The sequence below is a fragment of the Aythya fuligula genome, chromosome 1 (assembly GCF_009819795.1).
Source record: "Aythya fuligula isolate bAytFul2 chromosome 1, bAytFul2.pri, whole genome shotgun sequence".
NCBI lineage: Eukaryota > Metazoa > Chordata > Aves > Anseriformes > Anatidae > Aythya > Aythya fuligula.
In genome coordinates this window covers 21,357,385-21,428,410 of record NC_045559.1, presented here as the reverse complement: position 1 = coordinate 21,428,410, position 71,026 = coordinate 21,357,385, and the positions used below count along the sequence as shown (strand labels likewise).

The 71,026-nt window shown below is 41.0% G+C and overlaps 3 protein-coding genes across 3 annotated transcripts; all 3 read left to right on the top strand.

The window, feature by feature from the left end:
• The first annotated feature begins 11,542 nt into the window (after positions 1-11,542).
• Positions 11,543-14,847, top strand: LOC116485365 (secreted frizzled-related protein 2-like). The gene is made up of 4 exons (XM_032180665.1): positions 11,543-11,829; positions 12,392-12,561; positions 13,334-13,426; positions 14,537-14,847. Exons 1-4 carry the CDS (start codon positions 11,543-11,545, stop codon positions 14,845-14,847), a joined length of 861 nt encoding a protein of 286 aa, XP_032036556.1.
• Positions 14,848-17,369: 2,522 nt separating this feature from the next.
• On the top strand, positions 17,370-36,146 carry HDAC10 (histone deacetylase 10). Its single transcript, XM_032207411.1, has 21 exons — positions 17,370-17,608; positions 17,835-17,901; positions 18,772-18,906; positions 20,586-20,682; positions 21,357-21,454; positions 21,531-21,635; positions 21,840-21,908; positions 22,551-22,677; positions 23,156-23,221; positions 23,613-23,672; positions 24,048-24,137; positions 25,328-25,434; positions 26,561-26,628; positions 27,136-27,406; positions 28,024-28,114; positions 29,658-29,743; positions 30,228-30,281; positions 32,446-32,530; positions 32,892-33,077; positions 33,716-33,875; positions 34,562-36,146. Exons 2-21 carry the CDS (start codon positions 17,837-17,839, stop codon positions 34,585-34,587), a joined length of 2,046 nt encoding a protein of 681 aa, XP_032063302.1. The 5' UTR covers positions 17,370-17,608; positions 17,835-17,836; the 3' UTR covers positions 34,588-36,146.
• A 613-nt stretch (positions 36,147-36,759) lies between these two features.
• On the top strand, positions 36,760-58,010 carry TUBGCP6 (tubulin gamma complex associated protein 6). Its single transcript, XM_032200100.1, has 26 exons — positions 36,760-36,820; positions 37,084-37,897; positions 39,251-39,414; positions 40,776-40,986; positions 41,513-41,686; positions 42,772-42,893; positions 43,227-43,302; positions 43,801-43,910; positions 45,639-45,730; positions 45,830-45,969; positions 46,616-46,765; positions 47,436-47,517; positions 47,601-47,689; positions 47,862-47,977; positions 48,639-48,777; positions 48,869-48,985; positions 49,239-50,553; positions 50,957-51,012; positions 51,265-51,451; positions 51,722-51,890; positions 52,836-52,977; positions 53,981-54,175; positions 54,444-54,576; positions 54,809-55,022; positions 55,659-55,858; positions 57,555-58,010. Exons 2-26 carry the CDS (start codon positions 37,145-37,147, stop codon positions 57,644-57,646), a joined length of 5,238 nt encoding a protein of 1,745 aa, XP_032055991.1. The 5' UTR covers positions 36,760-36,820; positions 37,084-37,144; the 3' UTR covers positions 57,647-58,010.
• Positions 58,011-71,026: the final 13,016 nt, after the last annotated feature.

Here is a 71,026-nt window from a genome sequence, read left to right as displayed (position 1 = left end):
CTAACGCAGCTTTGGCCTGGGCCCTTTGCAGCGACTCCCCGGGCACAGCTGGCAGTGGCCACGTGCACTCCCGGCCAGTGCAGTCAGCTGGCTTCGGAGGGCAAATGTTGTAACAGCAGGGAGCCAGGCAGCTCCTTGCCAGCTGGTCGTAGGTCCAGCAAGCTCTGCCAGGCACGGTTCGTGTACTAGCACAGGGACAGAGCTGACAGTACCTTGAAAACTGAGCTTGCCCCAGATGGATGGATGGTTATCACGTTAATCTCTTCATGCTGCTGTCCCCTCGCCATGAAATACTAAAAATGAGATGTCTGGGAAGCAGTTGATGTGTGGTGTGGGGTCAAGGGAAATACAGTGCACAGAAGAAAATAATATGTATTTTCCCTGCCATTCAGGAAACCTACAGGATGTCATCGCAAGCCTCTATTAACAGGGTTTGGCCCAGCCCCATGCTAAGTGTCGTGACACTAAAATTCACTCCAATAAAGCTTTTCATACATGATGTATTAATGCAAAAGGTAGTGATGAGATAGGAAGGAAAACAACCACAAGACAGCACAAAAAAAAAAAAAAAAAAAAAAAAAAAAAAAAAAAAGCCTATACAGGGTGATTGTTTTAAAGGCATTATTGGATAAAATCCTAAGTGAATAATCAGAGCCATCGGGTTATACCACAGGAGTGAGAATACAGTGGATTTGATGTCACACCAACAGAATGGGAGGACAGGGATACCGTATAATTCCCATCCCATGTCACGTTATGGGCTCTAAATGTGACTCATTTATGGCTTCTAAATCAAAGAGCTCTGTTGCTGCTCTAAATTCAGGGGGCTGAATTACCACAGCAGGTGTGAAGCTACAGCCATAGGTAAACAAGTGAGTATCTGGAATCTGCTTTTGGAGTCAAACAAGTGGGATTCTCTCCACTAACAGAGCTCGTTGCAACTGCAATTGCTACAGCTACTCAGTGTTGCCATTTCAAGTCTCAAAGCCAGACCATCAACTACTTTTCCTTTGGTTTTTCAATTGCCTTGAATTTCAGAGCCCTTCATGCTTTATGGCGGGATCAGTGGTTATGATCGCCTGGATCTGATGCCATTCATGTTATGAACTTGCTGCGTGTCTTCCAGCTTTGGAACTGCTTTGCGTAGCTGGTGTTTGGCAGCATTAGCTGACGTCCTTCGAAATATAAATCATTTATGTAAGTGGAAAATTCGCTTTGCACCGTAATCTCCCGCCTCAGGTGGGACAAGCACGGCTTCCCGTGAGAAAATGCCAGAGAGCTGAGCCCAGCTGACAGTGTTGCTGTGCCCCAAAAATGTGCCAGTCATACCCGAGGATGCCTGTAGGGTTAATAAAGGCTTCTCTGATATGATCATGGTTAGCTGGTCCATACATCCCCTGCGATCAATTAGTAGGTTTAAAGAAGATTATTTTAGCTTGTCTGGGAATGTTAGGCCTTAAAAAAAAAAAAAAACAAAAAGGCAAATCAGTAAGACCGGTCCTAAAGAGTCTGAACCAGAAATGTGCTATTCCTGTTGGTTATTTATTCTTGGAAAGGAGAAAAAAAGGAAGCTTGAAAGAGAGCAGAAGAAGCAGCAATTTCCCTCGTTTTCCATTGTTTCTCTATTCAAGTAGCGTTCTTGCCAAATAAATCAAAATCTATCACTTCTGTCCCCAAAAAACAGCCAATCTGCCTGCCTGTGGGGAGGGGATGCTGAGCCAGGCCTGCCTGGAGCTCAGGGCTGCCCTTGCTCAGAGGAGCCGCTTGGCCCCTTCACAGCTCGCCACACACACCTGCAGCATCCCTTAGGTGTTAGGATGAGGATGTTTTATGGCAGGGCAAAGTCCCTTCCATCCCATATCTTTTTTGATGGTACATCCCTAAACCGAACGTTTTTATAGAATGTCCTAAAAGATAATGAACCAGTGGGTGGAATGGGTGGCCCATTTGTGTTGGCCACCTTTGCCAGGCTTGCTAAGATCCATGCCAGGAGAACTCCACTGAAGTCAACAGGATGTTTTATAGCATGCAGCATAAGCAAAAGGGGCAGAACCTTGGCTTTAAGGATGTCATCATGGATTACGAATCTGTCATTGTCCTCCTTGGGTACAGGATCAGTAAAGAAGCAGAGAGGACAGAGCCAGCCTCTTTTCAGTGGTGCCCAGGGACAGGACCAGAGGCAGTGGGCACAAACTGGCACACAGGAGGCTCCCTCTGACCACCAGGCAGCATTTCTGTGCCATGTGGGTGCACTGGCACAGGCTGCCCAGAGAGGTGGTGGAGGCTCCTCCTTGGAGATCTCCAGAAGCCACCTGGACGTGGTGCTGGGCAGCCTGCTCTGGGTGGCCGTGGGGGTTGGAGCAGGGGGTCTCCAGAGGTCCCTGCCAGCCTCAGCCTGTGATCCTGTAGATCCAGTACTTCTGTCCCATTGCCAAGGAACGTCAGGAAGAAAAATACTGCTCAATGTGAAAGGATGGCAAAATCTGGCACAATTATATATATATATAAATACAGAGCATTTACCCACCTAAGTTCTCAGGTTATACTCTCCAGATGTATTTTCTAAAATTATTTTTCTCTCTCACCCAATAAAAAAGCTCTCCTGCTCTGGTACATGCAGCCCTAGTGATGCTATAGTAGAGATGCAGAGAGAGTATGTATGGAGACTGCTATTGCCACTCAGACATACTCTTGGAAAAAAACTGCCAGGCAAAGCTGTTGGGCAGACACGCACCCTCTAAGGTCTGAAAATAGAGCCTCACACACAAATCTTTTGTCTCTGGATGCCCCTGACTCTAATTTCGAAATACCTTCCCCTCGAACCTATTTACTCCTCTATGGTTTCCCTAATGAAAAGAGCCTCCTGTGGCTGCAGTTATCAATCCTTGGTCACTGCAACCAGCAGGAAGCCCTTAACATTATTTAGGGAATGAAAATGGCTCCTAAAATAAACAAACAAAAAAACTCAGCCTCTCCCAATTAGCCTTCGATTTAATTATTTCTCTGGCTCACATCTCCATTCCTGAGTTTCATAAACCAACCCTAAGTAAACCACAGCCCTAAAGATCATTTCAGGCACTGTTTAGTTTTGAGCAGTTAGCAAATTGTTGCTGTTTTTTTTTTTTTTCCTGATTTGTTTGCTCGGCTCTTGGGCAGCTGTTTAGGATGGACTAATCTTTGTTGCATTTTCCCGTAGCAGCCCTAGAAGAAAAACACCCTGGGATGGCTGTGAAAGCCAAAGGACATAACGCTGCGCAGACAGGCAGAGCAGCCAGATTAGCAAATGGGCACTGGAGTCACCGACCTCCTAATCCTGGCCTGCAGGCTGCAGGGCTCGCACCCAGGTATGCAAATCCAAATGGGGTTTAATCATTAGGGTGGAGACTTCTTTATCAGTGAACTTCTCTTTGAGATAGGGTAATAGAAACCGAATGTCTTTGATCTCAGCAGAGGCTGTGTGTGTGACACAAGCCATGGTGTAAAGGAAGGAACCTGCCCCGGCTGCCCTCTGAACTTTCTGGGAGACCAAAGGCCCAGGGAAAGGATTGTTTTCTTCTTTCTCTTTTTTTTAAAGAGTGTTTTGTCTATGCTTTCTATTTGAATTTTTTTTTCTTTCCTCCTTCATATTTTTCCTTTCACTTGAGTTCTCCCCCTTTGCAGAGAACTGGAAGCCTCTCAGGAATGCAAGTGGGGCTGTCCCACAGAGCGGCTCAGCGAGGATGGAGCAGCTGATTTCACTCTCAAGCTGGTTGTTGGAATCGCTACAGCAAAGCAAACGCTTTCCGTAGGAGCAGCTGCTGGGGTTTGGGAGATTTTAGGGGCCTGTTGCTGCTTAAATACAGAGTGTTACCAGAAGGCACAGTGTTACCCTGTTAGGATGCAGATATAAAGATTTAGTAAGCGTACAAGATGCCAGATCTACTTACTCTTACCTGACTGTTCTAATAGATGTCTTACCAGATGGGCAAGAAGACTTACTGTCTAACTAGGTACCACCCCAGTGTGACAACAGAAGGAAAACCATACGGGTTTGATTGAAAAAGAAGCAGTTTCTGTCAAGCCAGTACCACATTTGACGTCTTGGCCTGTGCTTCCACAGCTGCCCATGAAGATATGACTAAAGGCTGATGTGGTGCCCTCTCTTACCTGTACCTGGTGCTTCTCAGAGCTCATCCATACAGAGCTGCTTCGCTTCACTAAGCTGGGGGGTAATACCGAACCAAAAAACAACAAGGAGTATTCATTTCCCAATGAAGGGGATGCCACATCTGGAATCAGCTTGCATGGTGGTGGAGCTCCAAATACCTGACCGAGGGGCTGGTGCCCCTGGGGTAGGCTATGGGCATCGCCAGCCTGCTGTTTTCCCCTGGCATGCAGGGGTGTGATTTGGCTGCACATTTGTAATCAAAGTGGTTTACGCAGAAGGCCTGTGCCGTAGTTAACTGAAAGCTGGAAATTGTTTTGAGTTGAGAGCTCCGTGAGAAATAAAGGAGAAAAGTAGATTAGTGACAGGCATAAGAGCAAATGTGTCATTTGGCACAGCAGGAACAGGCATTAAAAGGCTGTCCCCTGTGGTCATCCTTTTCCAGAAGGTGTCTGCAGGAGGGTGCCTAAAATGGGGACACTGGAAATAAGTAGAGAACATCCAGGCCTTCAGTAAGTATCCCTTACCCATCTCCTACCGAGCTCAGATGGCAGAATAGAAGTAACTATTCCCATCAAGTATCTGCAGAGCAGTCAGGTAAGATTTATGTATTGCGTGCCTTTGAGTGGGCACACTCATTTGTGAGGCAGTCACTCACTGAAGTAGTTTGTAATTATTGCAATTATAAACCTATATTCTTTTCCCTGCATCCCCAAACAATTTTTGAAAACTGAAACTCTGCACACACTTGAGTTCAGGGCACAGCCATTTATCTTCATAAAGCCACCCAAAGTTTACTCTACTTGTATGTATTTGAATGAAAATTTTTGCAATTTTTTTTTAGAAAAAAAATCTCTTTCCAAAACTAGTCCGACATAGAAACTTAAAAATAGGGCAAAGATTTATACAGAAAATACTTCCCCTTTTCAAAATTTTAAAAATACCTTTTCTTTTCAAAATTTTACAATGTAAATCTATACCCTTAAAAAAAGCTGTCAGGAACCCAACAAACAGAGTCCAGAACCTGAAATTCACTTGTTTATTTATTGACAAAGCTTTGCTTTCTTCTCAGTCCACCAAAGCCACTTGCAATGGGGACACTTGATTTGATTATATACATTCAACTACATTTTCAGTCCAAGGAAAGAGATTACATTTTGCCATCATTATTCAAGAAAAAAACTCTTGCTAGTGCCAGAGCAAATTTTGCTTAGAGAAGAATTGCCAAAAATGTCTCAATTCATATATTTTAGGCACATTTATTTATTTGTGAAACCTTACAGGCACTATGCAAGCTTGCTTCTTGAGCAAAGCCCTTACAATGAAGTCTGACATTTACACCAATGTTTCAGGTCCGTTGTTTCCAGTGGCATCAAAGAGACGAGAGTTTGGCCAGCCATTTAATGGTATCATGTCAAATTCTGGTGGCCTTTCCTCCTGGTAGCTGGAGTAGGGAGAAGTTAGATGCAAAATGCTGTCAAGTGAGTTAAAAGGGATCGGCTCCAGGCCTGCTGGAGTCAGCTGAGCACTCACCCAGCCTTTTAGGTGCTTAACTGATAGAGCTATCTCCTCTAACAGCCAGAAGCCAGACATAATTTTCAAGACTTAATGTGTTTCTGCCTTATCGTGATAATCAGTAGCTGGCTACAGGCCACAGACAAAGAAAGTATTGGGGATAGGCAAGACAACCCTGTTTACTTTCTCAATGGACTACAAATAGTTGGTATGTACTTGCTGTTTACATGTAGGCAAGACGACTGATCCCCCACAGTCCTATGAAACACTCCTGAGCCTACTTTTACTGTCTTGTGTTCACAGAGGTTTAGAAATAATTTGGCACATTCTCCTTTCAAACTAGATTTTTATTTTATTTGTAGCTGCTTGATACAGATGCCTGAGAGGGGACGCAGCTCTGATACACATTTCTGTGACAGGAAAAAACAGAGTCAGCAAACCGATAACAATGGGAAAAATAGCCCTAAGAAGTTTGATTTTTTACAATAAATAAAGAAGGAAAGAAAGAAGGAAGGAAAGAAAGAAAAGGGAAGGAAGAAAGGAAGGAAGGAAGAAAGGAAGAAAGAAATAAAAAGAAAAAAGTAAGAAAGACTAGGAAGGAAGGAAGGAAGGAAATGAATGAGTGAGTGGAACAAACAAACAAGTGGCTATTACCACTGGCTTTGTGTGGAAGGTGCTCACCCAATACATGATAATTGTGTAAAAAATTGAACTCAGCCTGTACCATGAGGCTCTATCATGTAGCACACTGGATATTGTCTAAAACTAGCTGCAAGACAGCTAATCTCCCCGTGCCCTTTTTCCATCCCTGACTTATCTGGTCTGCTTCGGAAATGCTACTCACTCGGGTTTTGTATAGCATTCACCATATCTGTGCTTTTAGGTGATGCTGTCAGAATCTGTGTGAGTCTTTACATGCCTGCTCCCAATCCTTGCAGTATCTGAATGCTTCACATTCAAATGCGTTTATCTTCCAGCACCCCCAGTACTGTCACCCAGAAGTGCTGTCACCTAAGTCTATGGGTGAGGGGAGTAAAATTTACAGGTTAAACAGGAAGCTTGTGGTGATGGCAGAAACTAAATCTGGGTCATGCCAAGCATCAACTTTCTCTTTCACTATTAAAACAAATTCTCCTCTGGGTTAACCAATTACCAGGAACAAGGACAGAGCTCAGCATGCCAGGGCAGTGAGCCTTCAACTGTCCTGTTACAGATTTGTAAGGAAATCCAGTTTTTCTTTAAAAATCAAAGCAATGCTTTAAAATTCTTTATAAATCTTTAAAAATTAAAGCCTTTGTGATGAGTAAAAAAAACCAAACAAACAAACAAAAAAAAAAATCTGCTGGTTTACAGATATCACACGCGGCCTAAGGGTTTTTTAATACAATAAAGGAAAACATTATGAAATAAATGCTGCCCCACAGAATAAGCATGTTCATCTAGCAAAGCTGCCTTCACTGCAACAGCTTCCTCTCTGAAGCCTCCTTCTGGGACTCCAGGTACATAGCTGTAAGCTTTGGTCCTTGTCTAAGAGCCTTGCACTTCTGCAGTTACACTTCTGTCAAATTCCAGTTGAATATTACAACCACTGTTTAGATTAAATCCAAAAGTCCCTAGATCTGCCAGTTTGCTCTCAAATTCCTAGTTTCTTTGAAGAAAAATTCAGTCCCCTTTCTTATTAGGGTCTGACTGGTGGCTCCGGGTTAATCTCCGTCTGTCTCCCTGGGAACAGTCAAAGGAGGCAGAACAGAGGTGGGCAGGGTCTCCAGCAACTATTCGTGTTATCAGGGTCCATCAGCAGGTGACCATTTCTCATATCCAGCAACAATAAATACAGCCCATGGCTAATGGACCGACTGCACGGCTTTCTTCAAACATTTCAGAGAGAATTAGCTGGGCTCCAGACTTTGAGACCAAAGTTTCCCCAAACCTCAGGTTATATGCTTTATGCTGACCAGTCAAAATACATTCAGATCCTGCAATTCTCTTGATAGTTTGCAAAACTAAAAATATTTCATTTTATTTTATATAGCCTTTATTTGATCAATCTCTGCATATGTACTACTACAATTAGAAATACCCCTCCTCTGTCAGCTATTGTGTAATTTGAATGTTTAGCTGGCGTGGCAACAGTAAATCCCAGAAGCAAGATGTGCATGTATTTACATGATTATTTCTTTTTTTTTTTTTCCATGCAATGTCAATGAACAGCTGAGCATTTGCAAAAAAAAGGAGAATTCATGGCACAGCGACACAGGTGCCGCAACTCATACTTCTGCCAAGGATCCAGCGTCTGATGGACCTGAAACACTCTCCAAGCAATGGCAACCTACTTTGTGTGCCCATCTGTAATAACTGTGCTACATGGCTCTTGCTAAAAATGATAAATGATAATGACTTGCTGTCAAAACAAGTTTCAAGGTAACACCTGCTCATGAGTAATATCAAAATAATTAAGTCTACACAGAAGTATAGCCAAAATCTTTCCCTTGCTTAAAACTGACTTGTGAGTGTAGGGAAAGGAAGTGTCAAATTGTCAAATTCTACAGTAAATAACGATGCTGAAAATGACACAGTCTAGGCAATCTGGCCCAGATAACATCTTGAACCCCATGACTGTCAGAATAGAACAGAGGCAGAAGCTCCCCCAAATGATCCTTTTTTTTTCTGACAGAAGGCAGCCAACAAAAATGACAGACTGGGATTATGGATAATGCTCTGGCTTCACATCCAGCCTAAAACCAAATGCAGTGATAGGTATCAAGCAAAGACATTTGTGTCTGTTTTGTTCTCAGAGCCAGTGACAATTATTTATCTGCCAAGCATATTTAGATACACTATGCTTCACCACCTCTGACAAAGACATGAAGTCTTGCTGTTCCCTGGGTGCACTTCTTCAAAAGAAGAAAGAAAAGCAAAATAGATGGACTGCCACTTCTCTGGTAGTCTGCGCTGACAGCTAAAATCATGGAGGTTCTTCTTCCACACCCTTCGGTCCCCCAGGTTCCAGCTAAAGTGCTGTGCCACAGAGAGTGCTGCATGATGCCTTATGTCTCCTATGTCTCCGGAGTGGTCAAGCCATCAGCCTCCAACTATTCCACTGTACTCGCAGAGTAAACCAATTTTCTTTAGCATTAGGAAATGGTGACCCACTGAAAGTCAAGTCACCAGAAGCAAGGAATTCAAAGATAGCTGACCTACTTTGTAACATATCTAAGGCTGAAAGAAGCTTTAAGGTACAGCTCTGTGGTGGCTCATTAATGACCAGGCTCCTGAGAAACCCTGGTAGGAAACTGACTCAGAGGTACACAATTATTTATTTCTAAGACAGTTCCTATGGAGACTAAGTTTGTCAGGAGAGGTATTAGCTGTTATTAGATCATCTTTTTCTCACACTCTCTCATTACCCCTGTGTCTATTCTGTCCATTAATGATGTCCCACAGGGAGCTCTCAAAATCGGGTCTCTTAGATCACAAGCCAGCAAGCATGATTTCAGGCATAGTGTGAGCACAGCCCTCGCATGAGGGCACGTGTCCAGGCTGTTTGCAAGGCACAGAGTGGATGGGAAGGGCAGCGCGAGCCCCGTTTGGTGGCACCATGGAGGCCATTCCTGCAGAGAAGCGTAGGCACAGCTCATGGCTGCCAAAATGGCTGCCACCTGTGACTGGGGCCGCAAGGGTGCTGTCACAGCCAACTTGCTGTGTTCATGAGTGGGTATAGATCATCTCAGTAGCTGTGTGGAGTTATTTTGGATGTGAACATGTTCCTCAGTTCATATCTGAGGGTCATAACTCTGCAGCTGTGCTCCCTCCAAAGCATGTTGGCTCTGGAAATTCCTTTTTGTGTGTCCAGGACTACAAAGCCCAAACTGGCTTCCACCAGAGCCTGCTAAGCACTTCTGCAAGGAGATCCCAAAACATACTCTTGTTACTTTCTTTCTTTCTTTTTCTTTTTTTCTCCATCAGATGACACTTTCTAGACCCTTAATATATATATATGACTCAGAAATGTGTCTGTAACACCATGCTATACACACAACGGAAGGGTTTCCTTTACCAGAGATCTTGACACCTTATTTCAGGTAATGACCAGATGAGAAAAGTACAACAAAATAATGCTATTAGGGCCAGAGAAGAATTTGATTAATTTCATAAAATTATGGGGTGACTTGGTAAAGACATTAGCAACATGGATAGATGCAGAAATCTGCTGGCTAAGAGTGAACTTTATTTATAACTCTCAGTTTCACTCCAGCTGCTGGGGTTTGAAGTGACACTCATGTCAGAGATGTCCAGGTGCCTTTTTTTCCCCGATATATTTAAACATATACCGTAAATTTGCCAGTAGCTTAGAATAAAGAAAAGAGCTAGAGAGGAATCAGTGCGGGTTTGTCATTGATTTCAAAGATGCTAGGACTAATACTCTAACATTTAGGTATAAACATGTAAATGATAGGTAGCACAGTGTCTAAATGTACTACATATAGGTATAACACAAAAAGCTGCTCTTTCTGAAAATTACATTTCAGTCAAGCACCAGCAATACTAGATGGCACACTGTTATGAATATACTTTGGTCTAATAATCTAGGCAGATATTTTACAGTTGATCCACATACATATTGTTAGTATCTAAACATTTCTGCTAATAAGTCATGTGATAAGAAAGGGTAATTAAATCAAGCCAAAACAAACTAGTTGGAGAAATATTTTCATCAAGCTAAAAATTTCCACAAAAAGTTTTGTTTAGAACTTCAACTCTTTTAAATATCAAATATTCTGACTTTTCTATTCATAACGGGTAAGGTACACATTACCCAGATCATCACCTTAACTGATTCCCCATCATCTGCTCTACAGCTAAAAGCTGTTTATTAGTCCTATACTAAAACTAATGAAATACTGTCAGCAATTCCGTTAATATTTATTGTAAGAAATTAAATACTATTTTTGTGCTACAAACAGAAAAAGTACACACCTGGTATTTCTTGCTTTCACAAATTTGCTTTCACACAGTTTTGCATAATTATAATTTATTAATAAAAATGTCAAATGCTGACTTATTTGAACAATTTTAAGTGTTACCAGATTCATTTGAAATAAGAAAAACAAAACAAACAAACAAAAAACTCCATATTTCTTTTCCCTCTGAAGAAATACTGATAGCCATAATGGTCCTACAATATGTTTCTGTCGGGAAAGATTATATCCACCACTGAACTTGAATAAGTGAAAGAAGCAAGTCACTCCAGTCAGTAAAAAACAACAGCTGTATGTTAGGTTGTCTAATAAAACTAATAGAAGTTGGAAGATTTAGCATGTCACATGTCTCTTTTTTGGTGCTTGAGCAAATAAAAAAGGTACCTCTTCTACATTGTAAAACAGTGGAAGAGACATGAGCAATTAGCACAAACAAAACATTTTCACTTGATAAGTCAATCTGGGCTGTTTTTTCTGCCCAGTCAGCAGTGTCTGAAAACAAAGGAGACAGAGCAGCCCTGGGAGACAGCTTGTCTGCCCAACCACTTTTCTGGGGGATCTCTTAATTTGATTTGGAAAGCACATAGCAAGCCTCCTAGGTGTCAACATTTAATATGCCACATAGCATGCTGCAGCAGCTGACGCTGTCAGGCACGTGAAAGCCTATAGCAAATCTGTTACTTTAGAGAACATACTTCTATACCTCGTCTCCACCTCCCTGGTTATCACAACAATCACTTGAATAGGCAATAAGACTGGGTCTTGTCTCAAGTGATTTGATAAGCAGTTGATAACCAAGGGTTCATTAAGCTCTTGGGGTATATAAACCGCAAAGTTTTCAGTGTGCCCCTGTGCTTGAGAGGTTTGACAGCTCCCTGTTTGGCAACCCAGGGCTCACTAGAAGATGTTAGTGTTGGCAAAAATACTTGTTTTCGCTCTGAGTGGTTTCCTAAGAGTGGTAAAGGGCTTCGACATTGGATTATCCACCAAATGTGTAGAGATACCCGAGGAGATGGACATGTGCCACGAGATTGGGTACTCCGAAATGAGGCTTCCCAACCTGATGGGACACACAAGCATGGCAGAGGTTATCCTAAAATCCACCACCTGGCAGCACCTGGTGCACACAGACTGTCACCCTCATGTGAGGACATTCCTCTGCTCTCTGTTTGCACCCATCTGTTTAGATACGTAAGTACCACGGCTCCGTATGGCCAGCCTTTTTGTCGGAACAGGGATCAAATCAGATGCGTGTTTGTTGTAATGGAAATGTGATCTCTACTTTATCTGAAATAATTCTGTTAACTTTTTCATACTCACTGCGAATGAATACAAGTAATGAAAACATATTCCACTTAAACTTTAGTTTGCTTTGAGGAAATGAATGCTGTTGCCAAAGAATGTCATGTTTTAGTTTGTTGTAGCTGAAATTTATTCTTGTTAATTTAGGGTTAAATCCAGGTGAAACTGAAACCGAACACCCATTGCACATAGACTCAGTCTCTTGCCAAAGCTTTTCTCAGATAGTAAGAAAAGCATTTTTTTTTAAAAAAAAAAAAAGGTAACTTAATTCTATAAGCACAAGCCGGTACGTGTACAGACCACATGCCCAATTTGCACACCTGCCACTCTATAACTGTATTATTGCTGAAGGATGTCAAATATCTGCATGTGTTTTGCACAGAAATTACTGCTGAAATAATTTATTACCACTGACTTTAACTGATTCAGTCTGGTGTTTCCTGCGATGCAGATTCATCCATCCTTGTAGGAGTATGTGTGTAGGTGTCCGGGACAGCTGCGCACCCGTGCTTGCCTGCCATGGGCACTCCTGGCCAGACAGCCTGGACTGCGACCGATTCCCTGCGGACGAGGACATGTGTCTGGCATCACTTACAAAGGAGTATAAATACTTGCACAAAGGTAGGTGGAAGATGGCAGAGGGGCAGGGGGCTATACTTTATGCTCCAGAGATACAAGAAGATAAAAGAGACGCAGTTCCCAGTCTGGGATTTTGTGTAGTTTCAATAAAATGAAGTGTAGGTAGTCTACTCTTCGTGGTGGAAATGATTATCTCCCTGCACAGCTACAGGCAGTATCATACTCATGACAGCACACTGTATTTGATTTATTTTGAAGTCTCTTTATAGACCTACCAACTTTAATAGGGATCTGAGAAACTCACATCTGCATTAAATTGGTCCTCAGACCAACTTGGAAAAGTTGGGAGGATTTATTATCTAATTTTCTGTACGGAAACCTGACTTAGGATGACATTAATGGTAAAATGTTCAAATGTGCTCAGGCTTATTTACGTATGCAGGAAACAGTAGAAGTAGATTGCTGCTGGCACACCCAAATTTGTATGTTCAGTCTTAGTTCAGCTGAACCCAGGCTCACTGACAAAATTGCTCACCCATCCCACAGCCATATCAAAAATAATACTCTGTTTCATACTGACTTTTGATGCTAATGATTGAGCTTGTCAGTCTGAACAAGGAGTGAATGGGCAAGGAAACTGAAACTCCTTTTCCTTCTTAACTATGTTTTCAGAGGAGTATGTGGATGTTCACATTATTACTGAACAGCTGTGTATTTTCTATGCCGTACCTGTAGATAAGCAGTAGGCTCACAGTAGAAAACTAATACAAAACATTCTAAAAGGTAATGATAAAACTTTACAATTTCTCACCAGTCCTACCAAAGCCTGCATGCCAGACCTGCCCAGCAGTGGAGGAATTTTTTACACACAAAAGAGTTCTTGAAGTTTTCTGTGACAATAACTTTGGTAAGTCTTTGTGAATACAGCTGATATTAAAGAAACTAGCAGCTCTCTTTCAAAAGTGCTTTAAAATTAGGATTAAAGTAGCTTACAGTTTCTGCTGGGATTTCAAAATCTGCATCCTGAGAGTTTGGTTGCTGATTTAACTTTAGGTTATTTTTCAGAATATGTTCTTTCTGAGCAAAATATTTAGTTTACATGAAAGACTTCTTTATGATCTACTCTACAGAAAAATAGCTTTTCTGTTCTTGTTGAGCTGGCTACCTTGTAGTACAACATGCTTTATGGAAAATATTTCTGGCAAAAGCATCCAAATTAGCTGATTTGTCTTTTATTGTTATTTAAACCCAAAGTAAAGCTTTGGTTATTTGACCAGTGAATGTCCTGTTATTTCTGTGTGTAAGTTGTTCATGATGCATAGCTTACTGAAAAGACTTGGAAAAGACTCGGAAAATCGTAACAGTCAAGTTTTTACTTTGTGTTGTCTTATTGGAGTGAGAGGCAATACTTTTGAGTTTGCCCTAGAAACGTCCTGCAAAGTCCTTTGAAGTCAATGCAGAGGCTGTCAGTGAATTCAGCTGGCCTTAGATCAAGCACTGCAGAGAAATTTCATGCTAAGAAGTGCTGGTAGAGTTACATGGGGTGGATAGATGCCTGTAATGAAAAGGGAGTATCTCAAAGGGTGGTATCAGCAAGCATTATGGGCTATTTTTGCAGAGGGATTGATAATATAGGCAAAGTGAGTTTCAGTAGACTCGTTTGGGCAAGGTGGGCAACCTTATGCTATTAGAGAAATGCCAACGGCTTACAATACCCAATTATCCACAAAGTCACCATCATATACAGCGATGGTAAAATATATTACTCACCTTTGTGAAAATAAGTTTTCCTAGTTGTCTGATTTAGTGAAAAAAAAAAAAAAGAAAATCTCAGCTACATAATCTTTATTAAAAAAAAAAATATATTACATCTATACTGCTGCTGGAGAAGATGTCACCATACTCTATCACCAGAAATTGTCAGAGTATTTTAAGGAATCTTCCTGCTTTCACTGGTAGTGTGTATTTCTTCATTTGAACAAATGTAGTGACTTATATTTTTCTTTTTTTTCCTTAGCAGTGAAAGTAAAGCTATCCAAAAAAAGAACATTACTTGGTGACCAAGAGTATAACATTGAATGCCAAGTGGAATTTATTACCCAGGGCTCACTCTTGCCTTATGAAACTCAGAACATGATACAACAGTGGCTGCTTATCAATGAAAACTGTACACAGAAGATGACTCAAACACATCGTCCTATGGTATATCTCCTTGTGGGGAAGGTTGAAGAGGGTATCATTTTAGTGAATCAGGTTTATCGCTGGCAGAGGAGGGACTCCCAGCTGACTTTGGCCACTCAGAAGTGGAGATATCATAAGTGCTTGTAAATATTTATCTTAATATTTGTAAAAAGATTATTCTTCTTCTTATGCCAAACCTGTTTTGTAAATAAGAATGTACTATAAATGCAATGTAAAGTCTTCATTTCCTTTTAAACTGTATTATAAGTTGAACTTAAACCCAGTGTTATCATAGACTTCTTTCTGTAGTGTTCCAGCTATTTGTCAAGTTTGAACTTGGTCAACTATTTATAAATGTTTCTTTGAGTTATTGCAAAAATCTGTAATATGTATAAAAACTGACATGAAACAGTTTTAATCCAGCTGAGTACCTTTAGTGTGTTTTTTTGTTTGTTTTTTTTGTTTGTTTTTTCTTTTTCCACAGCATGAACCCTGCTATTTTCTTGAGTTACCTTTCTTTTGCTTAATGCTTCATTAATCCACCTCATTCTCTGCCATCGGTGTATTTTAACAGAAGATGGCCCTCTGCTGGGCACTTTTGCCAGAATCAAAATGGAATAAATCAGAACAAACACAGTAACATAATATGCTTAGCCAGCCCCAATCACAAGAAGTGTTGGTTATTTGGTGTAATTTTAGAATGACAGAGTTGATGTCTCAGTGGTAACATCTCAGAGCACAGGCTAAATGCATTTTTTTTAAATATTTTTGTTCTTGTGTGACCATCTTGAATTTAACATGGTTTAACTGAAATCTAACTCAGGGCTTCCCTATTAAAAGGCCCCTTTCATTTTCAGACACATTAAAAATGTCAACACAGAAACTGTACCAGGTGTAGAAGTGGCCGGTAGGAGACCAATAGCATGATAATATTCAAGAAATGCAAAATATTACACTGGCCACATGATTAGCATCTTCAGTGCTATGAAGGACACAAAACTATCAGAGAGTGTCCAAAGGAGGGCTATGAAGATGGTGAAGGGCCTAGAGGGGAAGACGTATGAGGAGCAGCTGAAGTCCCTGGGTTTGCTCAGCCCAGAGCAGAGCAGGCTGAGGGGAGGCCTCATGGCGGCCTGCAGCTCCCTCACGAGGGGAGCGGAGGGGCAGGCACTGAGCTCTGCTCTCTGGGGACAGCGACAGGACCCGAGGGAATGGCATGGAGCTGGGACAGGGGAGGGTCAGGCTGGGGGTTAGGGAAAGGTTCTGCACCCAGAGGGTGGTCGGGCACTGGGACAGGCTCCCCAGGGCAGTGGGCACGGCACTGAGCTGCTGGAGTTCAGTAAGTATTTGGACAGTGCTCTCAGACATAGGGTCTGATTTTTGGGTGGTCCTGTGTGGAGCCAGGATTTGGGCACCATGATCCTTGTGGGTCTCTTCTGACTAGGGATATTCTGTGATTCCATGATTTTCTATCATGAACTAGAAAACTAGTAGAAACCTATATTCAAATTATATTGTATAATGAAGTCACTCAAAAAATGTAGGTTATTCAGAAGCTCAGCTCATTTGATCCTGCTGAGTCTGTAATGGTCTCCACTGGAAAAAAAGGTAAATATTTAAAGAGCTCTGTCACTGCTTACACACGCCAGCTGCTCCAGAGGGGCGTCTGATAGGGTTCATGTCAGCACAACGTGCAGGCCCCGCAGTGAGCGACCCATTTAAAAGGTGCCAGAGAAACATCGCGGATCTTCAGAGGTCCCTTCCAGCCTCAGCCAGCCTGCGACTCTAGCCTGAAATACTGAGGGGTGGACTTTTGTTACTCTGTAAAAACAGGTGAATGTTAGCTCGAGGGTTACTTGTATATTTATTCCCCTTTACTTGAGAGGAAGCCCTGCTTTGTTTGTTTATTTGTTCTCCTACTTGTTAATGTAATAAAAACTTAATAATACGTGTAGTTGAGCTATGTTTAGCATGAAAGTATTGTTCAAACTGTCAGACCTACTTTACCGAGCTCTGGCAAAGCAAAGCAGCCTCGGGGCAAATCTGTCATTTTACACATGTTTTAAGGTCTCCTGTTCTACACCAACGCTGCGTACAGCGGCATAAGCGGCAGCAAACCATAAAGCAAACCCCTTTTAGGGCTGGGGCGTTTCTTAGCAAATCTTCCGGCGCCTCCGAGGCGGGGGCTGCCCTCGGCCCGCCCCGAGCCGCGGGAGCCGCGGTCCCCGGGGAGCTGCGGCCGGTGTGTGCGGGGAGGCCGGGGCCGCCCTGCTGGGGGCCGGGGAGCTGTCTGCGGGGCTCCGGGGGCTGCTGGAGGCCGTGTGGGGTGGCCGGGCTTCCCCACACGGAGGGAGGGAAAGAGGGAGGCGGGGAAGGAGGGAGGGAGGGAGGGAGGGAGGTGGCGAGGGGCCCAGCGGGCTCGCGGAGCTGGGCTGGCAGAGCCGCCGGCTGCTCCTGGGCTGCGGTGTGGTGCTGCTGCGATCTGAGCCCTCTTTCTCTGCATCTGGTTTTCTTTGTTTTCTTAAATAAATCCCTCTAATGTTATTTTTTTTTTTTGCTTGTTTTTCAAAGAAGCTTTAAACACGGTAAATCCCTGTACTGTGGGATCTGCGGTGTATGTAATCGTGTTACTCCGTGGCTTTATACCTGAAGTTTTCACAAATGCCTGTTTTGTTTCATGTCAGCCCCAGCAGGTGACTATCCCCACGTAACGCATGGGAGAAGGCATGCACAGACCTGACCTCAGCTCGTCTGCAGCCTTCAAAAGGCCCATAGCCTGGGCAAGCGGGGCTTGGAGAGCTCGTGTAACCCCTCACCTGCACCAGAAACACCTCTGCTGAGGCCCTGAGTGTTTGGATAATCGGGAATCCTGCCTGTGCGAGGCCAGCATCCAGATCCCTGCCATCAGGTTTTGCACTCTTTTCTCACCCCCCAGTCTTGTCGGGGTTCCTCCTAAAGGGTTTTCTTTGATTTCACTCTGTACTTACAAAGTCAAAATGCAAAATCCTCATACAAGCAGATACACCGTGTACATGTATTCTCACTAGCTAATACGATATTAAGCTTGTTTTATTGTATGTTTGTTTCTAGCCTGAAATATGCATTTGGGGATTTTTGTTTTGTTCTATCTATAGCAATGGCTTCAGGAACAGCATTGATTTATGATGAGGAAATGACCAGTCATAAACTGCTTTGGGATGAGTAAGTCAATAACGTCCTGTCCTTCTTATGAATAGATTCTTATTAGGCCTTCTAAGAGAAATATCAAGTGAATGAATTCTTTGTAAATGTATTATGAAAAGTCTAGTGATAGATATCCTGTCATTTTCCTAGTAAACAGAAAGTCTATCCTTTTGTAGAAAAACTTTTTTTTTAATTCTTATTTTGTATCCAGATGCCATAATATTAATCTGAAGTTGGATGTGAGAAGCTGTAGCCATCCAGTCCAGGAGGCCTTAATAAGACAAGTCTTTAGCTTCAAGCATCCGAGTAAACCCATAAATAAAGTATCTCCAAAATAAAAGTATTTTAAGCTAATTAAATTGCTTATAAAGCTGAATATCATTGAATTCAAGGAAAAAAAAATACAGATATACTTACTTATCTGAAACCTTTCGATTAAATTCAGTTAGAAATTTATATGTGCTGCTTGCTTATATTTATACGAGCGAGACCAGTACTTGTGTTGTGCTTGAAGTAGAAGTCTGCTGTTATCTTCTCTCCCAAACCCATTTCTCCTCAGTTGACCTTCAATGTAACCTACAGTACATTTTCATTTCATTGTTCCTGTGTCTATAGTAGCCAGTGCTACTTTAAGTGATGAGAGAAGAAGCAAAAAATGCTATTGTGATTCTTTTTATATGAGATTTTATATTATTATTTTTAACACAATTCCAAGCTGAAAAATATTTAAAGAATTATTTTTTTAACTTTTTTTTTTTTACTCTTACACGTCCCTCTGAAGATACTGAATCTTCTCACAATGGGAAGTTAAAAGTTAGGCATTGTTATTAATACTTGTAAGCTGTGCTGATATAGTGCTATAGTAATATGATTATCACGTATTTCTAGTCCTATCTGTGATATTGAAGTGCCAGAAAGACTGTCAGCCTCCTATGAGCAGCTTCAGTTTTACCATCTTGTGGAAAGATGTGTCCATGTGCCTGCCAGAGAAGGAACTGAAGAGGAGATCCTGTTAGTTCACAGGTCTGAAATTTATTTTCATCACCATTCAGATTAATCCAATGAAATAACAATTGCCATGTCTACCTCCAGATCATATTTTGCTTCATTTGAAAATGGAAGTCTGCTGTAAAACTCAGTGACTTTCGGTAATTTCAATGACAATGTGTCAGACTTAGAGTTGTACAAACAATATGTGTATATGTATGGTTTAGGTGCTGAAGTACAAATCTGCTGTTCTACTAAATCCCCATTCTCACTCTGTATTCTTGAGCAATGAATGCTGTTTTATATATAGTATTAAAAGTAAGCTGCTAATAAAAATTGGAACAGAACATTTAAAAAAAAAAAAGTGACATTTATTTAGAAAGATGATAACCATCTCTTTTCCCCAAAGATGTGATGGTAACCAGATTCAGCCAAGAGTTTAGATTACTTAATTAGTTCAGGGTGGTATGGCAGGCCTGATGTTAAGGAAATCAGGGTCCAAGTCCAGATCAGTGGGGTTCAGGGCTGGTCACAGATAGAACTACTCAACACAACTACAGCATAGCCAAGAGTGAGAGCCTTCCCTTAAAAGCAGCTCCCAAGGAAGGAGGGGAAGCAGATTCCAGAGCACTATTTTTCCTCGTAATATACTTGTTAGAATGCAGTTAGTGCTGTGTACCGATATGATTTATTTTCATAGTATGTATGTTGCTGATTGGGTACTGAAGAGACTTGATGACTGTACCCAGTTTAGTTGTTTCTTCTAGATTACATGGGACAAATAAACTCACAAAGGTCTTGTTTTGGTTTCCATAGGTAAGCCAAAGATAATAGACCTCTTTCCTTTTTAAAGCGCTTTCAGGTTGAGACAGGTATATAGCTCCTACAAAAATGTTTTGCTTGCATTCACAGTGAGGTGTGAGGCTGATGATAAAGTTAAACTAATAATTACACAGACACTCAGGTTCATACTGGTTTATTCCTGTTAACACCTTCATTTTATAGCCATTGTTTAGCTTACTTTCCATTAGGCAGCATTAGTGTTTGTCTGACTTTGTTGTGAAATTCTGCTTGCTTTGGTGTTCCACCTAGGGGAAAGCATCTATGGTCGTTGTAATCCTGGCTTAGGACACATTGGAGAGTCGATGCCGTCAGCCTCCATTTCCAGCTCACTACACAACAGCAAGAGAGCAGTGACAGAGATTTGGTGGAATGTTGGTGGTAGTGCCTTAGTACTTGCTGCACTCTTGAACTAGTGAAAAAAGGAATTAGTACACACCTGATAAGGGATTCATTCAGATAATCTGTTTTTCATGAACGGAGGAGGAATAGAGTCATAATTCACATGCTGATGAATGCCAGAATCCTAATTTAGTTCTTATTGGGATGGCATTTTTATGTAGCATGCCTTGCAAAACAGATCACTGCATAGTGAATAAGCAGCCTTTTTGCGCTAACAAGACTAAGCCCTTTTGCCACTGGAAAAGGAAGAATAATAATTATCATATTCTTATGACATCCAAGAACTCTTGCTTTTATGGCGCTCCTGATTCTCTTCGTTGTATCCTGCAACTGGCATTCCAGGGTATTGGACATGTGAAGTCTCACAGACAAGCCCCTTTTAACATATAGCTTTAAATGCAAAACGTAATGAAAACAGAACATAAGTTGATTTGCTTAATTAAGTGTTGTGTTATTTTCTCTCTCCTCTGCAGTTCAGAACACTTGGAAGTTGCAAAAAGCACACAGACAATGGACGAAGAGGAACTGAAAAGAGTGTCTGGGAATTACGATGCTTTTTTCTTTCATCCGGTGTGTAAATTAAACTACTTCCCCTATTGGGAGTTGCACGTATTTGTATTGTGGCATCTGTGTGGCAGTTTTCTAAGTACGGGAACATTGACAATAAGTTTTTTTGCCATCTAAATATATTTGCATGTATTTATGACATTACTGTAATCTGTTTCCAGTTTAGTGTAATGCTGTAATTTAAACTGGTTAAGTGTTCTGTCATCTGTTCTGTAATTGTATCGTACCAGTATAGCACACTACTCAAGTTTTTTCACTTTGTTACTTAACTACATCACTGTAAGCCATTAGTGGCCTGCAAATCGCATTTTAATAACAGTCACTCTTAAATGCTGTGCTGGGTAATGGAGGGGGAAGTCTTTTCTGGTTTGCTTCTGTAAGATTTTGTTCCTTATTTTCAGAGATGCCATGTTAATTCAGTAGAACTAGTCAGTTCAGTATATACATCTCATGTTTCTTACCTCCTCTGGAGAAAACATCCTTTTAAAGGATATGACGATCACAGATAAACCTAGTAGAGAGCACATTGGAACTTGTGTTGTAAAATTCTGCTTTTAACTATCTGCTTACAACTTCTGTAGGGTAGAATAATGTCTATTTCCTGTTGGGGTGCAAAGCACGTCATTTGTGATTAGTCTAAACCATATTGATGCTAACTATGAGATTCTCTTTTTCAGAACACCTACCGCTGTGCCAGCCTAGCAGTAGGAGCAACTTTGCAACTAGTGGACTCTGTGATGTTAGGAAAAGTGTGCAATGGAATGGCATTAGTAAGGTAAAAAATATGAGAAGTCTTCACTTCTTACCAAAATTGCTTTTGTTGTGAGTAATGGTATAAAACTTTGTTTTAGACCTCCAGGTCACCACAGTCAGAGGAATGCAGCTAATGGGTTCTGTTTATTCAACAATGTTGCTATTGCAGCAGAATATGCAAAATTGAAATATGGTCTACAGAGGTAGGTGCATTGACCCTAAAGAAGCTTTTCATACTCAGTTACGGCATTTAGATAACCATTTGACATGATACCTTTTTAGATTAATGTCTAGACCTTTCTGTGTGTCACATACCTTTTGGGTTATAAAAGCGTATTTATTCACCATTTCCTTTAGATCGAAGTGCTCTGCTTCTGCTGAATGTTTTATTTTACTGATCTTTGTAGAATCCTCATTGTTGACTGGGATGTGCACCACGGGCAAGGAACTCAGTATATATTTGAAGAGGATCCAAGGTTTGAAGGATATTTCATTCTTTATGTTAGCCAGTTAAATATTGCTTGCTTCTGTAGAGTAAGATTCCTTGTCTTTCTAAAACTAGAATCTTATAAAATATTGTTCTTGCTATTTTAGTGACTGTTGTTTTTTACTTGTTATCAAGTAGAGGGAAAAACCTAACAGAAGTATTTCAATTTATCTTACTGTAAAGAATAACAAACACAAAATGAGCAATATGGCTATCTTGGTTTGCCAGTAGTGTTATCTCTCCATATGAGTATTTAGGTAGTATCTCCATTCTTTCTATTCAGGAATCTCTCAGTGTAAGCATTCAGGTAGTATTTGGGTAAAACAGATGAGCTTTGTACTGTTTTCTGAAAAAAACACAGAATTAGGTTCTAGAAACAAGTCTGCACTTCTGAAAATGTCCTGCCTTTGATCTGAAGAGAGTGTATACAAGACATTCTAGCGATTGTCCTAGGTTAATTTTGATATAGGACTTCCTGTACCAACTTCTGCAGTCCAGGACTGTTTAGAGAAAAAAGGGCAAGGGCTGATTCTGTCTTCATGCTTTGACTTAGCAAGTCTGCTAAGTTCAGGACATAAGGTCAGTCGTGGAACCTTTTTGTGAAGTTAGATCTGTTTCTTGTATCTTTCAGTGTTTTGTATTTTTCCTGGCATCGCTATGAACATCAAGAATTCTGGCCATCACTCAAAGAATCTGATTATGATGCTGTAGGTTTGGGAAGAGGAAAAGGCTTTAATATAAATTTGCCTTGGAATAAGGTAAATGTTGCTTACAGCACAATAAAGCAATAGCTTTATTTCTCATGCATTAGGTAACACATTCTGAGAAGTGCACTGCTTCATTTGGTTGGCAGATGTCATAGCACAGGGTACCTCCTTTCTGTCAGTGGAATGTCTGCAGAGAAACATGGCTCAGAATGTGATTATTAATTTATTTATTTTTAAATGAGGGAGAGACAGACATGCACATTATTTTTTTTCTTCAATATCTTGCCTATCAAATCAAAAAGTGTTTCAGAAGATCCATCTTTGTTCAGCACAGAACTGAAGCTCATACTTAAGACTAAAAATGCTGGATGTCTATATACTTAAAGTACATGGAGTTTGTTTTACTCTATCTCATATGGTTGCCTCATCTTTAACTTTTGATATTATCTTTCCCTAAAGTCATGAAGAACCTCAGAAAAATCTGTTACTCCACCAGGAAGATCTGACCTATATTTCTCACATTTTGCAGGTTGGGATGGGAAATTCAGATTACCTTGCTGCATTTTTTCATGTGTTGCTTCCAATGGCTTTTGAGGTACTTTTTTACTGCTCTGGTTTTTGAATAGCAAAACCAAAGGCTATTTCATAAGTACCATTGAATATCTTCTAGAAAGTATCTTGCAGTACTTGCCAGTAGCACCGTTAACATGTAATTTCTACTGGTATGAATGATGTCCTATCAACATAATAATGTTTACGAAGCGTTAGTGTTGAAATATTCAGTACAAAGCTCTGCAACTTTTCCATCAAGAATGAAAACAGTCTAAATGGGTAATGTTACTTTTTAATTCAAGTAGAGTATTTGTGTTTATGGTCTGACAGAAATAATTTATGGTCTGGCTGAAATAATAGCTGAATGTGGTTTGGTTGAAATCCAATCCAAAATACAAAAGAATGTGTTAACAGCTATCTCTGTTTTATTACAGTTTGATCCTGAACTGGTTCTTGTTTCCTCTGGATATGATTCAGGAATTGGAGACCCTGAAGTAAGTAACTTGCTGTGGTTTGTGTTGTCAGTCATAAAGGTGTTTGTAAAATATTCCTGCATCTTCAATGTCCAGTGACTGCTAGGTGAAATTCACTTACGACCAAGCTAAAAATACATGTATGAGCCTTTAAGCTGACCCCAACTCATTAAATACCATGAGACATGCAAAGACAAATTATTCAGGCATAATTGCTGCATCATTTTTTGCACCTTTCTTTAAAGCAGTTGGTTCAGCATTTTGTTAAATACAATCAGAAGTGAGTGTTCCAGTATTCTGACTCAGTCTCATGTATTTCAGATTGTCTGTTTTGTTTTTTTCACCAATGTTTTTGATTCAGGGTTTCATCTCTTACAAATATTTTCTTTGATTTAGGGTCAGATGAATGCCACTCCTGAGGTTTTTGCCCACCTTACCCATCTCCTGATGCAGTTAGCTAACGGAAAGCTGTGTGTCATCCTAGAGGTAAAGACTTGAAACTTAACAAAGTCATTGCTTCTTTTTATATCTCTTTGAGAATCAGGAGTACAAAAATGGCAAAGATTTGACAACGCATTTCTTCTGATGCCTAAGAGTTGATTTTTTTAAAACTTAAAACACTGAAATGGAGCATATGGTCATTTGTTCCAAAACCACATCCTTAACAGATGTGTTCAGTTCTTGTATGCAGTGACTGTAATCTGCTGCTCTGGACAATCCCCAATGTATTAAAATGTATTTAGTGAATAAACTGCATTACCAATTTTTCTGCAATTTTGTCTTATTCCAGAAGGAGTTTAAAAAAACTTTAACATAAATATTCTCTTACTTGTTAACAGAGCTCTTGCTAAACTTGCTTAGATATTTTTAATCAAAAAAGCGGGAGATCTTTTTGAAGAGCTCTTTTGTTAAAAAACAGTTTCCTCATTTTGAGATCTACATTTCTACTCCCTTTTTGCATGTTAGAAAAATGTTAACTTTTCAGGTAAATAACTTTGTGCATTCATTACTGCCAGCAAGGTCTCCAAGACTGAATTGTTTAGGAATTGATTAACTTGACCTCTGCTTTGCTTGACTTGTCTTCTGTCATCCTTTTCTTCAGCAGGTTATTATAGGTACTTCTGTCTGCTAGCTGAAGTGCAGATAAGCACCCCCTCATGATACAGATGATGTGACGGCTCTGCAAGTGGTATGCAGGAAGCAGTCTATCGTCTTCAATTCAGCAGTCTTAAATCTATCTTCAGTTCTTCTCCACCTTCTGCCAAATCATCAGGACAGGCGTATCTTAGAAGTGTCAGGCTGTGGGAGATTTCCCTTGTGCAGACATTTTAGAGGACAGCAATAATATTTATCTTCTAAGAAGTCTTCCATAAGAATTGTAGGAAGTGGCACGCTGTGGAGATGAGTGCAAGAAAATATTTTTTTTAGCATTTTCAGGGCATCTGTTTTCCAAAATGAATTGAACCATGATAAAGTGAGTTGAGTCATGGGATGCCCGTGGTCCAGCAAGTAGCCTCTTTGTAATTTTCAATATGCAAACGACTTTAAATGTCTTTGCATATAATCTTCATTTATGTGAATTCAGATATATTTCAAAAGTTTATTTATTTCCTGTGATGATTTTCAGATTTCACAACTACTTGTTCCTTATGTGGCACAAAATACTTCTTTTCTAGGGTGGATACCACCTGAAGTCCTTGTCTGAATCAGTCTGCATGACCGTAAAAACTTTGCTTAGAGATCCTATACCTCAAGTAACTGGAGAGATGGCCCCTTGCCTAAGGTAAGCATGTGAATAATTTTAGACTAGCCCGTGTGTTTATCAACGAGACTGAAAATATGCATGCTCTGAACACTTTGCTGACACAAGGTTTTATATGATGCTTTATAATACGTAATTTTCTGCTTTGAATAACTTGCTTTCTGAGAAAGTCATCCAAGCTGCAGTTTTGCATACTTCTGTTTCTGAAATGATTTTGAGTTTCAAGAAGTTCTTAATGACATACATGATTTTATGCTATTTATCCTTGGGCCTTGTTACCCTGCAGAGATCTTTCTCAGTGCTGAGACAGTCCTGCTGTAATCAAGGCAATGCCAGTTAGTAACATCCAGTATTTTGGAAAGTATGTAATTTCAGAGATTAGTTCTTCAGACTCCAGGACCACTTGATGCTCCCAGTGCATCCCATAGTACTTGGAGCACCTCTTTTTTTATTTCTCTACCAATTATAATATATCAGGTTGCTATCATCCTAGGTAATAAAGAGTTGATCACTTATTCACCCATTATATCAGTCCAGCACCTGAACACTTTCCGTATACGTGGAGATTATCTGTAATATGTCCTGGATTTCCCGTGACGTGAATTATGTTTGTATGACAGGTAGCTTAAAAGGGCCCTTTGCCTGTAGTGCTAACAGTGGTAGTAAAAAAGAGTTCAAGAACAGCAAGGAATGTGATTTACTTGTTTTCTGCCTCCCTTTCAGTCTCTCTGAACAGGTAGTTTAGCTTTTGGGTGAATTTAACTACATCTGTACATTCTGTAATCTCTGATGAGATGATAAAATCTCCGACAGAGCAGAGAAAGACACAAAATCCTGCTTCTGCTGAAGTCAGGGACAGCTGTGCTTCATCCAGCAGCAGTCAGGATTTCACTCAATATGTGTAAATGCGTTTACTTAAAAGGCACATAACTGCACATGTTCTTCACTTTCTTTATATGACTCTTGAATCTAATCTTTACAGAAAATCTGGCTATCAACTCTCATTCTCTTTAATTTTCTGTTCCATGTTTTTGGAATAGACCAGATCTTGTTCATTTTCAGTTCTGTGTTTTGTTTTCCATTGAGCTAAGTTGTCTTTCCTGTACTTTCATTGCTGCTGATACTGTAAAACCTGTTTCTCTTTTAGTGCTATTGAATCTATTCAGAATGTGAGAGCAGCACACAAACCCTACTGGAAATGGTTGATGTATGAAGGTAATTAAATGTGATTGGTAAATTAAATCATACAGAAATCCAAAATGATTATTTTCTCTGGTTTAAATGAATTGAACTACCAGTGATTTGTCTAATGATTGGTGAAGCACTGTGAGGCTTCATACAGGGCCGAGCCCTCAACTGGTCTGAAAAAAAAATAATAATTTTGTTAACTGATGAAGCTGTCAAACATCACTCCAAAAAGTAGTGCTTTAATATCTTTGTTTGAGTATGCTGTTTTCTGTCTGGAGAAGAAAATGGAGGTAAGATTTATTATTATTGTTTGTGACCTGTCCTTAGATTAAAAAGAAATGTAGCATTGTTGAAAAATAACATCTGTGGCAGGAAACATTGTAGTTAGTGCATGGAAGTAAGTATGCACACTTTGAGTATAGGTGTACTTTATTTTGTAAATAAATGTAAGTAAATATTAACACCCTGCTCCAAAAGAAATACACGTGAAACCCTTCTTTTTTCTTTTTTTTTTTTTTTTTTTTTTCCCTCTAGACACATCATTTTTGCATAATTTGAGCACCAAATCACACTTACCAAAGAAGACTAACACAAATCCCTCTACAGACCATGAGGATAAGATAACTAACGACAACGAAGCTGCCAAAGTAGAAAGATTTCTGGAATTGCACATGAGAAATATTCTATTTCCAGTGCCTCCCATCAGAACAGCAACAACTCAGTCAAAAGCTTCAGCATACTTGCTCCCAGCACCTGTTTGTGTGGTGAAGGAAATGGACAAAAATGAAGTAGAAGCTCTTGCCAGGTTGGTCCTATTTATTTAATTCCCATGAGTGTAAGGATGAGTACAGACTGTCGACTAGTTTTGTCTCTGCCATGATCTTTCTGGCCTCAGTCTCTTCAGTCATAACCAGAATTACTTTGAAAAATGAAGAAACTGGTGTTCGCTATCAATCATATCCTTAAAGTCCTTTATAAAACTAATCAGAAGAGTTGAGAGAAAATTATTTCAAGAGAGAACAGTGCAAATGTGTTTACTTAGGAAGAGGTTTTGTTAGGAAGATGCCTTAAAGTTCACTTTTAGCTGGGAAAAAAAATCACATCCATCAGACTGGTCTGATTTGAGATGCTCAACTTTTTAACTTAGTAAGTCTAATTCTGACAGAATTTTATTTCCTGAGTATCATCACGCATTTTTTGTCTTCTTTCCAGTGCAGAATGGGAACAGGTTTAGGGAGTTTGAGATTGTCAGGCAAGAGTGTTGTCATCTTCCTGCCAGGGCTAAGTTTTTGAGAGTGAATGTGCAGCATCTGTACAAAGTGTACCCTGTCAGCAGTTACTGCAAAGTACTGTTAGACAGTGTCCTCTTCAAAAGCATTATTGCCCCTAAGCTACTTTTTCTCCATATAATTTATTTTACAGTGACTTTTATGCAGACCTTGTGAAAGAGGACAAAACCTTGCACTCTCTATGCAGTATGTTGGCCATCCTAGATAAAATACTAAAGAAGGAGGTAAGAATTACGTGCTTTAATCCATGAGGATTGGAGGAGGGGGTGTATTCCTCTGACTCCAGTGTCTATGCTCTCATCTGGATATTAGTTACTATGTAATTCACAACCCCACTAACCTCATCCTGACCGTGCTAGATAACAAGAGTGAGTAGGCAACATGAGAAAGCATTTAGGAATAGCTGTTAACCCCAAAACATTGTTCTAATTATCCTTGGGCCAAGATATTGTCCAGCTTTGCTGCAGTCACAGCTTATGAGGCAGTAAGAACTTTCTCGTCGCTTTCAGACATGTACAGGTGGGCCCTGGAAGAGTTCGCTCTTCCAGTTGCTGGAGGCAGAAGGCTGCTCACCCGTGAGCAGCAGCAAGAAATCAGAACAAGAGATCTCATTTTTTTCCTGTCTGAATGCACAAAGTTTGCCTTCAGTCTTTAGAGGAAAGTTTACTTCTGCATCACCCTGGATTTTAAGGTGTACACAAGGCTGTACACCCCTACCATTACTTTAACACTTATACACAGTAATTTACTCTGTCATTTGTTTTCCTGCCGCTTCCCCCTGATCACTTTGATGGCATGGTTTACAACACCAGTGTGTGCTATGACTCTAAACAGAATAATTCTAATTCAGTACTCTGATTCATGCAGGGTCAGGAATGAAGATAAGGCAGGCTTAGAGGTTGCAAGTTTGTATTTATATTTAAATGTTTTGAGAAGCAAAGAGGAAAAAAATGAAGTTAAAATAAAATACAAGATTTTTATTATGTCATAATAAAACAGTCTTTCTCTGAATGACAAGCCCTCTTTAAAGTATTAAGCCAGTGAGGAAGACTTACTTGTCAGAATGGCCTCTTTCTTATAGGCCTTCTTCCTGCTGTTGTTAGTCATGACTGTAAATCTCAGGGACAAATTTCTAATGTCATAAGCTGCACATGCCTCTAGGAGAGTCTATAAATAGATGTGAAAAATTACCGGTAAAAGGAAATAGAACTTGTCATGAGTTGCAGATGCTAAGCTGAGCTCGTTGTGTTGACAGATACAAAGAGGGAGAGCATGCATTATCTTTTTGCTTACCTTCCATGGAGAGTTCGAAGCACTACAGAACAAAAATGAACACTTCAAGGTTGATGGAATAATATTGTCATTGTGTTTCCAGAAAGGAATAACTTGCGTAGGTTAAAGGAGGAGTCAGAGTTCAGGGACAGCCTCCTTTTCCTTGTCTGTTTTTCAGGTGCAAAGTGAGTGTGTCCAATCCACAGACTATTGAGAGAAGCAGTAAAGATGACCTTCCCCTGCAAAAGCTTTTTTCTGCAGTAGCTTTTCAGCATAGCACCACACTTCTGAAATAATACAACAGCTCTTGGCATAATGATCAAATGTGGCCTGTTTGTTGAAAATGAATTACTAACCTCTTAACCTCAGGATCCCTTTCGTGCAGCTTTGTTTGAGTGATACATATAACCGAGTAAAATTACAGTTGGGACAAATAAGGAATAGCGTGATCTTCTGCAGCATTAATTATTTCTGAATAACAAATGTATTTTGCAGGTATGCAATGGAATTGTGGATTCACCCACAGCTTCTGCTTCTGTTGGTGTAGCACTAAGATACTCTGTTCATTTTGGATTTCAAAGGTGAATTTGAATATTTTGCATTTGGTACCCTTAGGCAAAGTGTTAAAGTAAGATAAAAGTGTATAAAATACAGAAAGTTGCCTTTGAAAAGCTTAATTTTGGAACAAATAACTTCTCCATGTGCTTAGCATTTTCAATCGGCTGTACAGACAGTGCTCTATATGCCAGCAAAAACCTCATGTTACCAAAGGCAAAACATTTTTAAGGATGACTGTTGTTTCTGTCTTGTTTTCTTTGCCAGATTTCAACTCTCTGCCCTGAGGGCATTTTTTTTTTTCCTACCCACAAGACTGGTGGGAGAGTTCCCTTGAGCTCTAAATTTGTTTTCTTTTTACTTCTAATGAACCAAATTCAGAAACAATGTACATTCTGTTTTATGTGTAATCTACATGTAAATTCTTTAAATAAATTGCACTAATTGGGGAAAAAAAATTACTTGCAGATGTAAATACACGTATACATGATTTTTCTTTGTGTTCTACAGAGTGCTTTGCGTATTTGTTGGAGACATGCAGATCATACCAAACACAGAAGATGGGTGAGGTTTCTCTTTATTTTAAGGAGTCAAATCCCTTAAGTTCTGTAAATGTTCGTAAGCGTCCATACGTTTGATGAAATGTGCACTAAGGAATCAGTCGTGAGCTGATTTTTATTCAAGTTTAACCTGAAACAAAATACAAAGCATCTCAAAATATATTTCTAGGGCAAATTTCTATCTCTAAATGACACCGTGTGAATTTTAATAGCAGGTTTAAAGTATAATCCTTCTATATTAATCACAATTTGGATTTTTACTGAAAATGTAATATTGAAAGTACAAAGTAATAAAGAAGGCAAGTATTTAAAAGGGAATTTTAAAATGGTAAGTTGAGATATGAGAGAAATATAAATGATATTAAAATCACTGATAGCATGAAAGCATGTATGATCAAATTAAAATCACCAATATGGAATATGCTATTACAGATATACAGACTTTGGTCTGAATTTACCTGCTTGTGAACCACACATGAGGATTGATCAGGATCTGTTTTAGCCCTGCAGTAATTGCAAGAGGCACATAGAATCAGAGAATCATTAAGGTTGGAAAAGATCAGCAAGATCATCAGGTCCAACTTTCCACTACCACCAGTATTAGCCACTAAACCGTGTCCCTAAATACCATGTCCAACATTTCCTTAAACACCCCCAGGGACGGTGACTCCACCACCTCCCAGGATGAATGCTCTATGAGCATTTTCTTAGTCTGTATTAATTAAATTAGGAGTCAAGCTCTGTGCAGGAACCTCTTCGTTAAACATACAGCTCTATCCATTCAGCAAAAAGGAGAATGTGAAATTCACTGTTGACAGTTTTCAGCTAAGCAACATTGATTTCACATGTGGATTATGTCCCTGTTGGAGATATTCCTGTAAATGTGTACCGTCAAATTGAATCAGTCTGTTTTCCTGTCTGGGAATACCCATATAAATCATGCTGTAATTCATGTTTTTTGTGTTTTTTTTTTTCATTTGTTATCTTTTAAAAATTGCCTTCTTTAGGAAAAGAGAACAAGGAAGTGACTAGTAGTTGTAGAGAGAAGTAAAATAAGGAAGGAATAAAATCACGCAGCAAATAAGCAACTTTCACAAATACAATAAATCTAATAAAATTCCAACAATATCATGGACTGCTTCTGTTCCTTTTCAAGAGCAAAAATAAAGTAGTCCTAACAGAATTATCTAGATACACTTTTTTACTAATTTAAAGAAGCCCTAATAAAACCAGACCCATTTCTTCCATGCCTCAAATCTTGTATAGCCATCTACACATCACTAAGTGGGTGTATGACATTACAGAATCAGCTTAGTACATTTTATACTCAAAACTTACTAATAAACAGTTTGCATATGTTGCAAACTATGTGTTTGTTGTTTGTTTTGTCTTAGTGTTTCAGCACTACAGTTTCTGAAAATGTGGAGATTATGAGAGGCAATGGTAACAGGCATTTAACATATAGCAGTTTAAATTATGACCCAGCATAGCATTAGGACATGACAGATAGTGAGCTGCAAAGCCGCAGTCCTTAAACTTCCCTCTTTCTGATGTTGTGTCATCTGCTTCTTTAAAAATCCTATGCCTGTCTCTCTCATAGACTTTTCATTTGCTGCTTCAGATGAAACAAACATAACAAGCAACACTTCCACCCCAAAGAAAAAGCACAAAAAGGAAAAGTTCAGTTGGTCTCAAATAAAGAGATCAGATGGAAAGCCAAAACCATGAGTTTTGCAACAAAAACCTAGCACACAGTTATGGTGCTGATGCTTAGCATAAGGGTAGGGTCTGAGAACGAAAAAGCAAAATAACTTGGTTCTTCATATACATTAAAATATGTTCAGTGTAATTTCAGAGTATGGTGTGCTTGTGCTGAGTTCTTAATTATTGACAGTCATCTTTATTTATCCATATCTTTTTTTTGCCAATTCCCCTTGTTTTTAAAAGCGATTGCTTGTAGTCTTTAATACTTTTCAAGATATTAAAAATACTTTTAAAAAAGGTATGATTTCAATTTTAATTGATACTTACATGATGGCACATAATAATGCAAATAATTATTTGCTCTTGAGATATGACTTAGTACTTAAGTCATATGGAAGAAGGGAGATATTTTTATCTCACTGGAAGTTGTTGGTGAAGTACTGAGATGTGGCTTTTGATTACAGAAAAGTACTTGTGATAAATATTTGCGAGAAAGAACAATCTGGAAAGACCAGCTCTAAACACTTTATTTCTCTGAACTGGAAAGAGGTAAGATTTACTTTCTGGAAACAACATAAGATAAAAACTTTTTTATAACAGAATATATTTACAAATTCATAAAATGGCACTGAGAATTACTTCTCTCTCTAATTTGCACCTTTGAACATATTTCCTTTTTTGATCTTTCCATGGTGCTACTCCTTAACAGATCTTTAGGGTATATTAGAATTCATAGGTTTGAGGAAATGTTCGGTGGCTACTGTATTTTATCTTCAAGAAGGGAGAGTTACCATGCAAAAAAAAAAATAAGGAAAAAAAGCTTTTTGAGGTGCATGTTATGTTTTTTTTATCCTCTCTGGGAATCTGGGGCTTTACATTTGTGCTAAACTGTTTCTCATTGCTGTTAAAGGATGCTGACAGGAGTGACTTCTTTTCTGCTGTACTTGGATTCATTCTTCCTGTAGCATATAGTTATCAACCCGATTTGATAGTAATAGCTGTTGGACCAAACAGGAGCATCGGAATAAGTGGAATTTCTCTTCTTTTTGGTTTACTACAAGGACTAGCGGAATCTCGAATTCTTGCGGTGATTGAGGTAAGAAGTGGTGCTTAGCCATGGTACTTCAAAGTGCGCAGTGCAGAACCCAAATCAAGCAGCAGCATGGCTGCTGTGTACTGCCTCGAGCTGCTCTGTTGAAAATACTGGCTGGTTGGTACCTCTGAGTTCATTACAGAAACAGCCCAAGTTTATCTCTGGCCGGAGAAGAAAGGCAGACACAGACACACACCAAGGTGTAGAGTGCCTGCGTGATTGAGAAGCTGAGGCACAAATGCAAGGCCTGAACTCGTGGTTATGTCTGTACACAATAGATATTGTTGTGACAGTTTGCCTCAGTTTGGAGATTAGCTTCCCTTTCCGTGTTAAGTGCCAGTGAGCATGTCTTCTGTGAACTTGTTTCATCTCTTGAAGTCAGCTTACACTCTCCGTCTATGCAGCATCTTGTGACTGTAACACAGTTTCTCTGTGTGTCCTGTGAAACAGTAATTTCTGGTTGCTTTTGTGCCTTCTAGTTCTTTATTGGGAAACAGTGAATAATTCACTACACGATCTTATTTTAAGCTGTTCCCCAGTAACTATCCAACTTACAAAAGCTGGTTTGAAACTCTGTCAGGTATTACTAGAATGAAGAAAGTTTGTATTGAAAGGGTATTTTCCATTTTCTTCTTAAACAGGACACAGACTTAAATCTAATTCAAAATGTAGCCAAAGCACTAGCAGGTGCTTCTGTGTCTCACTCTGGAGCTTACGTACCTCCCACCCAAGAAAAAGTACATAAAATGAAAATATTAAAAGACCAGCTTCAGCAGGACTGGAAAATGCTTCAGTGCTCGGGTAAGTCATCTTTAGTTCTTATTAATATATATGTTTTTAAAGAGATGACAAAGTACAACTGGTTTCTCTTAAGTCAGTGGGACACTGAAGTCAGTGGGAGCACATTGATCGGATGTGAGCAGTGTGAAACTAGGAGTGCCTTTGATTCTGCCCATTGAGACAGAAAGCACTGAATTCCATAGCATAGGAACTCCCTTGGGAACTCTGAATGTTGTTACTCCAAAATTTTATATTATTTATCCTGACATAAAGCTATCAAAATACATGTTTAAAGAATGGTTAATAAGATATACACTGGCTCTGATTGCTAATGTGTTTTCTGAATACAATGTAGAATCAGGTAACATTTTGAAATAACTGGAAATAATTTTGATTAAGTCAGTGATTAGTTGTGCTTAAAGGACGTTCACAAGCAGTTGAAAAGCAGGTATGCCAATTGTAAAGGAATCAAATTAGGCAGGTATTAGGCAAAAAAATTTCTGTTGAATAGTCCTTTTTTTAAAGAAGAAAATTCATAAATTTAAACAATAGTAAAGGTGGGCATCTCTGAAAGAAAGAGCTCTGCTTGCTTTCAGAAGAAATGGCCAGGAGCAGTGGTCTGGTTCTAATAAAAGTGTTCTTATCGACTTGGGAATTGTGGTATGAGCTCGATTAATAACTGTTAATCTTATTTTTGTTCTTTCCAGTGAAGGATGGGATTTCAAGTAATTGACTTCAATTTAGAACTGTATTACCCAACAGAAGAAAATGCGTTTAATTTTGCCTTTTAAATCATCAGGAAAAAAAGACGGTTGATCTCTAAACAGAGTAAGAACTATTCACAATTGCCTACTGTTTTTAAAATCCTTAAAATTCACAATTTCAACTAGAGCATTGCGCTCGTAAATTCTATACCGGCACCAATTATGCAAGACTGACACTTGAAGCCTACCTACTCCCATGCTACATTACTACAAATTGGGACTTGTGTCATTTGTGAATGCAAAGTCTGATTGCACATGCAGTAGCTTGACTGCATGAATGCTAAAGTAGTCCAGAAGACAGGAATCTGAAATGAGCAATCGTACAAGCCAAACATTCCAAAATTACTCAACATAACATCAAAATGCTTGCACTGCTGCCACTACCATTGTTTCATTGGAATGGAATTTTAAATTTAACAATGAGTCCTTTAGATTCATGAATTTTTCCTATGACTTTTAAAGGATTCACCAAATCTGTTCTTTAATTTAAAGTCTGTTCTTTAATTTCTCTGGTCAGTCAATTGCAGGAAGTTAAGAAAAGCAGCTGAACAGCTAGAGTTTCCTAGATCATACTTTGTGGTTGAGACTAAATTTAATTTCCTGAACTATATAGGGCATGTGGAAAAAAATATTTTGCACATATAAAATTACAAATACATAATTGAATAAAGCAGTGTAAAGATTAAAATAAAGTTTACAACTTGTATACATACTGTAAATATTCTGTGGATAGGGGACTTCATTTTACCCTCATTTCAAATGCATATTTTCTATATATAGCAAATAAAAAGCAATACCCCATCCCCCATTTTGGTAGTGGCATAGGGGTAACATCATGTGAATACTCAAAATTATTGCCTCAGGAAGTTTATTTAGCCATAATGTGTCTTGTTTTCCAGCATTTCAGGTACATTTTTGTACTCATTTTCAGGAGCATTTTTCTGTGATTGTAACTTCAATAATGTAAACTTTTGAATATAATTTGAATAATTAGGTCAGTCTTCACAGTCCTGTTTTTAGAACCATTCCAAGTGACGCCCTTGTAGTTCACACTGGTTTTTCAGTTATCCTGAAGGGGAAATGACATTTAATCCTTGAAAATTTTTGAAACGGAAATTATTTCGGAAGAGACTAAAATGCATGTCAAACGTTTTCACGAGAGGAAGCTGAAGGACACAAGATGTTCAGTTTCAGTTCAGAATTTCTTTAAAATAAACTGAAGTTCTTTCTGGAGTTTGAAGTCACTCTGAACTGAAATCTGAATTAGGTTATGATATGTCAAAATGGGTTAGGTGGGCATCTGGCTATCTTGGGCTTCAAAAACTTTTAAAAAACAAAAGCATTGTAAGTGTATTCTTCCTTCCACTCCCCTGGAGAAGAAAAGCTGGGGTAACTCAGCATTTCTCAGGAAAAAGCATTTTTCTCAACTGCTTTCGTTAAGTCTTGAATTTCTATTGTCAGTCATGAGTGTTGTATTTTGTTACATGTGTATTTTTAAGATGTTGATCAAATTTAATAAAACATGAATTAAAGGGCAAACCTGTGTATTTTTATAGACCTGGACTGCCACTATTGCTAGAAAGCTGCGCTTAGAGTCACTGTGTTCTGCGGCCGGGGCCCAGACCCCAGCTAACCCCCATTGTCTCATGGTGAACTAGTGACAAGACCAGAGGGAATGGCCTCAAGTTGCGCCAGGGGAGGTTCAGGTTGGAAATGAGGAGACATTTCCTCTCAGAAAGAGCAGTCAGGAACTGGGACGGGTGGGAAGGTGGTGGGGTCACTGTCCCTGGGGGTGTTCAAGGAGAGGTTGGATGTGGTGCTTGGGGACGTGGTTTAGTGGGTGACACTGGTGGCAGGGGGATGGTTGGACCAGGTGATCTTGGAGGACTTTTCAAACCTAAATGATTCTATGATTCCTCCTGGGGGTGCAACCGCCCGGGGGGTCCGGCAGGAGAAGGGAAAGCGGCGCAGAGCCCTCAGAACAGCCCCGTGCTGGGCGGCGGCGGGGCCGCCTCACGGCCGCCCCCTCGCTCAGGGTTCCCGCCTCATGGCCGACCCCGCCTCATGGCCGCCTCAGCGCCGCCCCGTCCCGCCCTAGGGCGGCCTCCTCGGCACCGCCGCCTCCCGTCGCATGGCCGTGACGTGCCTTTGACGTCCCGGGGCCGGTGCCGGAGCCGGGAGCCGCGGCGGAGCCCGGCCCAGGTACGGGCGGGGAGCGGGGGCTGCGGGGCTGCTCTCGGCCAAGCGGCCGGGAGGGGCTGGGGGAGTGGGGGGCGAGGGCCTCAGGTGCGCGCCGGGGCCCGCTGTGTTTGTGAAAACACTCCAGTGATTGTTATTTACAGCTCGTGTCCAAGATGCGAACTGTGTCGGTGTGCTTCTCTCTCGTTGTGTTTCAGTTAAAGCACGCTCGCCAGTTTCTCGTATCTGTGTCACAAACGCCTCCGTTCCCTCCTGATGTTTTCCAGGTCCTCACATGAGACCAGAGCGCCGGCGTCGGGCTGTAGCTGCTGTAGCCTGGCAGTGGGGATGGAAATGGAGAGCATTACGCAGCTCTTCGGCGACCTGTGCGAAGCACACTTGGCCGGTTTGCCGTGGAAGGTCCACCTGGGCAGGCGGAAGATCAGCAAGAGGAGGGCGAAGCAAAATCTGAAGAGGGTCGCATATAACGCCCTCTTCATGAACCTTTTCCAAGACGAGGCTCGTAAGCTGCAATCCAACGTTTCCAGGCTTCCCGTGAAAAACAAAATTTTGATGCTGTCTTTCAACCTGCGAGTTGGTGGCCTGGGTGCTCAGGCAGACAGACTGGAGAGTCTGGTGGAGGAGCTGGAGACAGCGGACTGCTTACCATTTACCGAGGTTAATTCTGTCTTGGATCTCCTCGTACAGCTTGCTGGGACAGGCCCTCCTCAGCTCGTGCCACAAAAAAAGGACTATTTCCAAAACAACAAATATGTTGGGAGAAACGTCAAGTATCAGGGTTATGATTATTACGATGTAAGTGTGTTTGAGGCCGATATACAATCTCTAATAACTAGCGAAGAATGTCAGTTCAATGACACGATTCAGAAGACGCTTCAGATAATGGAGGCTGCTCCTGGAACTGGACTCCCTGCCATAGGCTTGTTCTCCCAGAACTATCCTGCTGGTGACAAGTTTGAGAGAGAAACACGTGTCTCGCTCTTCGGTGCTCTTGTCCACAGCCGTACGTATGATATGGACATCAAGTTGGATTTGCCGCCGGTGCCTGACAATGCAGATTTGTCTGGACTTGCAATTAAAGTATGGGATCATTTGTTTTGGACTCAGAGTGCATGCATGCTTTCAGTAGGCCATTTTGAAACTGTCTTTTTAAAATACAGGCAGTAATTTCATGTGTGATGGAAACGTGACAGGGTTGGAATTTAAGCTGGAGCATAAAATCATGTGTCTGTAGGCTGTATGACATGAAGCCATCAGCCTTCCCCACCCTAGTAATCTTTTGCTTACATTTTTGCCTGCTTTGTATATTGAACTCCTTTGCCTTGTCTCGTCTGTTACCATTCAGCCTGACTGCTTAAGCATTCCTGTCTGAATGTATGTGCTTGTGTGACCTAACTTGTATTTTCTTCTTGGCTTGTTGAATCCTAAACCATTTTTGTCAGTTACTATATTTCATAAAACCTCCAGGGTCCTGCTGTCCTGTGACCTTTTCATTGTGTACAGTTTCTGCTTTATCATTTTTTTTGTCCATCCTATTCATTTTTGCTACTTTATATTCTCATAGAGGTACTAGATAAATATACTTTCTTTCCCCTTCTTTCTGTTTTTTACTGTGCTGGTAAGATTTTTAGTTTTTCTCTTTTTAATCCATGTTTTGTTTGCTCTATTTAACATATGGATAGTGCTTGCAATTCCCTTAACTCTAGGTCTTAACTGAAACTTGAATGCAGACACATTAAAAAAGAAATCCCCTGTGCATGTATGGATGAAAATCATCACGGAGGGAAGGCAGAAATTTTTTAATGAGTGCTGTGCTCTTTCCATCAGACTGCAGGGTGTGAGATTTCCTGAAGAACATGCTGTGTTTCTGCGGATGTAATTGTGATCATCTTTTACTAAAACTGGGAACTATTCTGCGCATACAACTGTTGAATTGAGTGGGAGTTGAGGATGTGGCGTATAAGTGCTCGAACGTTTGCAGATTTTCTGCATGTGAACAAGCATAAGAGAACAAACTATGTTCATTATATTGAGCAAGATGTGTGCCAATTTGAAGAATTAGGGCTTTAGTAACCTGTTTAAAAGATATTCTGAGCAGTATTGTTTTATTAGTGTTACATATTGTTGAATATCTAAGAGCTCAGATTGTCAATTTTTATAAGCTTACCAAAGGAGTAAATTTTAATGTCACAAGCTTGGTATATTATTTTGATGTCATTGCCATTTTGTGTGTAGGTACTGGTACCTGCAGAAACATAACAAATGAAGGAGTGCTTACAGGAGAAACTTAAAATAGATATGAAGGGGTGGGTGGGCTATGGTTGAGCTACATTGAGTCTCTTAATCACAAATGACAGCAAAACATCTTCGTTATTAGCATATATTTCTCCAGTAGTATCTTTTCATATACAAAGCTTGAACTCTCTCTGGCAGGTTCCTCAAAGCATAGACCAGTCAGAAGATGAGGGCTTCCAGTCAGCGTCCAACCTGACTCCCGATTCTCAGTCAGAGCCAAGCATGACTCCAGACATCGACCTGTGGGATGCAGTGCTCACCTACGGACCGAGCAAACGAAGATGCTGGGAAAGAATTGGATAGTACGTGTCTGATGTTATTGGCAAACTTCCTGTGCGTCGTATGCAAATGTATGAAGGTGCATTTCATCCTTAATTCCAAATGACCTCAGTAGAGGAATTAAATACACAACAGGAAAATTGTGTATTTAATGGACAGAATTCAATCCATTGCATTAATGGATTGCAAAAAATCTGAGAGCAAAAAAGGTCATGCAATTTCCACAAGCTAGTTCCTAAATTTCAGCTATTTTATAGGAAAACATAAAATTATCTTCGTCAAAAACACTGAAGGGCTTACAGGAACACCTGCTGATTATGTGAAAGGCAACATTTTCCTAACTAATCTGACTCTATGCACTATGCAATTTATTTCGTTCTCAAATGATTTCATATTTTCAATTTCTAAAGAGAAATGCCAGTTGTAGAGTGCTAGAAGAATCCCCTATTTCCCAGTGTTGTGTTCCTTTTTCTTTTGTCTGTAACCAAAAGAAGTCACGGTAACTGATGTCCTGGTGGTGGTGTTAGACCTGTAGTTCTTTTGACTGTTGGATAGAAGATACATCTCCTGAAAGAATGCTCTAGGTAGTCCTATTAAAAGCTTCCTAGCTTCCCTAAAAAAAAAAAAAAAAAAACAGCAAATATCTTTCTTACATTTCTGATGAACAGTGGTGTGCCTGATACTCGGAGCAATTTGTTCTATATGTTTTCTGAAACGTTAAGTAATAGTCTAGTGATGCATCTTCTGCAGTGCCATGCTGTGGTTTTTCCACTCTGAGCCCAAGAAGCTCATTTCTGTTCCCTGATTTTTCAAAGCCACTATAGCACACTCTGGCTTTGCTCAGAGTAAAAGACAGTTTTTCTTGTTACCGCTTTGATTTTAAGGATCTTAGAGTCAAGTATAGACGAGATACCTGAAGCTTTCATGTAATAAAAACTATTTGAACATGGAATTTTTCGAAGAATTGGAAGGAAAATCTGTTGTGGAGAGGATGGTAATTCTCACAGGGAAGAGGTAAAATGTATTCATACAAGTCATTATGGTATTCTGAGCATATTGCTCTCATTTTCCTAATAAGGAAACTGCAGCAGGGAAAGCCACAAACAAAGCTGGAAATTCTCAGGCAAGGTCTCTGTTTCTCAGATGATGTTCAAATTATCTGCCAGTTTCATTGTCTTGAGTTAAGGCTGTGGTTTCATTGAGTGCATGACCGTTCCTCTGACAATGTAATATATTACTAGTAACCTTTTCTGTAGTCAGTACACATCACTGGCTGCATAAAATTCTGAAATGCCCTTTTTAATGAATTAATTAATTTATTTTTAGGAGATATATTTCTTTCTTCTCCTGTAGTCACCTTTTAATGTTTCATTTACTCTGACAGTCCACCTGGTAAGAAAGAAGAACCGTACCTTACTGAGGCTGGGAGAGAAGCTTTTGATAAATTTTACAAACTTCGAGAAGGAGAATTGCAGTTGTTCAGTAACACAGTACTACAGCTTCCACAACTTGTGCTGATGAAAGAACCTGAACTGGTTAAGGATGTCTTGAATGTCCTCATTGGTGTGGTATCTGCCACATTTTCACTCAATCAGGTATGGAAGATTTTTAACTGCACTTCCTAGTTGCATCTCTTTCTTTTTGTAGAGGCTTCCTTTTCAATACATTTATTTCTTTTGAGATCTTGCATTTGTGGATACTGCTAAAAAGTTGAATGTGACCTAACTGCAATAAGGTCATATTTAGATACTGGAATTATGATTTACTGCAAAAGGCAGAAGATACTTGTCATTCTCAAAGTGAAAATAGGTTTATGAATTATTGAAATTAGAAGCATAAATAGTTTTGTAGACTGGGTTTTCATTAAGAAATGGGATAAGGAGTCTTCTTCTGTATATCTGAAAATATCATTCATGCTCTTAAAATTTTTGCTACGATTTAATATGCTTATCACATTGTCCTAGATATGTACTCTGAGTCACCAGAGTATCTAAACTGAAAATGTGTCTGCATACATCCATATTTAGGTATGTAAATGTTTGCTATTTTAAATCAGAATACAGCTGTGAAATATTTGAAGCTGTTTTGTTTTTTTTTTTATTTCTCCTCGTTTCCTTTTAGGCAGCCCAGACATTTGTGATAAAGGAGGGAGTCTATGTATCTGGAACGTCTCCGGAGACGATGCACAACCTGCTCTCGGAAGTTGCAGAATATGGGACCTATTACACGCGGCTAAGTCGTTTCTCCCTTCAGCCAGTCCTGGATTCTTCATACAACAAAGGGCTTGTGTTTCAGGTAGCACAAGTGTCTTAAATCATCGAGATTTAATGGGCCACTTATTTTAGGTTGAGAAGGCAATGTTGGTTTCACGTAAGACTGGAATTTCTGCTTTCTGAAAAACTGTAAAGCATTTTCAGTACAAGTATTTCTATTTATTCATCCCGGGTCAGGAATGAACAGTGCCATTGTGAAGCCCTGTTAAAATCAGAGCTGTGGGCACTTAGGGTTTGCCTGCACTGAAACAACAGATAAAAGGCTTCATTACTTGTAGTATGATTTGTTTACTCATGTTGTTTTGTTGAGATCTAAAGGGATAGAATTTTTAGACATTTTAGAAACATTTATACATTAAAACATATAAACTTAAAATACAATAGCTTTCTTAATACAGTATGTGTGGGTATATATGTAATATATATCATATGTATACTTTGAAACTGAAATAGAGAAACATGATATTTAATAGCTTTAATTGCTTTTTCTCAGTTCAGAATTATTAAGTGCAAATTTTCCTTGTAAAACCTCTGTATCTTAGGCTGAGCTGGATGCACACTGTGTGATACCAATTGAATTTGTTTCTTTCTAAGGCAGGGAATTCATCTAGGATTAGTTATGAAAATGTATGCCTTCTTCATACTTGATTTGCAGTTATGCTAATAGAAATTGAATTAAAAAATCATATTCAATTCCTAATCATGCTAGAAAGAGTTAGACATTTTAGAAGATTTTTTTCCATTATTGAGTCTAAGCATGGAAGTAAGGAAACACGTTTCCCCAGGTTCACCATAGAGCTGTTAGAGAATGGGGAACTCTTCAAAAGGGCAATTCTGTGAAGATGAACCAAGAGGCTCTATTGTGCTGTGCCTGGGTACAGTACATCTGTGCACTGGATGTAGAACGAGTATAAAGGAGTCATCTGGCTAGTCTGAGTGTCTGAAGTTGTGTGGACTCTCTCTTTTGTGTACAAGTCCCTCTCACCTTCACACACAAAATATTTTATTGAAGGTTTGTTTTCCTGCTGCTACAATTGATGGGAGATGAAAGTAGATTGTGACCAACTTTAACAGTGAGACTTCGTAAATATTTTCTATTGATACTAGGCTTTCACAAGTGGTCTGAGAAAGTATCTTCAATATTACCGAGCCTGTGTTTTGTCAACGCCTCCTACTTTAAGTCTTCTGACAATCAGCTTTCTCTTCAGAAAATTAGGTCGTCAGTTGAGGTAAGAGAATAACATTAAATATTTAAGCTTTTCATAGAAGAAAAAATATAATCTATTCTTTCTTGCATACTGTAAGAGACAATATTCAACAGACATTCTTACATAGTCTTTCAGTATTTTTCCTGCATTTTCTAACAAAGACTTCTTTATATCCCTGAATGTTCTGGGAAAAACATGTAAAGTCTTGCATTTGATTTCTTTGTTATTCCTTTTATCATACAGATGAAACCATAGGGTCATTGTATGATACTCAGCTATAGCAAAGTTCACATCACTGTGATCTCAGAGTCTTCTGACTGAATTTCTTACATATGCTTTGATGTTTTTTTATAGATACCTAGCTGAACTTTGTGGTATAGGAACAACAACACTGGGGATCAGTGGCGGAGCTGGTTCTTCATTTCCTACGGTAATCATTGATTTGATGTTTTTATGTTTTGTTCTGGTTACAGTAATGACAATATTTTTCAGTAATAGGTAGGATTTTACATAAAATACTTCTACTCTACCAAAGATATGATCTTGTGCCTGTAGTTAGAATGTTGGGGTCTTTTCTCCAGTATTTAAAAAAATTGGAATTTTGTCCTGTATTGTCGAATCCTGAAGTAAAGAAAGGACCATAAATAAGCTTCAGAGTGCATTTAATTTCATCCTAAAGGAGATGTTTGTAGCAAAACAAATTAATCCAACTCTATAGTCACTGGAGAGAAACAGGTATGTTTGAAGTGACAGTGGGTTAGCTAGCTCAGATAAAGTCATCATAACTGCAGTTATGATCTAAAGTAAGGTGAATCCAGACTTCTCTGTCTAGTCAAACAGATCTAAAGGTTCAATTCATCAATCTTTTGCTATTAAAGTTGTAGTGGAATTTGTCATCTAATATTAGAATATTTTTTTTCTTTTTTAGGGTGTGAAATTGCTTTCATATCTATATAAAGAGGCTCTCAACAACTGTAGCAATGAGCATTATCCGGTTCTTCTGTCTCTGTTGAAGACGAGTTGTGAACCATACACAAGGTGCGTCCACGCTGTTCTGTGCATAATTGTGTTTAAGAACAATTTTAAATTGCAATATGGTCAGCAACTCTGCTAACCGTTAACAACTGCTCTTAACATTTTCAGATAAAATATAAGATGTGACTGTATCTGCTAAATACATATTCAGGTCCATTCATTTTGCTGAATGCTTCTTTCCCTCTCTTTTCCAGCTCAGTAACAACATATGTAAAATGCTGAAACTGGCAAATGATGCATTTTTCTTGGTGTTTTGCAAACTAGGAAAGCTCATGGTTATTTCCATTGTGTTTATGAGCTTTTCAGTAAGCACAAAAATAATACTTATAAAAAATAATATTTTTCATTAAGTAGATATAACTAACTAACAGCAGGAAGTAGTGTTCCTTGGATTGGCACAGATTAGTTAAGCACCCACACCAATTTAGAAATGGTTATTTTACATACTTCTGAAGTGACACTACTGTATAATTTTTTTTTAAATAGCTGTTTACAGGGATTACAGCTGTAGTCCATTATCAGTTTATGATGATACTTAATAGATGCAGTGATTTTAAAAAGAAAAACAAAATCTGTCGAAATGTTCTAAACTGAAGATTAGAACATGCCCACCCGTAGTTTTTCTTCCTTTAACTTAAATTGTTCTTCAGAGAAATTTACTTTCAGATTTTCTCAATTTAACAGGAGACGTATTGAAACAGTTCCTGCCCTGCAATTAATACCATATAGTCAGGTTTCTGAAATACCAAGGGCAGGACATCATGGCATCACTAGGAGCCTGAAAAATATGAAGTTACGTGTACTAATACATAGTTATTTACAGCACTGACTCCTAAACTTTTTGCAAAACATCAATCATAGACTGTCAGGGCTGCCATGGAAGGCAGCATCCATCCTCTGAAGAAAGCGTTATCTCGTTTATCAATCTGAGAGAAATTAACTGATAGAAGTTGTTGCTCCAATAGATAATAGAAACTTCAGTTCTAATACATGGGAAGTTCTTAACTTTTTACTTACTACCTTAAAATGGAACTGGGGTTCCTACGCTAGAGGTTTGCTGTTGTTTCACTGACCCAGCTTCTAGAAATGGTGTTAGTGTAGGAACTATTAAGAAAAGAGAAGATTAACTTCAAGGTGCTCAGAACCTTTTTATCTATAGCTTCAGGTAATTGCTTTTTTATTTTTAAAAAAGTTTAGGATCTCACAGAGGAAATAGGAAAAAGAAAGAATATTCCAAAATAGGTGTTCTCATGATTGCTCACATATTAAAAATGTCTCTAGGTCCAGAGAAAAAGTGCTTGGTAGTGTATCTTTGTTTTATACCCTTTCAGTTTCTTCCTACAACATCTCTTTAAAATAAGTCTGTCCTGCTTCTCACTCGCTCTGTACTCTTTTGATGAGACTGAAATGTGTGTCACCGGTGTGACTGGAGCCTTTTAATATATACTTGATAAATTTATATACAGGAATAACTAGGGCAGTGTTCTTTGATCTTAACTAATTATCAGTGAAATATTCTATATCAAGGTGGTTTCTTTTAAGAAAAATGTATACACACAGTCCTGTATATATCTTTAAATATCAGTGTGACAGCACTTAATTGCTTGTTTTTATCCTGTCTATAACTTGTGTGCTTTGATGTTTTAAAGAATACACTAATTATATGGTTGTAATAAAGATGAGAAGGCAAAAGGATTGATTTTCAGTATTGTTTAATTATATTTCTTTCAGATTTATCTATGATTGGGTATACAGCGGTGTATTCCGAGACGTTTATGGAGAATTCATGATTCAGGTGAATGAGGATTATCTTTGTTTCAGAGGTATGATATGCATACAGAACATTTCTAATGTACACAATTTTTAAATACATATATACACAATGTACACAATTATGAAATATTTATATATTTTATATGCAGATAAACATTACTGGACTCACGGTTATGTCTTGATTTCAAAAGAAGTAGAAGATTGTGTCCCGGTATTTCTTAAACATATTGCCAATGATGTATACATATGTGGGAAAACCATAAACTTGCTGAAACTGTGTTGTCCTAGGGTAAGTATTGGTTTAGTTCTTTCCTATCATATTGAAACAATCACGTCTCTTTAGAGTACTTTTACTGTGTTTTTAGCAAGGCAACTCCTTTATTGGTAACTGGTATTGCATAAGCAAGAGGTTGATTCATGAAAGTCAATTATTTGGTGTCAAGTATTTGTGAGCTGATTATCCACTCTGCTTGCTAATTTCTGAACTGCAGAAATGCACATTTTTAACAGCATCAGGTTTATCATATACAATGCACAAGCTAGGTTTCTATTTTTCCATTATATTGAAAGCAGGAGTGATGATGTAGGCTTCCAAGCAAGTGCCTTCCATTTTTCACTCAAGACACCTTAGTTACTAGGTCTACTTAGTTACTAGGTATACCTAGTTACAGTTCTGCATAGCTCATGTATTTCAGCTCTACCACTGCCTTTCCAAAAAGAGCTTCAATAGTTGTTTATTTGTATTTTGCAGAAAAAGTTTTGTACTTCGTAAGAAGAACATGTTAAAATACTTTTTGTCTTCACTCTTTTCTGGGTGTGCACACCAGTGAAACAACCACAGAGGTGTCTGAAGAAAAATTGTAATATGAGCTCATAATCTAATATTTTACAATTTTAAAAATATATTTAAAAGTAAATTTCTCTTTATTTTTCAGCATTATATATGTTGGTCAGATATACCTGTTCCCCGAATTTCAGTTATTTTTTCACTTGAGGAGCTGAAAGAAATAGAGAGAGATTGTGCGGTGTACGTAGGTCGAATGGAGAGAATTGCCCGATACAGTTCCATAAGCAAGGAGGAAAAGGTAAATGAATGAAAAAATAAAGATCTCATTGTTGGGATTTCTTTTCTTGAATACTCTTCTTTGTTTTATGTTGTAACTTAGAAAGAATTTATATTCATGGTCATAATTTTCTCATTTGCCAATTGCTGTTTGAATTGTTAGTGCAGCAAATAATCCTCTAAGACAACATATAAAACATGAGGCAGTGTCTTGTTATTTCTCAGCATTTTCATATTTTCAAGGAGGCTTGGACTTCCATTTTAGTTCTTTGCAGCAAGAGATTTGCCTTGCTGCTGAAAAGCACTGAAAATACTGTTAGGTTCTAATTTAACAAATGCAACAAGCTAATTAGTATTCAGATAATGCTCTTTTTATAATTTGCACAGCTAATCATTTTGTCAGAACACTTTTAGTTCTGTCTTTCATATTGCATCAATGTGTATGTATACTGGATTGGTTTGGTTTGATGTAAGGTCTAGAGATTAATAAGCTTTCAGTAATAGTTTTAACTGATTATATACTTTCATTTTAATTAATTGCTGGATTCATATTTGGATACTGTAATCATGGATTAATTTTAAAGTGTGCTTCTGTCTAAGTGGTGGTGTATTTCCAAGTCTCAAATAATAGAAATATTTCTACCTGTTGACTTTTTTTTCTGATTGGTTGATTTATTTTTATTTTCTTCTAGGATTTGCGCATGGAAATCGCCAAACAAGAGTTAATTGTTCACGCTCGAGAAAGTGCTAGCAAAGTACTAAAAGCCATTAATGGTAAGCTGTGATGGAGCTTCATGTGTTCGTGTGTCCTAGTAGGTTTGTTAATGTATAGTAACAGTATCTCTATTGAAATACAGATCGACAAATATCAGAACGAATGGCTTTGGATGCAAAGAAACGCGAACAGTTTCAGAAGTTGAAGGAGCAATTTGCAAAAGACCAGGAGGTATTTCTAAAGGCTAAGTGAATTTCTTAGACAAATCACTGAAAGGTTATTTTGAATTACAGTATTGAAGTTGAATGGATAGCTCATAAGGTGCAAATAAGAACTTTGTGCAGATGCATACATCACAGCTGGTACTGAGAGTGGCTTTTAAAGGTTTTAAATATTTATGCAGCGTCGCCTTGCAATAAAACAAGAGGAGATTGATGATGATTTCAGCTATGCCCGAGAGCTCAGAGAGAGAGAAAGAAGACTGAAAGCTTTAGAAGAGGAACTAGAAAAAAAAGCAAGGTAAACATACCTTACTGGCCTTCCCAAGCTTAGATACTCAGAAATTGTCATGAAGACCTCAGAAAAAAATACTTTATTTTGCAATTTATGACATTAACAGTACCCAGAGATTCCCAGACATTGCCCTATAAGGGTAATGTTTGTAGTTAAAAGACAGATGCAAGGATTTTTTGTGATCTATGAGCAAGTTTGTGATTTAGTATAGTTCAGCAGTTCAATATTTTGAGACCCACTGATTTGTGCCAATCCTGTCCAGTCTGGTTTTTGTTACGAGGTTAAAGAAAAATGTTAGCTACATCTTAGAATTAAAAGCTGAGCCCACAGCAAAAGTGGTCACGTGTATGTCTCAGATCGGAAGTAAAAAGCAGAGGAGTTTACACTGATGATTAATTATTTGGTTTGCTTTTGTTGTACATCTAGTTGTATTTCATTTTATACTGTTAGATCTAAAAATACTTACAAAAATGAATGACATACTAGCATAGCTGTAGGAACACAAATATGCTAAGAATACAGTCCTGTTTTTTTACTGTTAAAGCCTCTGTTTTTTACTGTTAAAAATTTAGTTCTCAGTTCTGAAGTTCAAAAAGGGCTTATTCGTCAGAAGGGAAGAGGAAAATCAGTTTGTGGAAATCTGTAACTTTATTTTTCTTTCATTTAGGCAAGAATTGATTGACCATTACAGCAAACTTTCTGATGATGCAGCCCGTAGGGAACAAAGAGCTTTGTGGAAAATCCAGCGACACAAGTTGGAAACAGCCCGTATTAAGTTTCTACTGGACGATCAAAAACGCATCGAGGTATTTTCTGAAAAGATTTAAAGAAATGTTCTGTAGAAAATCTAGTACTTGGTACATTGTAAGACTTCTGTTTTGTCATTTTTATTTACAGGAAATGCTTGAAAAACTTCCAGATGGAAACTACAGGAGAAAATTAGATATTATTCCTTATAAGCAGTGCCAGTTGGCTTTAGATAGAAACACCGTTGTGGAAGATCCACGTTCACAAGTGAGTTTATTTGCTTACATAAACTCCAGGTAGGCGTGCCAGGTTTCCCTCGGGGAGTTCATTTCGTAGTTCAGTTCTGTTCAGTAAACAGAAGGTTCATTATAGCAGCAGGGTGAGTGAGTAGTCACCACAGTATTTGTAATACCTGTAAAAATTTGGAAAAATTAAAATCTTACATGTAATAAAGTGGTACCCTAATAAGTAGCTTGATTCTGTGGTTAGCCATACAGTGAAATAATCATTTCTCTTTCAGGTATCATCTGTGAAACCTCTGCATCCTAGTGAGCCAGCTGACAGAAAAGACTCCGAGCCTGGACTGGAATATGTTACTTCTACTGACAAAGCATTGACTGTGCCACAGGTGACAAGTAATAATGCTGGTCAGCATTTTCAGCCTAAAGCTGAAGGGTCCGAAAGCAATCCCCAGAATTCAGAGCAAGCATGCAGCCCTCTATACGGTGCTGATTCCTCACCCGAATCCAATGTGAATATAGAAGATTTCTTATCAAAGCCACAAGATGAACAACCCGTTGCCATTAGCGTGCAGGGATCCTTGCTAGATGAGGCATTTCGAAATATTAACTCGGATCTCTCAGAGACTTCTCAGTTAAATGAAAATCCACCTGTCTTGAGCGGAGCGCTGGAAGGAGAAGGCAATACACCAGTCCATCAGCAAAACGAGTATGATTTTAACACAGTTCTCAGGCCATCTGCTGCTTGGCAGGGACACGTTAGAATCGGAGAAAATGCGTTTGATGTGGAGTATAGAAGGCCTCGGTGGAATATCCACGGACATGCATCTGATGCCAACATTGGAGTGGGAGAATATGTGCCTCAGGTGGACACTTACCAGCCACGTTCAAATCCTTACGGGCATGCTTCCGACTCCCACATAAAAATCAGCAGCTACACTCCTGAAGTTGAGTCTACCCGCCCCCGGTGGAATATTCATGGGCATGTTTCTGAAGCTCATATTAAAATTGGGGAATATGCTTCAGAGGTAGAGCTCTCGAGACCCAGGTGGAGCATTCACGGACATGCTTCAGAAGCCAATATTAAGATCGGCGAGTATGTGTCAAATGTGGCTCCCGCAAGGCCTCGGTGGAACATCCACGGCCATGCATCTGATGCCAATATTAAGATCGGTGAAAACATGTCAGAGGTTGTCTCAGCCAGACCTCGCTGGAACATCCACGGGCACGCCTCACAGTCACACATCAAAATTGGAGAGCTGGTTTCAGACACGGAGCCTTCGAAATCTCGTTGGAGCCCGTTCGGTCATGCATCCCAGTCAAGTATCCAGATAGGGCAGTGGGCTCCATCTACAGAAGATGATCCAATACCTCACCGTAAACCCATTTCTGGCCCTTCAGCTGACTCAACAGTTCAGCTGCTTCTGTACAACGAAGAATTATCTCCTGCTGAAGCGAGTAGAAAGGAAGGAAAAACATCACAAGCTAAGGAAAAGATTTCACCACAGTCACAGTCATCTGACAGTGGTCCAGTCTTTCCTGATGCTACTACTGAAGATGACAAAAAAGAATGTACACCAGAAGAGAAACAAGAAGGTAAAATAAAATTACATTTATTCAGTCAGCATTTAAGAGGTTTTAAAAGTCACTGTTCATGTTCAAAATGTGTACTTATTTCTGAATTCCTTATGTATGATTTTAGGTGCTATTAGAATTCAGAGGCAAGAATTTAACTTGGTCTTGTCTCCTGTATAAAAGAAACAGAAAAAAAATATATTTTTTAAAAAGGGCCCCAAACTTTGTGAAACAGGACCTCATGTGATCCTGGGTGGAGAACATGCACAAAACTGCCTGGGTGTGACTATGGAGAGGGACTGTTACTGGGGTGGCTGGTTCTGTGACAAATTAGAGGAATTTTGAGCAACTTTGGGAGCAGATCTGAAGCATGAACTAAGTACTGTAAGCAGGTCTGAGTAATTGTCTTTATTTGTAATTACAGTAATTGCAGATGGGGTCAGCAAGGACCCTTCTCCAGATTCCACACAGAGTGTACAGGTAAGAAACAAACTAGGAGTGCAGAAGGCTTCCTGTTCCTAGTGGTCCGGTAGTTAAGGTAGTAAATCAGTTTAAATTTATTAATCATTGTAATACTGTATTGGTTTTGTACATAAAAAAACTATAGGCAGGTAAGCTCTCTTATTTTCAAATGGAACAACTAGTCAATTACCTGTGAGAACAAATGAAGTGTCAACATACAAAACCAGCAGCTCTCCTAAGGGTAATTTTTCCTTTTTTTTTTTCTTTTAGGCAGAAGAACACGAAAAAGCAGTTCCACAGGATACTGGGCCTCAAGAAACTGTACTTTCTGAACCTAGAGCTCCCGAAACTAAGGATGAGGAAGAGGAAGATACGTGGAAGAAAGAACAAGCTTATTTGAAAGCCTTATCGGATCAGTACTGTATTGAAAAATACCAAGATAGTTACGATTTGATGTGTGAGTAGAACTCATGGAATAGTAGATCAAGAGGAAGATGTAGTAAACTTGAGCAAGAAAGCTGAGTGACAGAAGAACTACCTGAATTTCCAGTAAATTATCAATATTATGAACTGCACCTAAACAATTTGTTTCTAGCACAAAGATGAGAAATACTTGTTGACACATTATGATTTTCTAATGCAGAGGGGTTTGTGGAGATTAACAGAAACAGATCATCACATCGCTTAAGTATAACAACTTACAATGTCTGTATGTTTTTAAATTTAGCAGAACTACCAGTTTCCCATCTCCTGCATCACGTGATACCAAGATCATACACTTTTCCTGTGGACCCTATGGTGCAGTCAGCAACAGATGAAACGGCTGTACAGCTGAGTGAGCTCCTGTCCCTGCCAGTGCTGATGAAACGTTCTATTACTGCTCCCCTCGTCTCTCAGTGAGTACCTGTTAGAAATAGGGAATCCATTTTACACTGATTAATTCTTCCCACTTCATGCAGTATTCTTCATTAGTGCTTTTCTGAGACTAGAGTTGCACACAGAAGTGTTTTCCTAAATTTTCTCTTTGGTCCCAGAAGTGGTCCAGTGGATGTCCATTACTGGCTAAAAAGTTCAGATTTACATTATAAATAGCAACATAAATATATATTTTTAATTGTAAATGAAAAAATTGAAGGTCTGTTTTGACATACAAAGGCTTAGAGGGGAAGAGCTTGCTATCAGAATGCTGGAATTTGCAGCAGTTTGCATTGCAGTGTATTATTTATAAGGTTTGTGCTTTCTTGGGTAGGTGAAAGATGAGGAAACAAAAGAAAATTGTTTATGCAAAAGCTTGTGCATATTGAGCAGGATATTTTTATGTTTCTATGGGAACTCCATTGTCTTCAAAGCTGTTTTGAAGTTTAATAGAAGCTGTTCTTGTTCTGCTGGTATATAAAAGGAAACCACACGTGTGTTGGACCATCTTATTAATATATCTAGTGGTATATTAGCTCTACATAGAAAGCTCTAATTCACCCGCTTAGTTTTAAACATCCATTTTGGCTACAAGAGGTACGTGTATACAGGTGACTGTTTTCAGCAAAGCAGAGTACGTTAATTCTGAGCTGTGTGCTGGCAGAATTAGCCTGTCCCTGGTAAGCAGATTACATGATTTAAAGTTTAAACCCCATCTTCTGAAGTGGCAGGTTCTAATTCCGGCATATTCTGGATGAAGATTTTTGATCATAAGCTTTTTTTCGTTCTCTTTTGCTTATGTGAATGTCGTCCTGTCTTGGATATCAAAGCACTGGAGCATTAACCTGAAGTAGCCACAGCTGAATGTTAACAGTAAGGAGGAGTTCCTTGTAAGAATAATACCTTTTCTGTGTTTTAATTCTTAGTGTTTCTCTTGTGAACAAAGCAATAGTTGATTACTACTTTGTGGAGCTGAACGTAGAGAAGCATTTTGAAGCACTGAGACATTTTTTATTAATGGAAGATGGGGAGTTTGCTCAGTCACTCAGCGACCTGTTGTTTGAGAAGGTATTTGCTGTGTCTTCTTAACCTTTGTTTTTTGGTTGTCTGTTTTAGCTTGTCTCCTCTGGATTCATTTGGCTGGGAGTAAGAGAATGGTGTGAATTACAATCCTAGCTTGTGCCTCTTAAGCTCGTAAGGACTGAGGCAAAAGGCCTTTGCTCAGATCCTAAGGAAGAGAGTAATATTTCCTATTGCTAATCCCAGCAGTACAGAGAGTATTTGGCACACTGAGAGTAATGATTTCTAACTTTGACAGACCAACAGTTATGGAAGGAAATTTCATTCTTTCCTCTGAGAACTGCTGCAGTATTGCTCTGCCTACTCCCATCTGCCAGCAGCAAAGCTGTAAGAGCCTGTTGCAACTTGCTTGAGATCCAGTGCAAAGGCCTGTGCTGTAAAATGCCAACTCTTGCCCCAGATATCCTATAGAGCAGAGGGGAGGATATTGAAGAGGGTGCTGGGCTCTCTGATGAGGCTGCATTCTTGTGACTTACCCCTGTGTTCAGGGGAAGGCAGCAAGGTAGGAGGGACAGCCAGGGTTAATTTATGTGATTGTCAGTCAGATACGTGCCTGTGTCCCAGGATACATACACATATCCTTTTCCCAGCTAGGGGAAGCACTCCGGGGCTTAGACTCTTTGAACAGCTTGAGTTGTGTGCCTCTGAGGGTGCTGAGTCGGTGAGATGGGCAGGCTGGGGCTTTCAGCCCCACCGAAGCCCAAAGGCTGCATTCCCTGCAGCAGGAAAGCTTCGCAGCTCCCGAACCACAGCACACTGCAGTCCAGCATGTCAAAAAGAAATCAGTGCAAGTATGGGATTGCCTTGATGCTGCGGACAGAAATAGTTCCGAAGTTTCTTCAATAAGTTGCTTGTGCATCCCTACTGCAGAAGTAGGACCTTCTAGTCTGAATGGTGGGGCAAGGGGGGCAGTCACCACTTTAATTCACCTGTGTTCAACAGCCATCACTCTTTATTAACACTGTGTAATTAGGATTTCTTCTTCCCATAGCTTGGATCGGGGCAAACACCTGGTGAACTGCTGAATCCACTGGTTCTTAATTCTATCCTGAATAAAGCGTTACAGTACAGTCTTCATGGTGACACCCAGCTTGCTTCCAATCTTTCTTTTGCCCTCAAGTACCTTCCTGAAGTGTTCAAGCCTAACGCACCCGATGCTCTGAGTTGCTTAGAGCTCAGGTACAAGGTAAGAAAATGTGTAGAAAGCAGTAGTACTGCAGTGATACCATGGTTCTTAGGTACTGTGGTTGAATATGTTCTTAATAATGGAGTACCTTTAAGAATGGAGTCAAAACTTGTGTAATTGGAAACACAGGATTTACCCATCCTGGCCATTGCATTACATTAATAGACATGTATTAATTTATATGTCTCTGAAGTACTTGCATTTGAAATATTCTAATAATGTCTAGCACAGAAATGCGTTACGATCAGCACTTGGTTATTTCTTTTAGGTTGACTGGCCTCTGAATATTGTCATAACGGAGAGCTGCATGAATAAATACAACAAGATCTTCTCCTTTTTGCTCCAGTTGAAGCACATGGTGTGGACTCTCAAGGATGTTTGGTTTCACCTAAAACGCACTGGTATGTATAACAAGTGCTGTTTAAAACGCTTTTAGCACTCTGTTCTTGACAACTGATGATAAACATGATTTAAAACAGTCATGTCAAGCTTCAGAAGTCACAAGTTAATAAAGAAACTTCCTTGGCATTTTAAGCAGGCTCTACTAATAGAAATGTTCATTCTTTTAAGAATCATGAGCTTAGACAGTCTCAGTGGGTCCTGAAGATAATATATTTCTGTTTTTATTTTCAGCTCTAGTGAGTCGCACATCAAACTCTGTTCAGTTTCGACAGCTCCAGCTGTATAAACACGAAATGCAGCATTTTGTGAAAGTTATTCAAGGTTACATTGCTAATCAGATTCTTCACGTTACGTGGTGTGAATTTGGAAACAAACTGTCTTCTGTTGGCAACTTGGAAGAAATTCACAGAACACATGCTGAATACCTCAACAAAGCAATCTTCAGGCAAGCGAGCATGCTTATTTTTACTTCAAATATTTAAGTAAATGGAGCTGCCAGTCTACCCATCTGTTTGGCCTAGCGTATGTGTGCAAAATTGGCTTCTGACTATAAAGACGACTAAGTCTTTGTATAAGTAGTCTTCATATATAAAAGTGCCTGGAGTAGAAGCCTTCTTATGAAGGGAAATAAACATCATGGCACATAACAGGATCCATACGTTGATGCTTTTCCTCAGCTACCCATCCTTAGTCCCCCAGACTCCTTGGAGCTGTCTCCAGCTCCTGTTCACCCTATTGCTGTAAGCCTCGAGTCCACCCAGGTTGGGCAGCTCTAATCTGAAGACTAAGGCACACTTGCCACAATTGTTTTTTCTCACCCCCGTCCTTGTCATGTGCAAATGTGCAAGTCATTCTAGAAATCACATACAAAAGTGCAAGTACCAGTTTCTTGGAATAGCAAGCAAGCTATGTTAGGATTAAGCCCTTCTTCAAATCAATGCTGCAGTTGGATGCAGACTTGTGGATTTACTGTTTTTTAAAGCAACTAAAGAGGCAATGTAAAGGATTGTCACGCCGTTTTTTTCTTCCTGTGGCCCATAAATGGTGTCAATTACATTTAACATTGTTTTTGTTTCGTTAGAGGTCTGTTGACCGAGAAGGCTGCCCCTGTGATGAACATTATACATAGCATCTTCAGCCTCATTCTGAAGTTCCGCAGCCAGCTGATCTCTCAGTCGTGGAGCTTCGATGCTGGGAAGCAGATGGCTGTTCATCCCAACTTCGGTTTGATGCAGCAGTCGTACAATACCTTCAAGTATTATTCCCACTTCTTATTCAAAGGTAAGAAACTGCATAACTTCTGGGGCAAAGATAGAAGAAAACAGCCAACTGAAAAAAACATTATAAAGAGCTTTTGGAAATACGGTGCATATAGTAGGAAGATGTGTGTACTTACTGTGTGTTAGAAAATGTAGTTCTCAAATGAAAGCTGTGTTACCTGCAAAGGTCTGAATATCCATCAATTAAAATGTCCACGCAAGGAGTCTAACAGATATCCCCAAACTGACCATAACTCTTTGCTGATTTGCAAATATTTACTACTTAGCTCGCTCTCTCTATGCTTACCTTTCTCTTTTCTCTGGAATTGACTTCCGGAACTTTTTATTGGCAGCAATGAGAGGTAGTTATAAGTAAAATTACTTCTAAGCTTTATCTGTGTGCATCAACTGAATATTACTGTTGTTAGGAGATCTGAAAATTCTGACTCCCATTATAGGCTAAGGCTCAGAGAGCCTCCTGGCAGCATTTGAAGCTTATATCCGATGCTCCAGGCAAGTATTTTTCAACAGCACAGGTCATTTGCCAAATGCTTTGTCCTTTAACGTGATAAAATTTCTTCTTGCTATCAGCTTAGTCTATAATATGAGGAAACTTGATACATCTTTCCATTTGTCTTTCAGGCCTTGCTTATGTTTTTAGATGTTACTTGTCCTTCCCCTGAGTACAAAGGTAGTTCACAGGGTTTGGTTTCTTTTAGAAACCCCTTAGTTCCTGGAGGAAGTGGAATGTTTCCTTAGTTCTCTTTTTCTAGAATATTTTCAAGTCAGGTTATATTCTTCAGGAAATGAGCTGCCCTTCTTATTCTTTAAGGGTGTCCAAAAATGGTGTCAAAGGACCAAAAACAGATATTTCAGGATGAGTTAGAATGGCTGCTTCCAAATTCGACAGGAAGTCAGAACACCCCTGGGAGCCACCTAAGCCCATACTACGAGATCTATGGTTGCTTCATGGACAGAGATTAATAAAGCATCCTGTAAGGAAACCTGCCGAGTGACCCAGTTCTTTACACCCTCTTTATTTAGCACTACAAAACAAACATGTGCTTGTTCATCTACACTTGTTCTTCCGATCACCGTGTATTGTAGCGCGCTCTCTTTCACAATGCATCGATCCAGTATCCATTGAAAGCCAATACAAAGTAGTCTGGACTTCAATGGCGTTGGTGCAGGCCCTAACTTCTAACTCTACACCTTCCCTTCTTCCTTGCATGCTACCGCTGCTTGCTGATTCCCTCTCTATTAGTGCATGGGATGTTTATGAGCTCAGGAAGTTCCAGTTGCCTCCTTTGCTTTGTTACTAAGGATGTTTAGAGCAGTCAATTCATTTATTCATAGAGCTTGAGCGATTTGTCCAGGGAATTTGTTTGATATCCTCTCTCACAATGGACTTTGCCTAAGAAAACCTCAGCAGAACACCTCTCCCAGAGTTCACCACAGGACCTAAACATGCTTCCTGGTCACCTGATACTATGATAGGAACATACCATCGTGTTGTAAAAGCAGCTTGGAGAAAGCATATTCTTTACTGGGATAATACAGTTTCACTTAAAATTACATGTTTGTATCCATTGTCCTTAGATTTCAACAGCAGGCTGTTTTTTTTTGTTTGTTCGTTTTTCTTAAACAAAAATGCACAGATACTGACTGACATTAGAATATTAATCTTATTTGAAACTTATTTTTTTTTCTTCTTCCAGTGGTAACAAAGCTTGTAAATAGAGGATACCAGCCACATTTGGAGGACTTTCTACTGCGAATCAACTTTAATAACTACTACAAAGATAACTGAGACCTTCAGAGTAAGGATCACTGATAGCATGGTAAAGCCAAAACAGATAAACCTATATGCTTATAACTTATAGAAGCTTATGTAAATGCCATGCAAGAGGCATTTTTCTCCAGTGAAATAACCCATCATCTAATAGCTTGAAGAATATCAGCACCACATGCAGAGAACAATGCATCTTAAAATTTGTAACACCTTCCAGTTGCTTGATCTGCTGAGAATTGATGTTGTCATTATTGCAAAGAGAAGATGAGTGCCAAGTCTTAACAGGAGAGAGAGTGTAGAACTGTACATCTGTGAATGTGTAAATGTTGTATTTTCAGTGTTGTTATTTCCTCCAATGTAAATACATCTATGTGAAATAAAATATACTTTCTACAATTTTTTAGACCAGTATGAGGTACAACCGTTCAGACAACCTATTTGATGTGTTTTATTTACACACTGATCTTACTTCTCAGTCTAAAGATGGTAATTAGTTTCTTGAAGTCTGGTAGTTACAGTGGAAGAAGGGGCCTTGATAAAACACAGTAAGATCTGCTCACTAGGAGCTTGGTACTTGGATCACTCATACCCAACTTACTTTCCTTACTCCTGATTTAAGCTATGCATCTTATTTTGCACTGATTATGTAAAAGAGCTAGAACAGAAATTCAGCATCACTAAACTGAAACAAAACTCAAGCTGCTGCTCCCAGCTGCAGGATCACATTTCACTTTTTTAATAATTTTTCTGCTCCTTGTTTGCTTTCTATTTTTCCTTTTAACATTGTCAGAAGTGATGACTGAATGTTTAACTTCATGGTATGAAAGTGGTGTAGAGAGGCAGTCCACCTGGAATTTTTCAGGTTTGGAATACATTGATTATGAGATTATGAGGTCACAATTGCTTAAAATGTAGATACAGTCATCAGACTCTCAGTTTCTGATTAGTGATCACTTAAAGTTACAGACACAGCCAACATATCAGTACTATGGAATATTGAACATGATATTTTTTATATGTATACAATTTTGCATATATCTTTTTCTTTCTGAAATATAAACTAAGCATTAGAGTCAGAATGTATTAACTGTAAAGCTGACCTGAGGGTTTTGCTTCTGCTCTGGTACTAAAGTCAGGATCAAAGATCAAGTAACACCCAGCTGTAACACACCAATTCTGTTTCTGTACCTCTGCTCTACTTCACTCATTTCCTTCTGCTGTGCAGAGTCATAGAAAGGTTTGGGTTGGAAGGGACCACAAAGACCATCTAATCCCAACCCCCCTGCCATGGGCAGGGACACCTCCAACCAGACCACATTGTTCCAAGCCCCATCCAGCCTGGCCTTGAACACCTCCAGGGATGGGGCATCCACAGCTTTTCTGGGCAGCCTGTGCCAGTGCCTCACCGCCCTCTGAGTGAAGAATTTCTTCCAAATATCTAGTCTAAATCTACTCCCTTTTAGTTTAAAGCCCTTCCCCCTTGCTACACTCCCTGACAACTTTCCCATAGGTCCCTCTAGGTACTGGAAGGCTGCACTAAGGTCTCCCTGGAGACCAGTGGATGCCTCTCCTCAGGTTCCATGGACGTGTGCAGCTTTAGCTTAGTGACCTGCAGTTCCTTAGCTGGTCTCAAACCCGATCTTCTCTCGTTCTCCCAGAATAGGAATGATGGAAGGAACAGGTGGCTTGCAGATTTATGTATTTTGTTGCATGTTTGCCTACCTGACTTCCTCATCCAGAACTAAGGCAAGTAACTGTGTGTATGCACAAGTTTCCCTTCTGTTCCGATGCTGCCTTGTCCTGACACACAACTCTCCACTAGAGAGCAGCCAAACAGCTTCCAGAGGGAGCGGCTGGTGTTTGGGACCTCAGCGCTCTGCACTGCAGCATAAATAGAGGGACAAAGTCGCAGCGTTCCCCTGAACCCAGTGCAACTGCAGGAGGAAAGCCCCCCCCGCCCGCCTGTAGCCAACTGACCTGCCTTAGTGCCCGAGCAGGCCACGGACACAGCGTGCAAAGATTGCGTGGGAAGAGGGACGACACATTCAGAGACCCAAAACTGAGCTCCTGCTGCCGTTATGTAAGAGCAGCCATTGCCTCTCATTTGATTTCTAGAGGAGCCCTGTGTAAGGAAGGAAAACAGGAAGGTTAGCAGGAGCTAAAAAAAAAAAAAAAAAAAAAAAAAAAAATCCAACTTCTCAAATGCCAGCCCCAAGCACTGCTCATCCTCCTCCTGCTGCATACTGGTGCAAGATTCCCCAGCACGGTGTTATAAAACCTGCCTCAGGTTGCTGCATTCCAGCTTACTCCATTCCCTGTTACTGACACACTAAACTGGCAAAGAACCGTCAGTTTCTTGTAAATTTATCCCAAAAGTGCCTTTTTTTTTTTTTCCTCCTTAATCCCTTATGCGTCTTTCACCTTCCTATTTCCAGTTTTCAAACATTTACAAAGCTAGTGGGCTGGGGTCGGACTACGTGGCCTGCAGCGGGTCAGCTCCAACGCTGCTGCTTGAATTCGTTTGCCTCGCACGCCTGCACCTCGCCCCCGCTCTGTAACAGTGAGCGTGGTATCCAAATTCATCCCATTGGTGCACCTTCTGAAAAAGGAAAAAAAAAAGATTTTACAGGTGCAGCCTGGCAGTGATGCCCTTGTTCCTTACAGACAGAAGACTTCAGGAAAGAAAAGAAAGTACAGAAGCGAGCGTGGGCTGAGCCCGGCCTGCAGCCAAGCAGCCGCGCAGGTGCTCCCTCAGCTCCCGTCACCCGACATGGGCCAGGAGGGAAAACAGAGAAAGAAAAATGAGGGGGCAGGAGCAGGGAAATGCTGCAAGGGCCTCACTCCTCGCCTCCCACAAAATTGGCACCTGGCCCTGCTTGGAGTGATGGCTCCCTTGGCCGACACCCCTGATTTTTATGTTTTTATCACAGAGCGGGATGAGCTAAGGTGTGGAAGGAGCCTTGTGTGCACTTCAGGCCACCTGTGTCCCCTCCCAGCCCCTCACCCACCGCTCGGTCTGGGGGCCTTGGGGATGGCGGGTGAGAAAAAGAGAAGGCCTTGACTGGGAAAACAGGGCCCAGCCACAGCCAAAACACTGGGGTGTTATCCTGTTATCTGGGCTGGCTGAGCCACAAAGGCCAAACAGCACCCGAGGGCTGTGAGGAAACTTAACCTCCTCCTGTCCAGTGCTAGTAGTTCTAATTTGGAAAATACTGCTTGTTTAGAAACAGCACTTCAGAAATGAAGAAACCCCTCAAATTGGAATAACTGACGCATGTTTTCAACTCAGTGACAGTCTGTGGTCAGTTCTGCAAAGCGCTCCGCTTTTCTGCATAGTAAAGCCTCTGAGTGCCATGGACTGAAAGGAAAGTCATCCAGAAACCTCTGCAAGGCTGAATTTTGCCTCAGAAACTTGGAACCAATAACTCCTAATTGCAGAGGAATGGTGGAGGACGGCCAGCCTGCTTGCCCTGGGCTGGGCAGAGGGCAAGCTGGCTCAGTCCATCCTCGACATCTTCGTGGCTTCATTTTCTTTCACTGAGGATAGATCTGGTGCCTCCCAGTCTGGGGAAGAGCTGAAAGGCCGCTCCTCTTTTCTTTCAGCAATGGCAGGGGAGGACAGAGGGGAGATGCCAGTTTCCCAAACAGAAACGTGATGTCAGTCTTGCTCCTGAGTTTGTTAAATTGCAAAAAAGAGCGTTTCAGACACAATGCCTGTGGCGCTGACAGGGAAAGGCAGAGGGAAGCAGCCAGCAGCTGCCCCAGCTGCTCCCAGCGCTGCCCACAGCATCATCCCAGGGCTTCATGTTCCCCAGCTGAAAAAATGAAGAGACATTACTTTTTTTTTTTTTTTTAAACAAAACTTTTTAGCAAAAAAAATGGAGCAAATGCTATTTAAACATCAGTTTAATTATCTATTGTTATACTGTATTATTAAAATATTAACTTTTTTGTTTAAGTCCACTCTAGAATTAAAAATAAATAAAATAAAAAAAAAAATGCACATGAAGTAAGCTTTGCAGGTCCACTTAGCCTACTAAAAATGTTTCTGCTTACGCTTGCACAAAGTGTGATTAAAGCTCACCTCTGGATTTATTTGCTGAATACGCAGGTTTGGCAAGAAACCTGCAGTGCTGCAGACTTGTCCTTGCCCAGCCAAAACAACAACGGGAGAAACAGGAACAGCTCAGAGCTTCAGATTTTTGCATGCCTTGGCTGTAGAGATGGGCAAATCCAACTTCTCTCCTTGATTTTCTGCTCCCCTGTTAATTAGGGAGCTGCTGTAAAAACTGCACAACTGGTTATTTACCATGCCTGCCCCTTCAGGCCTCTGTCACTGCTGCAGGGAGGTTTGGCCACCCCTGGCACCCCAAACCTGCCCTTCGGGTGCTGCATAGCTCAGGACAGCACAGCTCTGTGACACTACACAGGCACCCCTCATGTCTTTTGGTTTCCCCACGTCACCCTTCCACTGCCCCGTCACAGAGCAGCTGTGCCCAGCAGTTGTAAGGCTGACTTGGGGGTGCAGAGAGAACCAAGGTGATAAACGGGGGCAAATGCCCAGGACCACATCCAGGTGGCTTTTGAAGATCTTCAAGAAGGCAGACTTCATAGCCTGTATGGGCAACCTGTGCCATTGCTCAGCCACCCACACAGCACAGAAGTGTTTCCTGATGTTCAGAGGGAACCTCCCGTGTTCCAGTTTGTGCCCACTGCCTCTTGTCCTGTTCCTGAACACCACTAGAAAGAAGCTGGCTCTGTCCTCTTTGCTCTCTCCCTTCAGGTATTTATACGCATTGGTGAGATCCCCCTGAGCCTCCTCTTCTCCAGACTGAACAGCCCCAGCTCTCTCAGCCTTTCCTCATAGGAGGGGTGCTCCAGCTCCTTCACCTTCATGGTCCTTCAGTGGACTCTCTCCAGTGTGTCCAGGTCTCTTGTACTGGCAGGCCCAGAATTGGACACCATCCTCCAGGTGTGTCCTCACCAGCGCTGAGCAGAGGGGAAGGATCACCTCCCCTGACCTGCTGGTGGTACTCCACCTCACGCAGCCAGGAGTACCATTAGCCTTTCACTGGCAAGGGCACAGTGCTGACTCACGTTCAACTTGGTGTCTGCCAGGACTCCCAGCTCCTTCTCTACCTGTGTAACAAATCTCAAAGGCTTTGTGGCTGCTTGATGTGATCTAGCATGACTGAGTAGACAGAGTGCATGATATAGTGTAGAATACCCTGTGGAGTCAGGCACTCAGGTCTGTGAAGTTTGAAACTAAAGAGTAAATTCAGGATAAGCAGGGCCTGAATTTGCCTTTTCAATGGGCTCCAGGAGTTTTCTTGGCCTTTTGCATGGATGTACTGTATGTACTCCCAACAGGGGGCTTGCCCTAAAACCTGCTTCCATCACAGGCAAATAAACTGAAACATAGGCAGAAACAATACCAGGAACAACCCTGATCAACAGATACTTTGCAACGTGCAGATTTACCCCAGTTGAAGCACCCTGAGGAGCCATATCTCTACCTGTGCGGGAAGGCAAGCTACCTGAGAGCTGGGTGACACTCCAGCACTACCTTAAGATGCTTCTCAACATTACTAATTAATCAGTAGAACAGTTACTCATTACTCTTAGTATGACCTAAAAAGCACCTTGCAAGCAAACTGGAGAAGGGAATGGGAAATAAAAAAAGACTGTAATCTATCCCCCTTCTCAATTTCTGTAGACTGCAAGCAAACAAACCCCACTGCTTGAGGATCCAAGTGGCCAAACATGGTACGGATGAAGGTCCCATGGACCTGCTGTAGGCATTAAAGGCCCCAGAGGGCAAACAGCTGCTGCCAACGTCCTCAGGTGAGATCTTCCAAAAGGTGAATTGCACCAAGCCAGTTAGCCTCAGAATGATAGTTAGGCTGACCGTCATAGAGACATTGAGGTTGGCAAGGATCTCTAGTCCTGCTTAATGCAGATCCAGCTGACAAAGGCCTGAGTGGCCTGCTCTAATGGTATTTTAAGCATCACCAAGAACTGAGATGCTACCACCATCTCTGGGTGACTTGTTTCAGAGTTTGGCTGCACTTATAGTAGACTTAAAAAATGACGACTTTAAAATAAATCAGTTTCCCATGTTGTAACTCTGTCCATTGCCTCTTACCCCTTCTGTGCTCCTCAGCAGAGCCTGCCTCTACCCTCTCTGCATCTCTCCGAACATTTGCTGTAGATGGAAGGGCATTTCCCTTTAGCCTTCCTTTCAGGCTGAAGAAAAGTTGTTCTCTCTGCCTCTCCTATGTACAGCCTTCAACCATACAGCATGAGCTGGGCTGTTCTGCCCAGAACCAGGTTTTAACTACACCACCACCAGGCCTCAGAACAGTTGCATTGACTGCCAGATAAAGCAGTAATATGTAATACTTCTCCACCTCAAACCCACACTTCTCCTTTGTCTGCCCACTCCCACACCATCAACAAGGAAAAGGCAGAAGCTTTGCTTATGGAAACTATAAATACCTGATGCAATGTAACAGGGAGATGGGGCTGGTTTAAAGCCAATCCATTGGCTTTGCCAGAAACCAGCCCTGGAGTAAATGGAGAAGGATTCTCACCAACTGAGCCTCCAGGGCCTCAGCACTCACAGGGAAATCTGCTGTACTCACAGGCTCCAGGAGTGAGAAGGCAGCCTGAAAACTGCAGAGCTCATTTATAGATTACTCAATCCTGACAGTGCAACATAGCCACAGGCCAGAGCTCCACCCCATCCAACATGCTCTATACTAGATGGTTTCCACTCTGAAGACTCCCATTCTCTAAGACGGCTGAGACCCTTAAAAAAATAATTTCAAACTGTATGAACTACTCAATCCTATTTAAATGACTTTTTTTTTTTTTAAAGCATCTTCACTTTCAACCTAAAAGCCTATTTCTTGAAGCAGAGTTCAAAAATCACATCCTGTATCTGTTAAGACCAGGTGGTTGTTTTTCTTTCTCTTTCTCCCACCCCTCTCCTTCTTAAACCCTTACAATAAAGAGGTGTCAGCGTAGGTCTTACAGCCATGTAACTAAGAGGGAAGTTTCCCTTTGAAAAACGAAGAAGGTCCTTACCCTGCTCCAAACATACTGCCAAAAAATGCTGGTGAGACAGGAGACTGGCTGTGATAAGTCATTCCTCAGAAAACACTGCAGAAACACTGCGTGAGATTGTGGTGATCCAATTTGGCCATCTGATGTTCACGGAGAGCTAATGTTTCTACAGAAATAAGTCTGCTGAATGGTATGGTTAACAGGAGTCTTTCAGGAAATAACAGGCATGAACAAAGATATCAAAATTGCATTTTGATTTTTTTAATAAAAGAATTAAAGAAAGTAGCAGCACTTGTTTGAAAAGAAACAAAACCCGAAAACATTCCAAAGCGAGAGCTGACAGCAAAACATCAGGCAATTGTAGCTTTATAAGCTTATGAAGCAGAGTTATGGTGATACCTTGAAGCCTTGAGAGGAGTACCACTGCCACAATACTCCCCAATTTTGTGATCTGGGTACCACCTGCTTGTAGGCAAGGGTAGATCACAGAATTGTTGGGGTTCGAAGGGACCTTGAAGATCATCGGGTCCAGCCCTCCTGCCAAAGCAGGTTCCTTAGAGCAGGCTGCCCAGGCAGGCATCCAGACAGGCCTTGAAAATCTCCAGAGGAGACTCCATAACCTCCTTGGGCAGCCTGTTCCAGTGCTCCGTCACCCTTACCGTGAAGAAGTTCTTTCGCATGTTGGTGCAGAATGTCCTGTGCTCTATCTTGTGACCATTACTCCTTGTCCTGTCCCCCACAAACCGCTGAAAAGAGGTTGGCCAAATCCCTGTCTCCCACACCTCAGGTATTTATAAACATTCAGTGTCTCCTGATACCAGGACACCCCCCTCTTTCAGCAAGGGATCCACATTATCCCTAGTCTTCCTTTTACTGTTTACATACTTAAAAAAATAAAAATAAAAATAAAAAAAAAAAAAACACGACACCTTCTTATTATCCTTTATCTCATTTGCAAGCCTCATCTCTAGGTGGGCTTTAGCCTTCCTCGTCATGTCCCTGCAGGCCCTGACAACACTTCTATACTCCTCCCAAGAGGACAGGCCCTTTTTCCACATTTCACAGACCTTCCTCTTCCTTTTGATCTTATCAATGAGCTCCTTGCTCATCCACGCAGGTTTCCTGCCCCCCTTCCCCAATTTCCTACTCTTTGGGATCCTGATCTTGGAAGATGGAAGAAGTGCTGTCTAAATGTTGTCCTGCTCTCACCTTGCCTTCTAGTAATCTACCCCATGAGATACCCCCAAGCAGGTCCCGGAAGAGGTCAAAGTTGGCTCCCTGAAAGTCCAGGGTAGCAATCCTGCTTTTAGCCTTACTTCCTTTGCCTAGTTCCATCTGGAACTCCACCATCTCATGATCACTGCATCCCAAGCTGCCCCCCAACCTTCACATCCCTAACAAGGCCATCCCTGTTGGTAAGAATAAGGTCCAGGAGCACCCCCCATCTCATCGGCTCCTCCACCACCTGAGTCAGAAAATCATCCTCAACGCATTGTAGGAACCGTTTGGACTGCTTGTGCCTGGCCGAGTTGCTTACCAAACAGATGTCTGGGTAACTGAAGTCCCCCTTGAGGACCAGTGCCTGGGATCGTGAGGCTACTACCGGTTGCTTGTAGAAGGCCTTATCGACCTCCTCCTCCTGATCTGGTGACCTGCAGTGTACCCCCACAACAATATCCCCCATACCAGCCCGCCCCTGAATTCTCACCCACAAGCTCTCCACTTGTCCTTCGCCCTCCCTCAGCTGGAGCTGTGTACACTCTAATTGCTCCCTCACATAAAGGGCAACCCCACCCCCTCACTTCCCCAGCCTGTCCTTCCTGAAGAGGACATAGCCCTCCATGACAGTGTTCCAGTTGTGCGAGCTGTCCCACCACGTCTCAGTGATTGCAACGAGATTGCGGCCCTGTGACCAAACACAGGTCTCGAGCTCATCCTGTTTATTTCCCATGCTCCACACATTGGTGTACAGGCACTTTAGGGAAGCAGCAGGCACAGTTACCCCTGGAGGGATGCAAGAAGATTCCGGATGGGGTATCAGGATCATCACCTTCTCTGAGGAGCCCTCAGACAATCCTATGGGACAACTCAGAGGTTTTTCCTTACTATCTTCAACAGTGACAGCAGTGACAACTTCCCCCAGCCCTCTTCTGTCACTTTTAGCTCCCCTCTCTTCCCCTCTCAAACCTAGTTTAAAGCCCTGGTAATCAGCCCAGAGAGCTGTCTCCCCAACACATCTGTGCCACACTTGCTGAGTTAGAGGCAGCAGCCCACATACGCAGCTTCTCAAAGGGCTGCCCAAGATCAAAAGATCACAAGATCAAGATCACAAGCACAGCTCCTGCCTGCTTGGGGGTGTGACTCTGACCAAACAGCTCTGTGCCATGTTATTGGGGGGGGTTTAGGGGTTGGCTCTGTCCATCTCCCTGCCAGGAGCCCTCACTGCAGCCGATCCACACAAGGTCCTTGTTAAAATGGCAGGAACTGTATAGCCATAGGAGCAAGTCCAACCAAAGTGTTTCCACAGAACTTTGTTGGTGCTGAAGAGTCACAAATTCATTTCGAGTACAAGTCTTTTTACACAAGCATAATATTTCTTTAATAAGAAATAATTACTTTTAGGTTTAGCTATTTCACATACAAGTTGTTAAAAAAAAAAAAAAAAAAAAAGGCAATTTATGATTCAAGTATTTAGACCCCCGAATGTTACAGGCTCTATTTCCTTCTATTTAAAGAGCTGATGAGAAAGATAAAGTTCTTACCTAGATTAAATTTGGTTTAATTATCCCTAAAAATCTCCCACTGCCACATTGTTCCAGAAACAAGAACGGAAGAACCTGACGATAGCTCTTCATCCTGACAATAGACAAGCCCGTGAAGACCACAAGTACTCCATTTGGATTCTGGTCATCACTTTTATTCATACAAAGCATCAATATTACCACATGCACTGAGAAACCAAGCATTTGAATGCCAGCACAGTTATAGAATCAGAGAATCATTAAGGTTGGAAAAGACCTCCAAGATCATCTGGTCCAACCATCACGCTACCACCGTCACCAATTAAACCATAGAATCACAGAATGGCCTGGGTTGGAAAGGAACTTAAAGATCATCTAGTTTCAACCCCCCTGCTCTGGGCAAGGTTGCCAACCACTTGAGCTGGCTGCCCAGAGCTGCATCCAGCCTGGCCTTGAACGCCTGCAGGGATGGGGCATCCACAGCCTCTCTGGGCAACCTGTTCCAGTGCCTCACCACCCTCTGAGTGAAAAACTTTCTCCTAATATCTCACATAAGTCTCCCCTGTCTTAGTTTAAAATCACTCCCCCTTGTCCTATCACTATCAACACATCTAAGCAGGAGTTCCCCCTCCTGTTTATATGCTCCCATCAAGTACTGGAAGGCCGCAATGAGGTTTCCCCAGAGCCTTCTCTTCTCCAAGCTAAACAAGCCCAGCTCCGTCAACCTTTCTTCACAGGAGAGGTGCTCCAGCCCTCTCATCATCTTAGTGGCCCTCCTCTGGACCCATTCCAAGAGCTCCACATCCTTCCTGTGCCAGGTGCCCCAGGCCTGCATGCAGTATTCCAGGTGGGGTCTCACAAGAGCAGAGTTTAAGAACAATCACCCCCCTCTCCCTCCTGGCCACCCCTTTTTTAATGTAGCCCAGGACAGAGTTGGCCTTCTGGGCTGCAAGCGCACACTGCTGGCTCACGGCCAGCTTCTCGTCCATCAGGACCCCCAGGTCCTTCTCCACAGGGCTGCTCTCAAGTTCTTTGCCCAGTCTATATAAATACCTGGGATTGTCCCAGCCCAAGTGCAACACCTTGCACTTGGCCTTGTTTAAGCTCATGTGGTTCTCATGGGCCCACTTCTCCAGCTCGCCCAGCTCCCTCTGGATGGCATCCCTTCCCTCTATTGTATCGACTGCACCACTCAGCTTGGTGTCATCTGAAAACTTGCTGAGGATGCACTCAATTCCATTGTCTATGTTGTTAATAAAGATGTTGAAGAGCACCAGTCCCAAGACCGACCCCTGAGGGACACCACTTGTGACCGACCTCCACCCAGACACAAAACCATTGACCCTTTGGCCTCCACCCAGACACAAAACCCTTTGGCTGTGACCAGCCAACCAATTCTTTATCCACCTAATAGTCCATCCTTCAAATCCATAACTCTCCAATCTAGAGAGAAGAATGTGGTGAGGGACCATAACAAAGGCTTTGCTCAAGTCCAAGTAGATAATATCCATTGCCTTTCCTTTGTTCACTGATGCCATCACTCCATCATAGGTCACCAGATTGGTTAGGAAAAATCTGTTAGGAAAGATCTGCCTTTGGTTAAGCTGTGCTGGCTGCCTCTGATCACCTCTTTATCTTGTCTGTGCCTTAACATGTCTTCCAGGAGGATCAGCTCCATGATCTTCCCAGGCACAGAGGTGAGGCTCACTGTCCTGTAGTTTCCCCAGGTCTTCCTTTCTCCCTTTCTTCAAAATGGGAGTAAAGTTTCCCTTTTTCCAGTCACCGGGGACTTCACCCAACAGCCACAGTTTTTCAAATATGATGGAGAGCAGCTCAGCAACCACATCACCCATCTCTCTTGGGACCCTGGGATGTATACCATCTGGCCCCATGGACTTAAACACATCTGGTTTCCTTAGGTGGTCCTGGATTTGTTCCACTGTCATAGTGGGACTAGGTGACCTTGGAGGTCTCTTCCAACCTAGATGATTCTGTGAATCCACTCCTCTCACCCTCTCCTCATGGTTCAGGGTCCTGACAGACATAGGAAACTTGACCACCAGTGAAGGCTGAGGCAAAGCACTTACTGAGTACCTCAGCTTTCTCCGTGTCTGAGGAAGCCAGTTCTCTCATCTCGTTTATCAGAGGGAAAACGCTCTCCTGGGCCTGTCTCCTCCTGTCTATGTATCTGTAGAACCCCTTCTTGTTACTTTTCACATCCCTTGCCAAGTTCAGCTCCATCTGTACCTTGGCTTTCCTGATCCTTTCTCTACACATCTGGACAACACCCCTGTACTCCTTCCAGGCTACACAACCCTGCCTTCCACTTCCTGTACATTTCCCTCTTTTCCCTCAGTTTAAGCTGCAAGTCTGCTCAGCAAAATGTCCCTAAGCACCACATCCAACCTTTCCCTGAACACCCCTGGGGTGGTGATGCCACCGCCTCCCTGAGCAACCCATTCTAGTGCCTGACTACTCCTGAGAAGAAATGTCTCCTTATTTCCAACCTGAACGTCCCCTGGCACAACTTGAGGCCATTCCCTCTAGTCCTATCACTAGTTCCCTGTGAGAAGAGGCTGACCCCCAGCTCCCCACACCTTCCTTTCAGGTAGCTGTAGAGAGCAATAAGGTCTCCCCTGAGCCTCCTCTTCCCCAGACTAAACACCCCCTGTTCCCTCAGCCACTCCTCACAGGACTTGTGCTCCAGGCCCTGCACCAGCTCCGTAGCCCTTCTCTGGACACACTCCAGGGCCTTGATGTCCTTCTTGTAGTGAGGGACCCAAAGTTGAACACAGTACTCAAGGTGCGGCCTCACAAGAGCAGAGTAAAGGGGGGTGATCACCTCCCTGCTCCTGCTGGCTGCACTACTCCTGACACAAGCCAGGATGCCGCTGGCCTTCTTGGCCACCTGGGGACACTGCTGGCTCCTGTTCAGGTGAGCATCAGTCAGCACTCCCAGATCCTTTTCCTCTGCACAGCTTTCCAGTCACTCCACTCCAAGCCTGTAGCATTTCACGGGGTTGTTGTGAGCAAAGTGCAGGACCAGGCACTTAACCATGCTGAACCTCACTCACAGGATCACAGAATGCTAGGGATTAGAAGGGACCTTGAAAGATCGTCTAGTCCAATCCCCCTACCAGAGAAGGAACACCTAGAATCACAGAATATCCCGAGCTGGAAGGAACCCATAAGGATCATCGAGTCCAAGTCCTGGCACCACACAGGACCACCCAAAAATTCAGACCATATAACTAAGAGCACAGTCCAAACACTTCTTGAACTCCAACAGGCTTGGTGCCCTGGGGAGCCTGTTCCAGTGCCTGACCACCCTCTCAGTGAAGAACCTTTCCCTCACACCCAGCCTGACCCTTCCCTGTCGCAGCTTGACTCCATTCCCTCGGGTCCTATCACTGGGCACCTAGATCAGGTCACACAGGAATGCATCCAGGTGGGTTTTGACCGTCTCCAGAAAAGGAGACTCCACAACCTCTCTGGGCAGCCTATTCCAGTGCTAAGTCACTCTCACTGAGAAGTTTCTTCTCACATTTAAGTGGAACTTCCCATGTTTCAGCTTCCATCCCCTGCCCCT

Bases quoted from the DNA above. Each gene is read 5' to 3' on its own strand.
- LOC116485365 (XM_032180665.1), top strand. From the start codon at position 11,543: ATGTTAGTGTTGGCAAAAATACTTGTTTTCGCTCTGAGTGGTTTCCTA. The intron at 11,830-12,391 runs GTAAGTACCACG...CCTGCGATGCAG, and splicing joins GCACCCATCTGTTTAGATAC to ATTCATCCATCCTTGTAGGA. The intron at 12,562-13,333 runs GTAGGTGGAAGA...ATTTCTCACCAG, and splicing joins GTATAAATACTTGCACAAAG to TCCTACCAAAGCCTGCATGC.
- HDAC10 (XM_032207411.1), top strand. From the start codon at position 17,837: ATGGCTTCAGGAACAGCATTGATTTATGATGAGGAAATGACCAGTCAT. The intron at 21,455-21,530 runs GTAAAAAATATG...ACTTTGTTTTAG, and splicing joins AATGGAATGGCATTAGTAAG to ACCTCCAGGTCACCACAGTC. The intron at 21,636-21,839 runs GTAGGTGCATTG...TGATCTTTGTAG, and splicing joins TTGAAATATGGTCTACAGAG to AATCCTCATTGTTGACTGGG.
- TUBGCP6 (XM_032200100.1), top strand. From the start codon at position 37,145: ATGGAAATGGAGAGCATTACGCAGCTCTTCGGCGACCTGTGCGAAGCA. The intron at 45,731-45,829 runs GTATGATATGCA...TTTTATATGCAG, and splicing joins GGATTATCTTTGTTTCAGAG to ATAAACATTACTGGACTCAC. The intron at 45,970-46,615 runs GTAAGTATTGGT...TTTATTTTTCAG, and splicing joins TGAAACTGTGTTGTCCTAGG to CATTATATATGTTGGTCAGA.